Source organism: Trifolium pratense, linkage group LG4, assembly GCF_020283565.1.
Source record: "Trifolium pratense cultivar HEN17-A07 linkage group LG4, ARS_RC_1.1, whole genome shotgun sequence".
Lineage (NCBI taxonomy): Eukaryota > Viridiplantae > Streptophyta > Magnoliopsida > Fabales > Fabaceae > Trifolium > Trifolium pratense.
Genome location: NC_060062.1, coordinates 46,709,229 through 46,761,583, shown reverse-complemented (window position 1 = coordinate 46,761,583; position 52,355 = coordinate 46,709,229). Strand labels below are relative to the sequence as shown.

The following is a 52,355-nucleotide window of genomic DNA, read 5'->3' as shown; positions in this document are numbered from 1 at the left end:
TATCAAACCAAGAGTGTAATTTTAAAAAAAAAAATGTAGTTTATTGTAATTTAGACAAATTCATTTTACTATCAAGCATGCACTAACTTTAACTAGATTTGTGTGAAGGTTTTTGTGTCCAACCAAAAAATTAACAACCCTTGTAAAGGAATGAGCTATGTAGCATCTTTTCTTTTACTAGCCAAAGTTTTCAAGACCAATCTCAATCTAAAGAAAATAAGGAATAAATTGACAACCTGTAGTGTGTGTGATATCAATAAATTTCCAAATTAAGAAAATGAATAGGGGTGTCATAAATAAATACCGATAACACATAAAAGCAAGAAAATCAGAGTTATATAAACTACACAGAAAAATCTAGTCAGAAACAAGAATATCTAGTTATAGATTTCCTCACTTTGTTTGTTTGACTCATCCAAACAAAAGACCAATCAGTTTCCAATTTTGATTCAATTTTTTTTTCTTCCTTTTGCTATCTCTTCTAACACTACATTCAATTTTTAAATATTGCTAAGAAAATTAACAAAATATAGAGAATGAGGAAGATATTAGGGAGGTAGCAAGCTAAGAAGCACCGAAATTAACACGAACACATCGACATAATTGAACATATTCATATATATGTCAGTGTTGTGTTGGATATTGACACACGTGTCAGATACTAGACACGTTCTCGATCAGAAGTGTCGGTGCTACAAAGATATGAAATATTATTTGAATGTAAATTGGCGATATAGAGTGAAGAAACTTAATCAAGAGGGTCTCATGAGAGTGTGGAAGCCATTTTTGTGCAGCCAAGCTTGAGAAGAAGAGGGTCTAATTTGAGGTGGGAATCCTGATGATGCTGCAGCAACAGTTGCTAAATAATGTGGCCCTGATTGCCATTGTTGTTGATTGCTTGTTGATAATGAAAGATCGCTTCCAACTCGGCCTCCATAACTGCTGCTGGGATACTACATTAACCAACAAAAATATCGAAAATGAACTTCAAAGTTCGAATACTAATATGCATAGTTTTAAATTACTTTCTTTAACTATAACTATAATATAAAAGATTTTGAAGTCTCTGCAACTACACTGCAATTGAAATTGCGATCGTAATTGTCTAAAATTTTTAACCACGTTAAGAAGTGTAACGTAATTGCAACTACAATTGCAATTTAAAATCATAAGCTAATATGAAAGAATTGAAAATAATGCAATAGGTCAAATAAATTAAGGGGTACCCACATGAAAATTTGTTGGTGGGTGAGTATGTGGGAAACTATGAAGCATTTGTGAGTGATCTCTAAAAGGACCATATCTAAGCATTTCATTAGAGGATGAAGAATGAAGATGAGTTTGACTTAGCATCCTTAAAGCTTCATTCTCTCCATGCAAATCTCTTCCATATGCTTCCATGTTGTTTGGTCTATTATATGGTTTTGGTAGAATATTCACAAGCTGAATGAAAAATGAAAAATGAAAAATCAACGAGCAATAGGAAAAAAATGTTTAAATATAACATAACTAAAATTCTCATTAAATAAAAAAATACTTTACAATTTTATATATTATTTAAACCTTAGGCTTGTTTATGTTTCCACCATTGTGCCAATTAGATTGATCAGATGCATGATTTGCAACATTTGAAATGTGATTCCCATATGTTTGAGCATTATTCATGGATTTTGAAGTTGAGTTTCCCAAACTTAAATCCAAATTGTGATCACCACCAACGTTAATGGCTGGTTCTGCTGCATATATAATTATACATGTTAATGTGAATAATTTATAAGAAATTTAATGTTTCAAAAGTTAAAATGTACAAATTAATATTAGTTAATGTGAATAACTAATAAAAACCTCTATTAAAATGAGGGTCTTGTTAACATGTGCCCAGATATAACAAAAAAGAAAATCAATATTTAATGATACAAGAAATTTAATGTTTCAAAAATTAAAATATATAAATTAACATTTAATAATTTTTATTTTTGCTTCCTTAACATGTGCCTTTTAACATTCTCCTTAAAATAATTATTATTTTTGAATGACTCTATTAAAACAAATTAATCATATAATATAATATAGTTACATAAATACCAGAATTAAGCTCGCTATCATAGATGCTAGGATCAAAATTTGTGACAGCCTCTTTTCCATTGCATTTAATTGCTGCTTTGTCATAAGCCCTATAGTAAAAAAAACAATATGATAAGTCACATTTGGAAAATGTTGTTTCAACATAAAAATAAAAAATGTGTAAAGTGTAAAACATAAAAAGTAGAAGATAGATAAAGATAAACATATATGGTGTCACACATTAACATAATATTAATAGTATTTTAATATTTAAATAAGACAACTTTTTAAAACCCTAAAATTCGCTATTTGCATTCGGTGCAGTCTGATTGCATGAAGTCAGTGCATCTAGACTGCTCGATCAAGATTAGACGATCCAAATTTTATAGTTGGATTTTAATTGTTTATAAATAAAAAATTCAAGCTTAAATTTTGGCCCATCTAATTTTCATTTGCCGGTCGCTATATGGCCGACTACATTACGATCACCCCAATTCTAAAATTCATCCATGTTATATCAATATTGACAACGTAAGCAGCAAAAGTAGTACCTTGCAGCTTCAACCTCAGTGTCAAACAAACCCAGATAAACATACCTAGTGAATGAATGAATGATATTAATTAAACATATATAGTGAGAAAAATAATTAATAGAATAAATAATAAACTAAAAAATATGACATACTTTTTTCCTAAAAATTGTCCCATTCTAGCTTCCCATCTTCCACATTTATGCAATGTAACACCTCTATATTTAGAGCTTCCTCTTGGAAATCCAGTGCTTTGTCTCCTAAGTACGTGTACAAACTCTTCCTTTGTCAAATTACTCATCTATTAACATGCATTCAAACAAAATTTCAATTCAATTTCAAATCATACAAAAAATTTAAAAAATAAATTATAGTATAAGATCAATATTTCATAATCATAATCATCATTTTCACCTGCTTCAAGTCTTCTTCATAATCTTCTATGTTAAAATTTATGTCAGCATCAACTCCTCTAAACTTAATAGCTGCTCTATCATATGCACTACATAACACATACATATATTTTTTTTATCAAAAAATGAAATTTCATACTATTTAATTTACTTGAAAGTTTTATATATAAAATATATTATTATTTGACTCACCGAGCAGCTGCATGTGCTGTGTCAAATCCACCTATACAAATTTATCCAGACAAAACAATATATTCATTTAGTCACCAAAAAAAATAACTCTTGTCTTGTCTCTACTAAATCATATCATATTTTCAACCACAAAAGAAGCAAAAATGTTTTAACCACTTAAAACATGTAACAAATGAAAAAAAAAAAATAAATAAATAAATAACCGTCACATATAAATGATTATTTTAAATTATCTTTATACTAACCAAGATACACTTGTTTTCCACAATCCCTGCAATTATCAAAAACAGAACAACAACAAAAAATCAAAATTTTTTTAAGGTTTGCATTTTTAAGGAATGAAAAACAAAAAAGTAATTAATTACTAACCATATATGAGATTCCCATCGACCAGTTCTTCTGTAAAAAGTAACACCTCTATATTGAGAACTTCTTGACCTTGGTCCTCTTCTACTTTTCTTCATAGGTTGTGAAGAAGATGAAACTTCTAATGATTTTCCATTTCCAAGTGTTTCTGATTGACAAAATTTCACACCAACCCAATGAGCACGAGGAAAAGTAGCTGAAGAAGAAGATGTTGTTCCATTTTCTATAACCATGATGTTATCAGATTCTTGATCCATAGGAAAGAAATTTCTTGTCACAGGAAAATTTTCACTGTCTAAAGAATCTTCTTCTTCTTCTTCTTCTTGTTCTTCATCTTGAGTAACAGAGAAACCAAATATTTTACTGTTTCTTTTCTTCATCAACATGGTTCTGTTTTTATGTTCTTGTTCTTGTTGATCTTCTTCTGAATCTTCTTCAATTACTATGGCTGAAGAGCTTGAATTTGAAATAGATCCACCAACCCTTTTGCCTTTTTCATCATCTCCTTCTATTGATGTCTTGGAACATCTTTCAGATTCTTCTTCTTTTCTCTTAAACGGTGAACCATTAAGATCCCACATTTTTACAAAACTAGATGATAGTAATAGTAATTTTAACAACCCAGATTTCTGATTTCAACTCTTTCATCAAAAAATTAAAACTTTCTTTGTTTTGTTGTGGTTTTGATGGAAAAAGTAAAAGAATTTTGGATTTTGAAAAAAGAGTAGTAGTTGTGAAGTGAAAGAGGTTGAGTGTGTTGAAGGGAATTGAAAAAATGAAACCTAGGAGTAACGAAGATATAAAAAAGACAGAAAAAAAAAAAGAGGTAGGTGTTGCAAAAATGTAGTAAAAGATGTAATAATAAAGATCTTTGTTTTCTTCAGCTGCCCAATACAGCATAGACGAGGCCAGTTTCAGCAATGTTAGCCGAAAGCATCTCAACTTCACCTTAACACCATTCACTCTCTCTCTCTCTCTCTCTCTCTCTCTCTCTCTCACTCTCTCTCTCCAACCACTTGTTTTATTTCTCTCTTTTCTTTCCAATTTATTTATTTATTAACCATCTGGTTCGCCGAGGAAGTTGCCAAGGGAATAAGTTCCGATAATTCAGAACTCAACAACAAATAAGTAAAGTCCGATAAAGAATTAGTCTATGTTTGATATTACGGTGTGTATATCAGAATTACGATGATCCATCGTGATTTTGTAGAAGTTACACTCAGTAACTTTAGAAAGACACAGTGAATCATCGTGATTCTTACATAGTCACTATGATACTAAACATACACTTAATTGGATAGTTTTCGATTTTTCTAAATAATTTATCTTAGGTCTTAAAGAGAACTTTTGAACCGCTTCAGATCGATTAGATATTTTCAATTTTTTTTGGTCAAGTAGTCTAGTGGCTAGAAAATCCACCTTAAAGGTGAATAAGTGGAGTGTCTGGGTTCGAACCCGGACTCCTGCACATATAATGCGAAGTCTATACCAACTGAGCTATGCTCACGGGACTCATTATAATTTTTATTCCTTTTCTTATCAAATGTCTTTTTTTTAATATTTTAATTCATTTACTCAATTCACTTGTTTGTAAGATAATGAATTCTTATATTGTTTTTATTTCTATTTATTAGAAAGAGGGTCAGAGAGATAAATATATAAGTTAGGAAAATATAAATTTTGGAAACAAAAGAAAGAACCATCTCTTTCTTAGACAACTTTCCCACGTTAACCAAATCGAAAAGCATCTTGCTTATGTGTTTGTGTCTTTTATTTTCTCTCTCTCTAATTATCTAGTAATGGAAATAGACAGTGCAACGAATTCCAAAAGATTAATCACATAAGTAATAAAATTAGCTTTCTTAATTCTAATCGTCAATCATTCTATGATTACTCTCACAAAGTCACTCACGCCTCTAAGCATTTTTATCTTTTTAGGATTGTGACTACGTTTTACCATGTGGAGTGCCTCATGGCATGAGGGTCAGAAAAGGAAAGTAATTATTGGTTGTTGAGGAGGGTATTTTCGTAAATAGAGATAAAGATATTTAATAATTTTTTTTGTTTGATAGTATAAAAAATGGTTGTGCGTCTCCTAAACTTATCTCATTTAACATATGTATTGCATATTACTCCCTCCGTCTCATTTTATAAGAGTTAATTTAACTAAATGATTTACTAATAGAGAATTAAAAATATTAGTGATCAAAATTGTGGGTTGGCATACGTGCATTAGTCAAACTAGCTCAAAATTAAAATATTTTGAATCCATAACTTATTTTTTTACCACTAAGATCAAACCAATAAAATGAATGTTTATTTAGTTATGATTTTGCTTGTGATGCATATGAATTACTTCCTCCGTCCCAAAATATAAGAACTACTTTAACTATTGCACGTATGTCAAGGCACAATTTTGATCGCTAATATCTTCAATTCTCTATTAGTAAAAATTATAAAAACTTGATATTTTGAAAATACTCATCAAAACAAATCAAACAAGATCTTATATGTTAATATTTAAATCTATATACTATTAAAAAATATGATCAAAACAAGATAAGTAAATAATGTCATTTAGTACTCTTATAAGATAGGACGGAGGGAGTATTATTATGAAAAAGATGGTCCATTAGAGTTTTGGGTAATTTAGGGATGAGAAAAGGAAATGAGAATAATGGTAGTAAAAGGAAAAAGTTTCCAAAAAAGTCCAATCCAAGAGTACGGGAAGAGGGCCACCTTTGCCTCTTTGGTTCACCAAGTGACCAATACCATTCCTAAGTTGTACCTCGTATTTATTCATTACCTTTTTTTTACTATCCCACTCTCCTATACTCTGCGTGCTCTTCACGCACTATTCTTTCTTTTTAGTATTACATTCAACACTCACAGAAGAGGAGGTGCAAATAATATATAGGAAATTTACTAATCAAAAGTAATTGGGCTTCTGAAGAGCTAATATGGCCAGACCAAATTTCTTTTCTCACGCAAAAAATTTTGGTAGACGTTTATCGAAATTTTCCGTGATTTTTACGTGAGAAAAGAAACTTGGGGGAAGCGAAGCTTTCTTCACACACTATTCCTACTTTTTTTTGTGGGATTTCTAAGAAACATAAATGTATATAACAGAATCCCTAAGTTAAATGACGATCATTATTAATTTTAAGTTCTTGACATAAGACAATTTTTTTTTTAAACAATTGACAAAAACAATTATTAATTTCAAGTTAAATATTATTTACACCTAAAAATAAATAAAATTTTAATTGAGAACGGCAAACAATCAAATCTAGGTTAACTGAATTTTCCTTAGTCGGATGAAGGTTAGGCGAATGACCAGTATAACTAGTGTTTGCATATAAATATACTTACATTTTCCAAAACACAAACAATCAATCAAATTATTTACACATTTTTATTCTCTTATCTTTCTACAGAGAGGGACCAAATCTAGAGAGGGACCAAATCAAAAAAAAAAAACGAAATTAAACTCAAAAAAATTTTTTTTTCCTCTAAACACAAAAATGGGCTCATATTTCTCTAAACCCAGAAATTTGTGTTGAAGGTACTAAAACGATATTTTCTTCTTTTTTTTTCTTCAATTTTCTCTCTTCTCACCAACTAAAATTCCATAAAACATTTTAACCAACAAAAAATTGAGTTTATTGATACACCATTTATTTGACATGAATTTTTAATCAAACAAATTTTTATATTGCAAAATTTGAGTTCTATTATAAACTCTATTGTACATCTTGAACGTAACCCAAAACATTCATCATCCTCAAATCTCAACCAAAAAATTCACAAACTTTTAAGATAAAATGACTCGTTTTTTTTCCTTTTGAATCTCTCAAATCACATCCACTAAAACATGTTTTGCTGGTGGATGGTGATTTCATCTGATAATTGAAAGAAATTGGATAGTGTTTTTAGGGTTTTTAATTGAGAAAGTCGATGATGATTTCATGTTTGGATTTGAGACTTGCTTTTTATGAAATGCAAATAATAACAACAACAACAACAAAATTATATTTAATTGAATCATGTTAAAAAAAAAATTAAACAATCGCTCAAAATGCATGTAATTTAATTTTTTTTTATCAAATAGTCTAGTGGCTGAAAATTCGACTCTTAAGATGAATAAGTCTGGTACTCGAAGTTCGAACTTCAGTCCCCAAATACAATATAATGTCCATATCAACTAAAAAGCTCAAGGAGACATGTAATTTAGGCCCCGTTTAGATTAGCTTATTTTTGAGCTTATGCAAACAGTTTATGCAATATAAATTAGATTTTATGCTATTTTATAAGTTCACACTAGTGAAAATTGTATTTTTATAAGCTATTTTATCATAAACTACCTTGACAAACTTATAATAATACATAAAAATCGCATAAGTTGTTTGCATAAAGCTCAAAAATAAGCTAATCCAAATAGGACCATTTGCATCCATAAAACCCGCATTTTAAAAGATAATTAGAGTAAAGGCCAATCCTAATTTGTTTTAGGGATAGAGAAACTCTTCTCCCTAGATTTTTCTTTTTCACTCATGAAAAGATAGTGCTTTTAGGTCTTTTTTTTTTGGCCAAAATCACTCATCTGTATATATATTTTTTCTCTTTTAATGTAAAAAAACAGCATGTTATTTTAATTTTAAAATCAAATATAAACCGGACCAAACATAAACTACTCATCAAGTTTTTTGTTTTCTTGGTCGATACTCATCACGTTTTGACTCTCTACCGTGTCTCGTATTGCTCAATTTGTTTTCATTGAATGCAATGATTTTGATACGGGAAAAGAAAAATATGCACTTGGACAGCCATGATTTTGGGTTTGTCCCCTTTAATGTTGATCGTGATCGATTATTTGATTGTTACCATGGTACGGTTAATCACATAAACTAAGAAGATAATAAATTTCACGAAATGTATTTATGAATTCTTTATGTTTCGTGTTTGTAACAATTAGTTTCTTTAAGTTTTTTGATAACTAATAAGTTTTTTAATATTTTAGCTAACAAATCGGTCTTTTAAAATTCTAGTTTGTTACTCCATTACTCTTTTTCCAGTTATTCTCCTTTCCATTTGAGCCTTTCCATTTGAGCCTCAATTGTCTGGATCTCATGGTATACATTAGATTGAGCCTCCAATTCATCACCATTAACATCAAAATTAACGGTCACATCAGTGTTTTTGTAAACATAGAATAATTGATAGGGTAATGTTGCAACAAGTTATAAACTTAAATGACATGTTTGTTACCTGAAAAACTTAAAAGATCCCTGAATCCATTTGGCCTAAATTTCACCTAAGACAAATCGGTTCGGAAGAATCCGAGTTAAAATTTTGATAGAAATAATTTTTAGTCAGACTTTACTTACTTCATGGTCAAACTCTAAATTACTGAGACTAGGGATGTCAACGGGGCAGGGAATGTGCGGGGGAAACTTCCCCGTTCCACCCCGCCCCAAAGTGCATGCGAGAGAGATTTTGCCTTCATCCCCATCTCCATGGGGAAATATTTGTCTCCATCCTCATCCCCACAGATCCCCACGGTTCCCGCAGAGATCCACGGATATCAAATATTAACAAAATTTCTATATTTTTCGGTCAAATTATGACAGTAGTATGACATTATTTTTTCTGTCTTATTTAAAAAAACAAATATTTTACATCTTTCTTTTTAAAAAAATAAAAACAACACATAATGCATTCATAACCAAAAAAACATTGCAAAAACATTTAACTACTAATAATCATACAAAACCTAACAGCCAAAATATTTCATAGCAAAGTATGCATAATCATACAAAAGTTCATAACCAAAATATCTCAAAAATGTTGATAATTGGTAAATATGCAACCAAATTAGATAAATAAAATTACTTCTAGGGTCTAGGAGAAATTAGTCACTTTTCTAGGGTTGGGAGTTGAAACTTGGAAAATGCAAATACGCAATGAACGCTTGAAATTAGCGAACAATCAGTGGAGAAAATAATGGATGACTCCTCAAGTTATTTATTTATTTTTTTATTTTTTTTTTTAAAACAACGTTTAATATATAATAATAATAATAATAATAATAATAATAATAATAATAATATAGTGTATATATGAGCGTATTCGGGGAATCCGCGGGGACGGATGCTTCGTCCCCAATCCCCGCCCCAAAGTGCCTGCGGGAGGATTTTTGCCTCCATCCCCATCCCCATGTGGATAAAATATTTGTTTTTGGAGCTCCGAACGGGGCAATCCCAGCAGGGATCCGCTCCACCGGATGCAAATTGACAACCCTGACTGAGACCTCATTCTTCTGAGACAAGAGGGTTATGCAGGGAATAATTAATCTTCGTCAGAAAATCTGCAAAGCACGCAAGTTGAATTTTTCTTTTTTTATTCACAAGAGGTTTATCAAACCCATAACTACTTACTTAAGAAATCTTAATTCTTTATTATTTAGATCAATTCATTGTTGATAGCGTAATAAATTTGACGTCAAGAATGATATTTTGAGGCAAAAGTATCAAATCAACTTCGAATTAGAGAATTCATTGCATAAGCAAATCTAATCTAATCTAATTATACTAAAAGATATCCTAACATATTTAAAATTAATCATGTGTCCAAAATCACTTTTATCTCTTGCAAATGTAAATCTAAACATACACATAATCTATCATATGATGTGGTAATTGAACTAGCAACTTGCCCAACAAATCCCCCTCGACAAGATAGCATTTGCCATAAAAAAATAAGCAACACTTTGACCTTATGCTAAGAGTGGGGAAATTAATTGAAATACCTAGGCAAAGCTGCATAGGGCAGGGTGCAGGCTTCCAAAACCTGCATGTTGCTTTACTAGGAAAGGACAATGAATTATAGCTAGAGTTGCAATTCACTATTGGAAAGAATTAGGGTGCACGCCGTGATACTATTACCATTTACCAACACTATAATCGATTTTTTTTTGTATCACACTTAATTATAAGTCTACAATGGTTCCTCAAAAACATGCTGGCAAAAGTTCTACTCACTCATGCAATACATCTGAAGAGAGAAAAAAAAAATGTATACCATAACCCACTAGATCAAATCACTCATAACCTTATCCGCTAACCACATTAACAAGAGTGTAATTGGTCTCTACATTTTATTTTCCTTCAAAGTCATTATAAACTCATACACGAGATGAGCCAAAGTTCGAACCTTAATCATGACGTCGCAACTAACAATTTCAGTTTTTCTTTTGTCAGTTGAACCAAGACTTGTAAACCACATTTTTTTTTTACCCACATTCTGGTATGCAGTCTGTCCCATTTGAAACAGCAGTTAATACACAACTGGGCCACATTGATTTGAGCAAGGACTAATGTGTTAGCTAAACAATGTCCGTTATTGGAGTTTTCTTATTTGATTTTTCCAAGGTTGTCAAAACCGGACCGGACCGGCCGGTCGAACCGTGAACCGGACCAAAATCCGGTCCGGTTAATGCTAAAAACCGTTGAGTAGCCGAACCGGATAAAAACCGTTTGAACCGGCGATAAACCAGTCAAACCGGTAAAAACCGGTGACCCGGCTGGTCTGGGCGGTTCAACACTTTTTTTTTTTTTTTTACAATTGTAATTTTTTTTGTTATCTGGTCAAAAACTGTTTTTCAGATTTTTTTTTAATTGAAACAAATAATCAGAAACAACAAACATAATTGATTAATTGGTAAAGGTTTTAATCTCTACAATTAGATGTGATCTTTGCATATTGCTATTTTATTTTTTTCAAGCATGAGTGATTCACCGCCAAAATCACTTTTGTGCTCTTTTGTGCGTTAAAATAACTCAGCAAATAGATCTTCCATGTTAGAAATTGATTCATATATTTTGTTGAACTTAAAAACACAGGTTGTGAATCTTTGTCAAAATAAAAAGTTGTGAATGTTGGTTTGAGTAGAATATTGATGCTAGATGGAAGTTGATAGAATAGCAAGATCTCTTGTTCAAATAAAAAAAATAAGAAATAAAAAGGTGGGAGGAGAAGAGTTGTTGTTGGAGATGATAACTAAAAAAAGAGGCTGCTGTTTTTCTTCATCAAAATTTGAGAGAGATATAAATACTAGAATTTAGGGTTTACTATGGATTGGGCTTATAAAACAAGCCCATAGTGACTTTTTATTTACTCTAGTTCTAGATAAATATTAAAAATACCAAACAACATATTAAAAAGTATAAAATATTTAATAATGTGAAATTAATATTATTTTTTTAGTAAGTATAATGTGAAATTCAAATTAATATGATTTTAATAGTATAAAACTATGAATATTAATGTAATTTTTTATTAAATATTGTTTTATATATTATAAAATATATATATTTAATCAAAAACGGTCCGACCCGATTGAACCCCGGTCCGACCAATTGAACCTTGAACCGGTAAGCTCACCGGTTCGATGACCGGTCCGATTCTGACAACCTTGGATTTTTCCCATTATACCTTGCTTCTATCATTAACAGATCTTTACTCATCACCTCATCTTATGATATGTGATCATTTAGTATCAATCTCTATTAATATATGGTGAAACCTTACGAAGGTTATTGATACTATCGAGAAGCTACGAATTTAAGATTTTAATCAGATCAATTTCTATACCATTTGTTGCAAATTGTTCTTCTCACACTCTTGTTAGAGGATCGTTGGTTTCGGTTTTCTTGGCCACTGGCCCCTAGTTTTCACACAATACAAATTTGGCCAGAAATCAATTAACCGGCGATCATTATTTCAAAAAAATTGTAAATTGATAAATAGATCTAAGCAACCATGGAATGGGTAAAGGAGTTAAGTGAGAAAATAGCTGGCTGGCCAATATGGGGTTTATGTTTGATATCCAAAAAGGAAACAACATATCCAGAAATGAGAAGTTCCTGAGAGATTAGCCATAATTCATTACAGTAATTATCCAATCATTAAGAAATGTAGTAGCAAACATTAGGCACAGCATGAGCCACCAACAAGTATTCATTGGTTGACTTTCACATAGTTTTATATATCAACACTTCATCGAGATCTGAGAGTAAGCATGAATAGTGAAAACATTGGTGTCTGCATGTTATGCAACAAGCCAATGATCACAACAAAACAGTTTTGACAGAAGGAACGAGCAAACATCTACCACACTAACAGTAGTTTCTTAATTAAGCTGATGATAGCACTAGAGAATAGGGGGATACTGCTTTGCCTGTTGCTTGACCCTTCTCTTATACTCAGTTGTATCCTGCAACAAGTATTACACAGTAAAGGAACGGTTTCAGTGGTAAGAAATTTAAATCCCCACTTAATCTACCTAGAAATAGAGATAGCTATAAAACATCATATATCAGATCAGATAACGTTACGTCACAGCACACCTATTATTCATAATGCACCATGTTCAAGCACACTCTATTCAAGGATGTGAGCATCAACAATCCTAATATCAACAATCATGGGATAGAAAAGACTGATATATGACTCGTAAATAGGGGTTTGCAATAAAACAGTAAAATAGAACCGTTTAAAAAAATCCGGTGGACCATTTTATAAAGCTCACTTTGTTTTGGTCCATTTCACAGATAAAAGCAGGCAGCAAAACGGTGCCCACTTTAAGAAACCATTCCCAAACCACATCGCAAACGTACTGGAAGTGGAAGCTGCTGGAAGCGGCTTAAAGAAATAACATAAATGCATTTTAGGGCTCTTTATAGTGAACAGAGATAGAAACACCATAACTACCTTCCATCAACATCTGAAGCAACCTATTTGTAGAGACATAACCAGATATTGAAAGTGAGAGCAAGAAAAAGATAAAGAGACAGGCAGAGAGAGAAACAACGACTGCAACAACATCAAAGAACGCCACAACGGGGAAGACGCAGCGTAGGCAACAGCAAAAACAACAAACCCTCCAGATCTGACTTTTACTTTGTTTGTCTGCCTTTGCCCCGCTTTCTTTTTTCTTTTAAGTACATATTTTTTGCTTTCTTTTTATATAATAAAATAACTTGTACTTTTTTGCTGTTGTTATCTTCACATTTTTTTAATATAAGTCAATTAAATCGAATAAAGAATGCTTATCTTCAATTTTTACGTTTTATTTAAAAAAGTTAATTTAAATTGATCCCAATTTATGAAAATTAGTTACTTAAAACCAAATACTTAGTTTGGCAGATTAAACCACATATATAAACAGGTTTTAAAAACTAATATGCAAGAAAATCGGTTTGTAATAAAAATCAAAATGATTTCTTCACAACGGTAAACTGGTTTTACTTTTATGACAAAATGGTTTAGTTTATAAACCAGAAAAGTGGGTTGGTTCACATGTTTTGGGTAACCATGACAGCCTTACTCATGAAAACTTTGAAAAGTATATTACTGTTATGTCAACCTAATATGCCTTGGATGCCCACAAGAATTAATTATTGAGTACCTGGATGAACAGATGATAGCCTTCTGTCTGGGCAGGATCAGCAGGATTTGGCTGATCAAGCAAATCTTGGATGCCCACAAGAATTTGCTTCACTGTTATGGCTGGTCTCCATCCCTACATGTAAAATCGAACCTATGATCAGTTTTCTTATAACGTGAAATCACACTGCATGAAATTAGTTTTAAGCAGTCTTGCATTTATTAAGAAACGTGACTTACACTGTCTTCATTAAGTATAGACAAGCAAACAGTTCCGGATGGGTAAACATTAGGGTGGAAGAAACCTTGTGGGAATTTACACTTTGGAGGCTTGCTAGGGTAGTCTTCACTAAAGTGTAATGTAAGTGGAAAGAAGCCACCCTCCCAATCAGTCTGCAGCAAGTGACGTAAAATTAATGTGATGTTTGCAAATTCAATCCTAACAATGAAGACACACAGCAAAGTATGATTCTTCAACAAAAATTTCATGCGTAAAATAAACCAAAGATTGGTTTTTAGCACTTCGACATATTTTTTACTTCAAGCCATGTGCCCTGATCTACACATATCTCATTCATACCAGAAACTTCATTTGCAAATATTGTTTTTATTTGGTGAATTGTAGTATTAATAGGCAGTGTCAATACTTAATTTTTCTTTTCTAGTAGAATGCCAAGAAAGAAAGCAAAAAAAGAAACTAAGAGCGCAGAAAACAGACACATGGAATCTGTAATCAAACAGACACATTAAAATCTTCAAAGTGTCATCTTGAGCAGCACCCAAGTTGGCCAAGAAGCCAGCATTTCCCAATGGAAACACACATAGCTAATTGTGAGACAAGGATATTTTGAAATTTAGAGCCAAACAAATACCTAATGCTTTGAAGGATAAAAGCGTAGAGATGATTATGATCAATCATATAAGACAGACAAGCAGTAGCATTCTTTGCATCAGAACAACACATAACAGTTTTTATAAATCCCAAGAAAGAGTCAAGCCATATAGAATAGCCAGAAGTTCCACGTGAAGACTAAAGGAGGAACCAAAGAATACCACAAAGCCACCTATCCAATCACCATGAATATTCCTAAAGAGACCTCAAAAGCCAGACCTGATGGGGCTTCCATCCATGTTTAAAATAATTGAATTAGCATCAAGAGCAAAGCTTGGCCTCCATGGAACCTATCTATGTAACTTAGTATTGCAGTTGGAGACTGGAAACTGGAAACACGCATTAAGAAAGGAAGCAAGGTTGCTAGTAAATGAAAATAATTGGTTGTTGGTCATGTTTTCTTTGGAATTGCATCGGAGGTTTCTAAATCTCAAAACCCACCACAGGCTCATCAAGAACAGGGATTTATGAGGAGCTAATAAGCCTTTTTTTTAACAAGAGCAAAGCTTCTATAAGTTATAACAAAGAAGAAACCAGAAGACATGAAGCCAAGAGCAGTTCTAAGTTCTAACAGATTAGAGGAAGAGCAATTTCAAACACAATGCAGGATAATCTCCTCCCCTTGCATACATCTCTGAGAGATTTTAGAAGTGGCCATTCCACAATGATGCAGCATTTTAAGGGTGAGAAGGAAGGAAAATGAAGAACATCAAAATAAGCAAAACAAATATTGGAAAAATAATCAGAAAGAACATCAAAAACTAACTGGATGACAGTTTCCATGACTCTCCAAAGCAAGCACTCTTCAACATTTACTACATTTAGTTATTTTTTTTTTTTTGACAAAAGGGTACATTTAGTTATTATTATTAAGACTAGTTATTGCAAAATGGTTAAGCTTTTTACTAGGCAGTGACGCACATTTTTTGGCCCTCTATCCTCAAGACAATAAAACACCTAAGAGCCAATTAATTGACCCACTGTCTCTAATCTTATCACCATACTGTCTAATTTTTAAGGAGACATTAACACATAAGACAACATGTATAAGAATGAGCAGACGAAAAACTGCATCTATTACAGTCAGAGTTAATAAGCGTTAAGTTTGACCAAAATATGTCTATTTTCATATTTTATCAATAAATTCATATCTTGCAATTAATATTAACACACGTGAAGAATATGCGATTGCAAGCAAGGCGCAAGTTACAGACCTCTATGGGGATATATACCATAATATAAACTAAGTACTTGTGTAAACATCCATGAAAGGGAAAACGCCAAAGAGGTATCCCCTATGTACACTTCATAATAGATTGAAGTCGCATGTAGTGTTTGACACGTGTCAACCGACACCAGTGCCGACAATGCGACACATGTAGTTACATTCAATCACTTCCTTTTCTCAAACTATTATCGGAGTGTCTACTTGTCAGAGTAGACTTTCTCAAATTATTACCGGTGTCTACATGTGAGTGTTGTCTTTGTTTCCCCCGGACTCCCCGACAATATCCCCCAACACTAACCCACACACAAGTAAGCAAATCTAAACTAATACACAAATTTCACATAACAAAAATCAATTTCACAAACAAAAAATAAAACTAAGGAATTTCATTCATAGTCATCAACATATGAAAAATTAAAGTAGATAACAAACCCCAGCTTTTCCTGGAATAGTACAATGCCAGATCATCAAATTGACAGAACCATCAGGCAGTGTCTCTGGCTTCGCAACAAAACCCTAAATCACACAACCAGAAAAAAAACAAAAACAAAAAAAAAAATGAAACCGATTAAAATCAACAAAATCGATAGAACAATAACCGATTCAAAAAATAGAACCACAAAGAACTAGAAATAGTGATTATACATACATGAGGATGATTCTTCCGCCATGACTTGCGTTCTTCAGTAAGTCGTCCACGAGCAATACCAGACATGGTGTTGTGTTTCTGTTTCTTCGACGAGTCACGCGAACTTCACTCGCTCTATCTCTCTCCGAGTTCGCTCAGTGATTCAGAGAGTTCGAAGAGAACGAAACGCGCTTTCGTTCTTTCTGTGATAAGAAGAAATGAAGGTTACTTCTATTCTAAATGCTGATGCTATAATCGAATGTACGGTTGTGATTCGATCATCGATTGTGACGAGATTGTCGTTTCCGTGTTTTTTAATTTAATTTTTTTGGTTAATTAATTAATTAATGTGGCTGCGTATGCAAAAGTGTAAAGTCAATGTGTATTTATTCTCCTATGTGGTTTTTAATTTTTTAATTTTTTTAAAGTTCGCGTGAGAATCACGCCGTAGTATTATCAGTAATAGGCAGGCCTTCACGTGACCAACTATGTCCCTTTCTTTTTTTCCATAATAAATTGACCAAAACCTAAATTTGGCATCCAATTGTTACCGTCTTAATTATACCACTTGGTTTTTTTTTTTGGTTACAAATTATACCACTTGTTTAAATTCATTCTGATCCAAATAAAAATTGTAAATTAATTAGAAAATATTGAAAATTGAAAAAAACCAAATATCTGTTATTTAACTAGAGAATTATTTAACTATAAAAACCAAATATATATTTTTAAGTTGTAGCATATAATCTAATCTAATCTAATCTAATACATTTTAAAAGTGAGATCATTAATATAAGTTTCATGACACCCCACCCCAGATAAATTCAACACATGAGAGGGTTTTTTTTTTATATACAACATGAGAGTTTTTTTTTCTTTTAATCAACGCAACATGAGAGATCTAAATCCACAAAATATGACCTATTGTTAACAAAAAAAAAATATTATATACATTGTGCATTTTTTTTGGGTAATGAATTTTGTTTATATCTTATTTAAAAAGGAGTAGCTCTGTTGATGTGTGTTGTTTTTTTTATACGCGACAAATTCTAATTATATTTAAAACTTTTCAATGAGTCAAATTCATGTGTCATTTATGCGTCTTCTCCACTTAGTTTAATACTACATATAATTTAGGAGTTTTAGTCGGAGGAACACGATCCAATTCTCATCAAAGCAAAAATAACAATTTTTATGATATTTAATTCTATAGATAAACTAAATACCATTTTTTTATGCATTTTTTAAAATAAAATTATAGTCGCAATTGCTTTATTTTTTATCATCTTCCGTTAGATCATATCTCTTTTAATATTTTAATTGAACTTTTTTCAAAAATAACAAAGATATCAAGTCTAAGATTGTGATCTCAATTGTTTTACTTCTTGCACCGACTTGATTTAATTTTTCACACCGTAAAAGATTATTCTCTTTTGTTAGATCAATTATTTTGATAAATTAACTGAAATTTTTTAAAAAAATATTAAAATGTGAGGGTTAAGGTTATTGTCTCAGTTGCTTTACTTATATAAATGAGTTTGGTTTGATTTTTTACACCGTAAAATATTATCCTCTTTCGTTAGAACATATTCCTCTTGATATTTTAATTGAACTTTTAACGAAAAAAATTGAAAAAATACTTTCATCATATTTTTGCAAAAAAAAAAAAAAAAAAAGATTAGTATAGTAAGGCATAATAACATATACTTGTACATAAAAGTCTAAAATTATTATATTTTGATGTATAATAAAAGCTAACTCGTACATGGCACCGAATCGAATTCTCAATTTTTCACTTATATTCATTAATTTTGATGAGCAATTAAAGGAGTCAATTGTGATTCAAATTGTGTGGTGTGCAAAAGATATACAGAATATAATTAACACTTGTTTCTTGATTGTGCGGATAGTATATCTTGTTGACAAAATGTTAATTTGTGGAATACCTTACAAAATCTTATGACCAATGCATAATTATTATTTTTTATGATTTTCGGCGATTATGGATCCACCTCAACACACAACAATTAGTTACTTTTTCTATGACAGCTTGGAGCCTCTGGAGGAAAAGAAACCAACAACTTTGGGAGGCAAAATATGAAACTGTCGAACAGGTTCTGGGGCGAGCAACTTACACGCTGTATTCCTGGCAGCAGGCGCGCGCTTCGACTGAGACAAAACATCACCAACAACAACATGTTGTTTCAGCTGTTTTGTGGCAACTCCCACCGTCGAATTATGTTAAATATTAATGTAATCTGGATGCATGTCTCTTTGTAACAGAGTAAATGGTGGGTACGGGAGCTTGCCTTCATGATGAGACGAACTATTTTATTTCAGAGATGACAGCAAAAGAAGATTCGTTATGTCAGCGTCATAAGCGGAAGCTTGGAGCTTGCATCAAGGTCTCCAATGGGTTGCTAATATGGGCTACCGAAAGGTAGTCTTTGAGATGAATTGCAAGGTGGTTGTGGATGATGTTAACAAAGGTCAAACAAATCATTCGGAGTATGGTTCAATTATTCAACATTGTAGAACTTTGCTTCGTTATTATAACGACTTTATAGTTGTTTTTGCTAGGCGTCAAGCAAACGGTAGCACTGCTCTTGCACGATCAGCTTTATCTCATGCTTCTCGCAACACTTTGATGTAATTCCTAATTGTATTGTCACTATTATTATGAATGAAATGCCATAAGTTTATTTGTGTAAAAAAAATCATTAATTTTAATAGAAACATTTATTAAATTTTTAATATTCATTAATTTTAATATAAATTAACATTTATTAATTTTGTAAAAAAGTAAAATTCGTAAAAACAATTCTTTAGCACGGGTGTCCATATCAAGTCACTCACGTTCCTAATACGGACTATATGTAGTCCACTTCTTCTCTTGGGCCAACACACCTCCTTTATCTTCTTTTTCTAATCACACCATCCCATAGTCACACTAAAATTAGAAATTCTTCCAACACAAAATAAAAACGTTCCTAATACGGACTATTAGACCATCCACAATGGAGCACTCCAACTTTGAGTACTTAAATGGGTCCCACATTGACACATCACTAATTTATTATTTTTTAATAATAGTACCTAATAGGTACTCAACCCCTCCAATGGAGCACTTCTTAAAAAGTTCTAAAATGGGTCCCATCAATAATTTCACATCATTACAATAACTTATTATTTAATTATATATTTTATAATATAAATTGATTGAATGATAAAATTACAAAATTAGTATGTACTATTTTTTTTATAATTCAAAAAATAATTAAAATTCAAAATTTAATTTAAAATAATATTGTCAAATTTTAAGAATTAGATAATTAAAAAATAATTTAAAATAACATTACATAATTTTAAAAACAATTAATTTTGTTGATCATCATGCCCAAAACGTTGCCAAATATGTTCGACAAGATCATGTTGAAGTTGAAGATGAGTTCGCCTATCTTGAATTTGTGCTCTTGACAAGGGTAGCCCATTATGGATAAATACCATCGGCTAAATAATACCCCATATTATATTAGGTTCTATTTACCGAATATTGCACCAATGTCTATATGGTTGGCATTAAATTTTTTTAGAGGCATGCCAATTCAAAAATTATGTTTTTGTGATGTACAAAAATAAAATTGTGTTTTTGTACCATTAATTCAAATTAAATATAGAAAATAAAGTGGGCTCATGAAAATAATATTTTAATGAAAAATAAGGTGGGTCCAAGAGGAGAGAGAGGGTTCTTATTTTAGAAGTAGTACCTAATAGGTACTCAAATGGGTGGTACTCCAATGGTAGTACCTAATAAGTACCATAAGTACCTAATAGGTACTACACCATTGGAGATGGTCTTAGTATTACGAGGTAATTGATGAATAACTTCACAATTTTTTTTCTTCTAAAAACAACGATATTTATTCATTCAAATTAATAGAATACATCAATCGAAACCATTACATATTCAATTTCGCTAAAACTAAAAAGGATGAATTTACGAACAATCTCACGGCATCCGAGTTAATAACATAAAACGGCTTAATTCTCATCGTTTCAAAAAGAGTTTAATTATTGTGCACTATCGGTGTAAAGATTCTTTACACATACATCCAATGATGCTTTACCACATCATTTAATGAATGTGACACACCATGTATTTTTAAATACCATACATGATATGTTAGTATATTATTGGATGCATGTGTAAAATTACTTTACAGTGACGGCGCATATAAATTAAATTCTTTCAAGATGGTCAACAAAATAAAATTTCATTTTTTCCGAACTTTTATTACTCATAATAGTGAATATTGAATAGTGCTAAAGAACAATAAAATTGTGTTTTTCTTATTAAATAATTTTTTCCCAAAATAAAATAGTCAATAAATAACTTTTTTTATTCATAATTTTTTTAAAAAAAAATTATTGATTTAGAAACAAATTGTACCAAAACAATTTGACAATATATCATAGAATCTATTATTAAATATTTTTTTTTTTACAAAATAACTATTCTGTCTTTTTAGAAAATGTATAAAAGTAAAAAAAAACACGTACGGTGATAAAAAAAAAAAAAAAAAAGAGAGAGAAGGTCACATGTGATGGACAGCGAGAAAAATGGTAAATTCTATGGCATCTTTTTCTATTTTATTGAGTTTTACTTTTCGTACCTCGTCATACATGCGCACCTCATGATATTTCGAATTTACATCTCTCGCTATTTAGAAAGCGAGTGAGTAAATAGAAAAATTTGGGGAAAAAAGAGTTTGCTTTATAGATGACAAACTGCAAACTGAGTTCGCTTTCTAGGATGCGAACCTTATAAAAATCAAATTTTTTTGTCCTCTTCACCCTTCTCTCATCTCTCAAGAAATAACCTTGAATGAAACACAGTTCGCAAGTTAAAGTGTGAACCATTCATTCGTCTAATTTTCTATTTTCTATCAAAATTATCAACTCTTGTAGCCTTGATAGATGCCTGTTGCAACTTGCAAGTATAAATGTAAACTTGGTCATATCAAATAAAGTAACAATTCAGTATATCTATATTTACGGTGTGTTATTGGTCGAAAAAACATATTTGAGTTATGATACTCCACTCACACATAATGTAGATGGTCAAACAGTGGATGATGTTCATACTCCCAAATTTTTGAACACGATTTCTACGTCGGGACTCCCAAATCACAAGTTGAGACTTAAAGTTGGAGTTCCTGTTATGCTATTAAGGAATTTGAATAAAAAATTAGAATTATGCAATAGAACAAGACTTATTATTACAAGATTGAGAAAACGTGCTTTTAAAGGAAAAATTATTTCATGAAGTAATATTGGTGATCAGGTTTTCATAAATAGATTTTCTCTGACACCATCTGGCGTAAGAATTTCTTTTAAATTTCAACGGAGACAATTTCCTTTAATGATTTCTTTTGTGATGACTATTAATAAGAGTCAGGGACAATCTTTAAAGCATGTTGGGATATATCTTCCGTCGCCAGTGTTTTCACATGTCAGCTGTATGTTGCGATTTCAAGAGTTACTTCTAGAGAAGGATTAAAAATATTGATCATCGACGATAACGGCGAAGATACGACTAAAACTTCGAATGTGGTCTTTAAGGAAGTCTTCCGTAATATATCTTCCTTTGTATGAATATTTATCCAAAATTATTGTTGAACTATCGTTTATTATTACTCAAAAAATTTCATATACCTTATATTATGACAGTTATGATATCCTAATTTATTATTACATATCTTACAGCTAATTAGACCCGTGCACCGCACAGTCGATGTTCTAGTTTATGGAAGGATACAACCAGTGGTATGAGGAAATAGGGTTTTTCAACTGATTAACGCCTTTTTTCATTAAATTAGATTGATGCTAGGGATAACCTTTCATTATGCAGGCCACAAAATCCTCCAAAGTTCAGAATTCTTATGGAAGAATATATAAGTCTCTGCAAAGGCATGCTTTCTCCTACCCTATTTATTTTTCTGTCGTGTAAGTTCCTTCGACTAAAGTTGTTTTTCTTATGTTGTTCTTTTAGTTTAAGCAGATCTTTTAAAGAAAATAATGCGCAGAATTGCTTTAGCATTAGGTGGATCACCATATGAGTTTGAAGGTGATAGAGTCGATGATCCATTTTGGTATATGCGTATAATCGGCTACCCTGATTTATCCGGTGAAAATGACATTGGATGGTAATGAAATCAAATCCAGCACTTGAATCTCTCAAATGTTTACATTTTTTTTAAACTATGTTCGTTAGACCTTACATTATTTATAATGTCTTTTTCTTTTTGATCCTTTTCTATTCGATTTCTTTCAATCAAAACAAATCCAGTGAAGCTCACACAGATTATGGTACATACATCTTAACCTTTGCATTATGACAAGTCTAGAATATATTTTTAGTCCTTGTTAATATTTTTTTTTTTGACAAAAACATGTTAATGATCTTAGATGTTGCTTAACAGGTTTATTGACATTGTTGAACCAGGATGATGATATAAATTCCCTTCAAGTTTGCAATATATTGGTCCTTTATGAATTTTTTTTTGGCATTAACCCTTTGGTTCCTAGAGAAAGGGGATCCGGATAATCCAGAGTTTAATGCGGATAAAATAGTTTAATGCGGATAAATTAATTGATAGACATAAAAAATATAAATTTAATTAATATTTAATTTTTTCTGCTAAGATGACAAAGATAAAATTCGGGAAAAAATGATAAGCTCTAAGATAATAAAAATAAGAAATAAGCTCGTGAGAAAAATATGTTATGTGTCTTGTCTTCTTTCATCATATATAGCAGAAAGACCATTTTGTGTTTAAGATTAATTTTGATCCCTGTGGCACCTTGATTGACAGAAAGGCCATGGTATTCCTGATACTCTTCTCAAAGGAGTTAGAGATATAACTCGTAGATTCTTCGAACTTCCATATGAAGAAAAAGCAAAGATCAAAATGACTCTGGCTACTGGCTACATGTTTTCTTGGTTGCATTAGTCCCTGCATCTTAACTTTTGTATATAATCATCACTTGAGTACTCGTTGCATCAGTTTATACTAATACCAGATATGCTAGAAGCTATTGATGTAAGTCTTAATACTATACACGTTGTTCGGATTTTTTTTTCTTTAAGGGATCTATTTAGACATTTTTTTTAAGGGATCAATCTGAAGCCAAAAATATTTAAGGGATCATTTTACTAATTAAGCCTAAATTTTATTTAATTTTTTCATGGAAAGCATATTTTCAAGCATTTAGAAAGCAATATCTCAATCCGTCAGTAGCACACATGTAGATGCTGTCAGGTTCATTCAAATCTGCACATAAAAAATGAATTAAAGGCATAAATAAACTTTATAAAGCTTAGATCCAATGCACTCCCGGTTCCTTACGGTTAAGTTTCAGAAAATTTCGTAAAACGGATTTGTTTCAAATAAAAAGTATATAGAGTATAGACTAATTACGAGTAATTTTAAATTTTGAGTTATTAAATATGTCTTTAAGTAATAAAATTATTTAATATGACTTATTCACTTTTTAATAGATTCACTTTGAAGTTTGCATTTTATATTCTTATTATGGTTTCACCTAAACTAATTGTTTAATATTATGGTTCTTTCAAACTATTTTCACCGACTCTTATTGACCAAGGAAGCTGATTGCTTTGCTTGACTTATATTTTACAAGATTGTGATCCAAGCAACACTTCATGAAAATTGGTAGCAACAATATTTTTTTATTGATTGAAACTCATATCAAATGTGGAATTAATTACATAATTCTTCAAAAAAATAATTAATACATAATTTAGTGACTTACATTTAATTTCAACCAGTAAGAAAAAGTATATTATTTTTTTTTTGGTGAAATATATATTAAAATATTTTATTTAGAGATAGGGTTAGTATTTTATTTATGGGACGTGTTGTTATCAACATTCAGACTATTTTTAATTTCAACCAATTACCAAGAAGGTATTTTTTTTCCTATAATAAATACCAAGAAGTATATTAAAATCTATACTATATATATTTGTCTTGCTCAAAGTAAAAAGTACACTCGACGTTCTCACGTTACTTTTCAATGGAAAATTTATAAGTGCCATTTTATAATCTTATGTGGTGTTTACGTGTCTTCTATTTTTTAATAATTTTTTTTATCTTTTATTGAATCTATGAATATTTTTTTGGTACAATAAATCTATTATAACAAAAAAAAACTATGAATCAATTATATAACAAAAAAAGAAAGATAGTTAGCATAATAAAACAATATAGTTAGTTTGCATAACTTAAAAAAAAAAACTAATTGTTACGAGTAATTTTATCTACAAACGATGGATAACCCTTAAATTTATTTTAACTCAAAAAATTAATAATTAGGATTAACATGACTTATTGATACATATTAGGATTAGGATAACAAAATAAATAATTCAAATTTGTTACATATATATCTTAGATTTCTTAGGTTTTTTTTTTCTCTATATATAGACGTTGAGTTTATATATTTTTATTCGTATTTGATTTGTTCAAGATGTGAACCGCGGCGACACATATCTTTCTCTCTTTTCATGGTACATTTATTTTAAATTTTATGTTTAATTTTTTGTGTAACCATGTATATTTCTTTTTCCTTTAATATTTGTTCCGCTAAGTTAGATGATTTCATGACAATTTAATAATAGTTGTAATATAATCTAACAGAACATAATCTGTTCAAATTTATTTTAGTTAAGGAGAATGATATAATAATCTAAAAAAGCATGATCTGTTCATACATTTTTTTTAGAATCTGCAACGATATAGAATATAATTTATGCGATAAAGTTGCTCTTCGATACTAACTTTGATGCAGCTAATGACCGGAAGAAAGGGAGAATTTTAACCCACTTGGGTTGGTCTGGTTGTATTGGTTTGAGACCTGCGAGTTCCTCTTAGAGGTCTCAAGTTCGATTCTCTCAGATGCCAATCAAGTTCAATTCTCTCTGGTGCCAATTAAGTTTGATTCTTTCTGGTGCCAATTTGGATGGACTAATTTAGCTTCTCAAAAAAAAAAAAAAAGGTGAATTCTCTAAATATTAAATATTTCATTTAATTTCAATTAATAATTAATAATATTATAATTTATATTTTGATATCATTACTTATGAAATAGGACGATTGAAAAGAACCAGACCATCTTCTGGGGTATGTTTCTTAAAGCTTACATCAATTTTTTATTTATTTTTTAATCAATGTGCCTACATTAATTAGTTAAATTATTGAAAACTATCAAGATTGAAAAAGATTAGCATAGTTGGTTGATAATATATGCTTTTGATTTAATTTATTATTTTTTTGTAGGATGCTTTTTGATTTAATTGACCTCACACTTATATTATTTTGGTTTAATTTATTACATACTTATTTGAATTAATTTTGGTTTGGTCGTTTATTGTTTTGGTATCTATTATTATTATTATTATAATTATTATTTTACTTTGAGTATACTAATCTAAGTAACATTTGGATTATATATTACTATCTTTATTATCATACAAGTTGGTTTAATTTATTATTTTAGTGTACTATTATTATCATTGTTTACTTCCTTCTATCTACTTCTCTATTTCTAAATATAATAAAATTATTACTATAAAACTTACTAATTTGTCCTTATCAATTTTAACAATATTCCAAATTTCGTATCGTTAATTGTAATTTTACAAAAAAATTATAGAAAGAATAAGATAAACACAAAAATATATATGAAACTATCCATTAAAATTGGAACAAAACAGAGACAATAAATTGATGAGAACTGCGATCAGGAGGGGGCTGGAACCACTTGATGCCATAACTACCGTTGAACCACGTTAAACTGGTGGTGAAACCAAAAACAAAAAAATTGAAACAATAAAAAGATCGTAGAAAGTTTACTAAAGAAAAATTACATAAAAATATAGAAAGATAAAGATAAATACAACAAAAATAATATATATGAATCAATGCATAAAAATATGAACAAAAAAAAAATATATTATAGAAATTTTAGTCAATAAAAAAATATTATATAAAGAATATAAAAAAAATAAGATGAATGAATATGCATAAAAATAGGGAAAAGAGAAACAAAAACAATATTACTGTCAAATTTACTGCTAACCATTACGTAGATATAATAATATAACAAAGTTAATTACTAATTTTTGATTAAAGATTTACACACAATCAATTGATAAAGATTCATATTCATTCATTCAACTTAAAAATTTTAATTTAAAATTGAAACCAAATATAGTCCCCATATTGTTTAATATTGTGATTGTTTTTCAATTTGTTAACGAGTTTGACAAAAATATGTCGATTTTGCTTTTTTAGTAAAATATTAATTATTTAATTTCAATTTTAAATAAGAATTAACATTTGAATGTTTATGGAGGGACTATATTTGGTTTCAATTTTAAATTAAAAATTTTAAGTTGAATGAATGAATAAGAATCTTTATCAATTGATTGTGTGTGTGTATATTGGTTTTTATATGCATTATCGCCTCTTCTTTCTTTTTTTTCATGAAAGTCTTTTTTTTTTAGAAAATATTTGTTTCTTTTAGTTTACAAATGGATTAATCCAAGAAACAAATTAAATTTCTTAGATGTAATTTAGTGATATATGATCTCCATGTTTAAGAATTAATTTTATGATTTTGACATCCTATACTATGAAAAACTAAGCATTAGTCTGACTATACTAATGTTGTTCAATTTTGTAACAAGTTGTAAATGAATAAGTTATAATAGGGATGAAATGGTCAGGACACGTGATCAACTATCTAGCATGCTTTCAGCTAAGCAGAAGACAATTTACAATCAAATTGTGGACTCTGTTGAATCTGGATCTGAATGTTTTTTCTTTTTATATGGATATGGAGGAACAAGAAAAACATTTATTTGGAGAACATTGTCTTCTAGACTACATGCTAAAGGATACATTGTACTTAATGCAGCTTCTGGTGGCATAGCATCAGTATTACTATAGGTGGTCGTACAACACATTCATTGTTCGAAATTCCACTACAATTTAATGAGACATCAATATGTAATTTTGATAAAAAGAGCGACAAGGCTCATTTGTTCAAAAAAACCAAGTTGATCATTTGGGATGAAGCACCTATGATGCATCACTGATGCTTTGAGGCTTTTGGCAAGTTATTACGTGATATTATGTCTTATAACGGTATGGACAATAGCAATAAACTCTTTAGTGGTATATCAGTTGTTTTGGGGGGTGATTTTAGACAGATTTTACCGGTTACTAGGAAAAGATGTAGACGAGACATAATAGCAGCTGCCATCAATTCGTCCAAGTTGTGGGATCATTGCAAAATTTTGAAGATTACAACAAATATGCGTTTAAGCGCTTCGACTGTTCATGCTAAGCAAATTGAAATAAAAATATTTGCCGAATGGATTCTTTCAATCGGTAATGAAATAGGTCGGCAATGAGGGTGGAAAATTAGTTTGAATATTCTTGCGCTCTTTTATTGATTTTGCATATCTAGATTTTTTTTAAAGTATGAAGAAATCCAATTTTTTTAAAGAGCGTGGTATACTTGTCCCAACTTTGTATGCAGTCGAGCATGTTAATGAGTATCTTTTATTGTTGGTCCCTAGAAGTGAGCAAGAATATATTAGCTATATTTCGGTTTGTAGATCAAATGAATATAACAAGATACAAAAGGAATGGTTCAAACCCGAATTCTTAAATGATATTAAGTGTTTTGACATTCCAAATCACAAATTGATATTTAAAGTTGAATGTCCGGTGATGTTGATGAGAAATATTGACCGGGCTGTAGAGTTGTGCAATGAGACTAGATTAATCATTGATGTTATTGGAAAACATTGTATTGGTGCAATCGTCATTACTGGAAAAATGTGGGTGATAAAATCCTTAATCCAAGCTTAAAATCATATATCTTCCTAAACCAGTATTCACTCATTGATAATTATATGTCGCTTTGTCTAGAGTCACATCAAAGAATGGTCTAAAGATATTGATATTAGATGAAGTAAATCAAGTGTGCAGTGAGACCACTAATGTAGTTTATCATGATGTTTTTAATAATGTATAATAGTGTTTGTTTCTTTATTTTTGGTCTTAATGTTTGTTTCTTTGTAATACAATTTGACGGTCAAATGAGTTATTACATTTCTCCTTTATTTTTTTATCATTTAAATTATTCATCCATCTTTTTCTACAATTTTAGGAAATTCAGATCAATTCTTCTAAATCAAGTAAAATATTATACTGAGTATAAAACCTACAAATGTTGTATGTTTGTCTAAATGTTATTTTTCTATAGTTCAAAAAAGAATGCAGTTCCCAGTCGGTGCATATGGAGAAACATTTGTCGGGAGATGTTAACCCCTTAAATGAATCTCAATTACCTTGAGTGGATTAATCTCTGAAATTACGCGTATATGATGAGTTAAATTAATTTTAAATAGCTAATTTAGACGAAATTCTAGCCCGTGCTTGACACGGGTGTCCAAACTAGTACTATGTATAATTATCATGTTATAAGGGGTTGAAATCTCTTGCTCCTTTCCAGTCCTTAATATAAGAGAAATTTTACTTTTTAGATTCATTGAGAATCTAATGTATCTAGTCCATATTATTGACTAGATACATTAGATTTTCAATGAATCTAAAAAGTAAAATGTCTCTTATATTATTATTAAGGACCGAAGAGACTACTATTTAAACCAATTTCACCTACGGAACGTGAGTTTTTTTTTTTTTTTTACTTCTATTTAAAGGAGAATGTCAACATGTACCCTTATGACACATGTTAAGAAGATAAATATGGAAAACAATTATTGAACTTGTGGTTATTCAATTCTCTAAACATTAAATTACTTTGTATCATTAAATGCTATATTTTTATTTTTAAGTAGCTTAACATGAATCCTTAAGACCAAGGTTGTCAGAACCGGACCGGTCATCGAACCGACGAGCTTACCGGTTCAAGGTTCAATTGGTTGGACTGGGTTTAATCGGGGTCGAACCGTTTTTAATTAAATATATATTTTAATTAATATATAAATAAAAATATATGAATAATTGCTCAATATTTCATAATTTCACACATTAAAAAGATAAAATATCACAAGTCAAAATAAAATAAAATTTATAATTCAAACCAAATGAAAAACAGATGGAAAACAAAAAATTTTCCTATTCCTACGACGTCGTTGTTTTGTTTCAGATTTTTTATTTTTTTTTTTTAAAAAAGTTAAAACGATGTCGTCTAGCCCTGTTTTTTTTTTTTTGTTAAAAAAATTTTTGCAAAAGCGCTTGAACTGCCCCGGCCGGTTCGCCGGTTCGACCCTGGTTCACGCATTTTTTTTCCGGTCGGTTTTCTATCCGTTTTTTGCTCAAAACCGAATCATTTTCATGACCGGTTCACAATCTGACTGGTCCGACCGGCCAGTCCGATTTTGATAACCTTGCTTAAGACACAAGTTAACATGACATTTATTTAAATTTGGATTTTTTTTTTTAATTTGCATAGCTTAGGATCCCTTGGTAAGTTGTAAAAGTTAAAATTTCAAGATTGAACGATTGAAAGGAAAATATAGAAAAACAAAGTGGTACACAATCCAACACTAGGTACATGCCCCCAAAAAATAAAATAAAAGGCTACCGGTAATAATACTTCACCCGATTTTTTATGTGAAAAATTCTAGAGCATCTATAATGGAGCTTCCCAAATTTGAGTACTTAATTGAGTTTATGTGTACACATCACTCATTTATTATTTTTTAATAATAGTACTTAATAAGTACCCAATCCATCCAACTCAGCACCTCTTAAAAAGTTATAAATCGGTCCCATTAATAACTCTATATTTCATCAATAACACTACACCTTTATAAGTAGGTCCCACAAAAATATATTATAATTAGGAGAGAGAGGGTACCTATTTGAGAAACAGTACCTATTAGGTACTCAATGAGTTTTGCTCCAATGGTAGTACCTAATAAGTACCTAATAGGTACTACCATTGGAGATGGTCTTATGTGCTTTAAATCTCTCGTTTATAACGGTCGACTCTTTTAAATTTTTTAAGTAATAAATAAGTCCTTTAAATTTTTAATTTGTTGTAACATTATCTTTTCAGTTCTTTTATGTTTACAAAAATACTTACGTGACAGTTAATTCTTATGTTAACTATATGATTTTGAGGCTCAATCTCATGTAAACCATGAGGTCCAGACAATTGAGGCCAACTGAAAAGAATGATAATTGGAAGAAGGGTAACGATGCAACGACTTAAAAACCTAAATGACCTTTGTTACTTAAAAAACTTAAAAACTTATTTGTTACCTAATAATTTAAATGACTTAATCGTTACAAACGCAAAACTTAAAGAATCTCTAGAAGCATTTGGCCCCTAAAATAGTATAAATTTATTTAAACTAATTTAATTCATGGGTCATACTATTACTTAAGAAAGCAGAATATATAAATTTGCACAACAAAAATAACAATTTTTAACTTTCAAAATATTTAATACACAATTTTTCAAGACAATATCTATATTTATTTCGATAACAAATATTCTAAAAACACTCTTTTATTTTGTTTGACAATATCAAATTTTGAGTTTATGGCTTATAGCTTATAAGTTTATATTGAAATGAGAAGTAAATATAGATATTATAAGATGGATGGTAGTAAATTTCATGTAGAAAGAAAACAATTTATAAAGGTTTAAGGAGTGGAATATCTCATAATAAAATTTTATTTTTGAATTTTTAACAAATATTTTTAGAACACTTGTTAACATTTTTATTTTTTTTATCTAGTAGATTAGTAGATAAACTCAAACACTATAAATTGGAGATATGGAAAATCCGCGATTCGAAGTCTAATCCCATATAAGACATTATTTTTATTTTCTCAATATGTGTAAAATAGACAAATAGAGTACTGAGTGTCATTGAATTAAATTAGATATTTTTAATCAATCTAATTTTTTTTTGACACAACCTAATTTATTTTATTAATCATATGTTTCTATTGTTGGGGAGTCTGAGGGAGCTCGGGAGAACCAATGAGCCAATGCTCCAGGACCACGCAAGAGAGGGAGACGCCACATTCCAACCCAAAACCTTAAGATGTTAGGTTAATGGGTCACCTTTCTTATAAATCCAACATTCTTCCCACACATAGTCGATGTGGGACTTAAATACCCACACTTGAAACCCAACATCTATGTTACTATATACAAGAGGACATTTGTTGTAATTATTTTTATGATGATTATAAAATGAATTAAACAAAGATTATAGGAGTAGTACATCTATAACTATTAACGGTTTCGTTTTTGTCAAGTATTGAAAATAAAAAGGGGACCGCAAATCAGATACTTACAAAACTTTAGTTAACATGTGAGTGAGGGCCCAAAAGCTTGTTCTTGCCTTTATGTTACGTTTCTTTGTGGTGGTGGTGGTGGCTATCTCTTTCAACTTTCAAGCCTTACAACTTTTATGGTCATCTATCTTAATTTCTGAACAAAGCTGCTACCTTGACTCTGTTTCCTTGGACTCACAGCCAGGGCCGGCCCAACATATTATGTGGCCTAAAGCGAATATTAAAATGAGGCCTTTAGTTTTTTTTTTTTTAAATAATAATTTTACAAAGGCACAGATTATCTATAATTATTTAAATAACAATAATAATAATAATATAACTAAATTATGAACTAAAAAAAAAGCCATTGCACTTTATTTTATGTCTATTTTATTGCATAAGTTTAACTCTAATTTAATGTTTGTTTTTTAGTTCAAAATATCTATATTGATTTTTTTAATTTAAGATTCAATATTCATATTGTATAATATTAAATTTAAGTTAAAAAAACAACTTTATTTTTAAGAGCCCGTTTTTTTTTTTTTAAATTACATCAGGCCACAATTAGTTCAAAATTAAACAAACTATACTAATAGAGTATAATAGTAAAGCATTATTTTTCATAATAAAGAAAAGTTATGGGCCTTTTCTGTCAAATAAAAAAGGTGATGGCCTTCCAAAACAGTTAGAAAGGAGAAAATACAAAAAAAATCAACAAAAAATGCTGCTTGCATGATTTGAGCATGAGACCTCCTTTCAAAACTGCAAATGCGCGCCAACCGAGCTACGTTTCTTCTATGATATTTTCGGACATGAGGCCTATATATTAATAAAACAAAAATTATTTGGAGGCCTAATAGACTTTAAAAAATTTAGTTTTTAGTGAGGCCTAAAGCCCTAACTTGGGCTGCTTGTAGCTTGGGCCGGCCCTGCTCACAGCTGGTCCTCCAATCCTTCATAAAACAAAGATACCCATTTTCATTTCATTGGCATCTTTTCTTCCACATATTGCTGCCACTTCAAAATATAAAGGGGCTTATAATTAATTTATAAGATGTATAAGTAAAGATTATTTGTTACCATAACTAAAAGAGAAATAATTAAAATATTTGGAGGGTGATCCCGGATCAAAATAAAACCCTAAGCCTCTCTTATCCGGTAATCAAAAAGAAGGAAAAAAGTTGCGAGGACTAGGTTAAAATAGGAGAACCCCAAGAGAATTAATCTATTTTTATACTCCCTCGTCTTGACTATGTGAATTATTCATATAACTTACATTGATTATAGTTTTTTTCTTTTTTTAATTAATATTAGAGACAAATGTTAGCATGTAAGATGTTGGATTTGTCTCAATAAATGTTGGATTTGCTAAAGAATAAAATACCAAAAATAACAACTCTAGTTGTATCGTGTTTGTTTTTAAAATTGTTCTAGAATATGGACAAATTAGGGGGCACGATACTAAACAAAAACTGGAATTTTTGTCCGTCACTAAATTAGTAAACAACTTTTTATCTCACTTACAATTGTCTAAAATATTACTACCTTAATTATTTTTTATATAAGAGACAATTTTTTTTTTAACAAGCAAAAATGACATATATTATCCAACCAATTAGTCTCCTCAACACAATGTGTGCCAAAAAGACTACAAGAGTTTACAAATCATCAATCAAAGTAGCGACATGAATAATAGAGTTAGACAATGGTCAAACAAGTAAACGAGCTCGACTGTGGTAGTTTGAACTAAATTGATGTTTGTTGTCTTCATTCAACCATCAGTAAGAATAAAGTTTGACCTTGTCCAACAATTGATAATCCAAATAATCTAAATAACCTATGATTTCTCTCGTTCCAAATAATCCAAACACATAAGAGTCAAATAAGTTGCAGAAAGGAGCGTCACCGTTGATGCATGAGTAAACTAAAAAAAATGTTTAATAGATTTTGAGGATCAAAGAGTGTCAAAGATGATGCATGAGATAAATAAATGTTGATCTGATTCCATTGCACCGCAACCGAATACACAAGACCGAGCTTCTGGAGTGATGATGTCTTGGATTGCCAAGTTTACTTTAGTTGGCAACTTGTCACGCAAAAGTCTCCAAGCAAAATAAGACACCTTCAAGGAAATTTGTTTGCGTAAATAAGACATTCAACTATATCCAAATGATCATACTGCTAAGAAGTCAAGAGTTGGCAAGCTCCCCGAACTGAAAAATCTCTAACAGGACTCTTTAGATCATTAAATAATTAATATGTCTATCCAGGTCAATATTTTTCAAATTTAAAAGTTTAATAATGTCTTATAAAAATGACCAAAAATAATAGTAGAATAACATCTTTCCACCATATACCATACAAGATAAAAAAATTGTTCAATAATTGTTCTATATTATTTTATCCAATATTTATGTTTTACAAATCAAATGATTCATCCGTATTAAACAAAGTAACTGAAATCAAACATATGATTCATCCCCCAAATAAAAAATGAGAAGAAGATCTACTGAGATCTTCGTATAAAAATTGGAGCTAAATTAAAGGGAAGAGATGTGAAGGACTGTTCCCCAATAAATAACTGCAGGCAAACAAGATCTATATAGGACCAAGGTCATAGACCGATCAATATGTGACAATACTGTCTATCATAGTTGGCATATTTATTTCGATGATTTTATTTTGAGAGAAAATTTATGTCTATGTGGTTGAACTTGAACAACATATCATACACTATTAGTAAAAGAAAAGCCATATACACTGCTTTGATTAAATTATGTTAGAGTGATGTTAACATGTGCTTTAAAATACATTTTAAAATATTTAAAATTAAAATATAAAAAAATTAATATTTAAAAAGTATATAATGCCCAAGTTCTAAAAAAAATTGCATTTGATTCTTTTGATCATAGTTTAGTAAGAAATTGCTTAAGTGTAAGAAGAAAACTCAACAAATTTAGGCATTTTTGGTCTTGTGACCTACGCTAGGCGCATGCCTGTTGGCTGAAAGACATTTGTGGCACCGTGTTTTGGGCGCAGCTTCTGGGATGCTGGACGAACCTGCTGCGTGAGGCGTAGGAAATCCTGCGTTGGGCGCAACCTGCAGACTCATGGGAGCTGGTTTTTGACCCATTTTATGCACTATTTAAGGAGAGGTGTTGCCTTTGAAGGTGGAAGCTTGGGTTTTAATATACAAAAATCTGAAGCATTTCATTTTAAAAACTTCAAAAAGATTAACTTAAATGAAATATTTCTATTAATAAATATAGTAACAAAGTACTAAATTATCCATTTTATCTTATTAGAAAAATAAATTTGTCCATTTAATAAAAAAAGTATAAATTGTCCAAAGAACAAAACAAAGTATAAATTGTCCCTTTGCATTTTGAGATGGTGTTATTTTATAATCATAAAAAGACAACAAAGAATTAAAATTAATATATATATATATATATATATATATATATATATATATATATATATATATATATATATATATATAAAGAGGATATAAAATTTTTTGGTGTGAACTTTTCATAATACTAACAATACCCCTAACTCTTTTTTAAACAGCAAAAATATTTTATTAACAAAGTTAATATAATATAAGACTTTTTTTCTATGACATAAGTTTGCATAATAGTCACATACTAACGCGAAACGCGTGTGTCTGACCACGTATAAATACAGTAAAAAATAAAAGGATGGAAAAGAGTGGGAAAATGTAATAAGTAATAACTAAACAAGAGTAAAGACAGTTGGACATCGGGACTTGCCTCGCACGAGAGTAGAAGAATTACAGTATCATCCAATAAATAAATAAATGACCCAAAAATAAAATATAAAAAAAGTGTCAGTGAAAAACAAAAAAATACAGAAAAAAAAAATTTCTTAATTTCTTATGGAGCTAGCTATGTATCAAAAATAAAATAAAAAACAGAGCAAATATATACACAGAGAGAGAGAGAGAGAGAGGTGATTTTGCATTCACGTTTCCATAGCCACCACCATATACAAGTAGTGAAGAAGAAGAAAAGTGATTCATACTTTTCATTTTCATAAATAAATAAATAAAAATAAAATAATATTTTAGTTTGTTTGTTGTAATGTTAGTTATTATCTTTGATCTTGTTGCTTAGTGTTTTCTCTTCAATCAATCAAAACCACACTCTCTCTTTTCTTGTTTCTTTCTTCTTCATTTTCCTCCAACAACCACCACTCTCTCTCTTGCTGTTAAATTCACCTTCTCTCTCTCTCTCTCTCTCTCTCTGATACTGTTTGCTGCTGCATCGTTTTCTACTATCACACAAACAGACATTCTAATTCTGTTTCTGTTTCTGTTTCTTAACCACTTTTTTTCTTCCTTCTTCTTCAATCCATTCATTTACCACTTTTCTTTCCTTTTCCGATGGAAACATCATCGGAGAATTGCTCCGTTAAAGTTGCTTTACACATTCGTCCACTCATCTCCGATGAAAAACAACAAGGTTGCACTCAATGTGTTTCTGTTTACCCTGGAAAACCTCAGGTAATTTAATTCACACTTCTTTTTTCTTCATCTTCATGTTCTTCATTTTTTGTTTTTATTTTCTATTAATTTATTACCAACTAAATTTATTAGTAATAAATTGTTGTTGTTATTGTGTTTGTCGTTTAGCTATGACTTCATTAATTAATTGAGTGTTCAGTGTGAGTTTAGGGTTGGAGGTTGGTTAATTATCATTAATTAATTGTCGTTTAGCAAAAAGTTTATAGTACTATTTCTAGATGATTCCTTGCTTGTTTACTTACAATGCAAATTTATTTAAATTTCACTGTATTAGTCAAAAAAACATAATTTAATTGCACTTTTGAACAAAAGTAGTATAATAAAGTTCATGCATTGCATTTCTGTCGATATTGTTAGGCTGAACATATTCATCTGATCGAATCCTTGACCACTTAGTGTTCGTGAGTTTCAATGGAATTTATCGCTAAAAAAGTAAAAAAAAATTAATAATCAGAAATTCAATTTCATAAATTGTGCTATTAATTAAACTTCCATGTTTTGAAATTTTCTTGTTCAACAGTCTTACAAATTTGGGTTTATTTTATTTCATAGTACAATTGTTGTTGAAAAGTATCATATCACTGAGTTTATTAATTATTATTTTTCAATGTTTCTTTGTCATGAGTCATGACTCGTCTCGTGTCAGTGTGTCATAGTTGGTGTCTTGGTGACACATTTTTCCCTTTCACGCTAAATAAACGTTCTTTTCATAGACCCTCATCCTGTTTTCTTTTGTTTTGGTTTGATTTCTTGTTTTTGAATTTTTTTTTTTTTCTTTCATTTACTCACTTTTAAAAATTGATCCCTAATTAAAACTTTGCAATTGCATAAAAATTCAGTTCTAGGATTTTATACTTATCCCATGGTTTTGGAAATTTGAGACAAGAGTAATCCTGCCACCTTAATTACATTTTTGACATTATTACATGCATTCTATGGTAAAAGGCCATATAGAAATTCATTTATTAGTTTATTATATATGCAGGGGTTCGAACTTTAAACACTCTATTTATTTTAATGGTGGAATTATAGTCACTAAGCTACTTGACAAAAAAAATAAAAAAATTCATTTATTTATCCGTGATTGGCAAATACCGAAATTGTTAGGTAAAACGTAAAAGTGACCATGATATTTCTGAGAATTTGATTACAGTATTTCGTTGATCAGGTTCATATCGGGTCTCATTCCTTTACATTTGATCATGTTTATGGAAATGGAGGATCTCCTTCATCTAAAATGTTTGAGGAATGTGTTGCTCCATTGGTTGATGGGTTATTCCAAGGGTACAATGCTACTGTACTTGCTTATGGACAGGTTAGGTCTATATTGCATATCAACTCAAAGTTGGAAAAGATAATTCAAATCATAATTTTCATTTGAAGTTCATAATTTGTTGCAGACAGGATCCGGGAAAACGTATACCATGGGAACTGCATACAATGACCATAGTGGAATTGGGTTAATTCCTCAGGTTATGAATGCCTTGTTCAACAAGATTGAAACTCTAAAGCATCAAACAGAATTTCAGTTGCATGTTTCCTTCATTGAGGTATATTCGTTATGCACAATACTGTCAAATATTTAAAGATGCTGCAATTTTTCTAAATAATTTTGAGCCCCTTAATGTTAAAAAGTAAATTTGTCGTGAATTATTATTGTTTGCAAGGACTTAATTGTGTATTTGCTTTTGAAGATTTTGAAAGAAGAGGTAAGGGACTTGCTGGATATGGTATCTATGGGAAAATCAGATAACTCTAGCTCTAATGGCCATTCTGGAAAAGTAACTATTCCTGGGAAACCACCGATACAAATTCGTGAATCATCAAGTGGAGTAATAACACTGGCAGGGTCAACTGAAGTTTCTGTAAGTACATTACAGGAGATGGCTGCTTACTTGGAGCAGGGTTCTTTAAATAGGGCAACCGGAAGTACAAATATGAACAACCAATCCAGGTAAATAATGAAAAATATATAAACACCGAATGAAAAATTATCTGTCATATTGGAAAGTTAGTTGATGTTTTTTAATGGAAGTACTTCAATTGGAGGGAAAAATAACTTAGGCCAACTTCACTGAAGAGTATAGCATTTTCTTTCCATATTTTGTCTTTGTTGATGATCAATAATTTGGTTGGAGTTCTTTCTATGTATTAATTTTTCTTTAAAATGCTTTTTCAACTGTTTGTTCATCTTTCCCTGATAGGGGCAATATTAGCTTTTTATTTTAATTTCCACCGGATTCTAAACTCACCACAAATTTGAGTGATGGAGAAGTGTTATTTGTATTTGTATGGTTTCTGCTAGATTTGTTATTTTATAATCCAATAACTTGTGGTTCCACTTTTGCTTGTATTAGTCGGTCACATGCCATCTTCACAATTACATTAGAACAGATGCGCAAACTCCATTCATTCTCTCCCAGCAATGATACTTCAGATGAGGATATGGGTGAGGAGTACCTTTCAGCAAAGCTCCATTTGGTAGATCTAGCTGGATCTGAGCGAGCTAAAAGAACTGGTTCTGATGGTCTTCGTTTAAAAGAAGGTTGCCAATACTGATTAACCCGAATATTTAGTATACATTTGTTTCAAAATATTTTTCAGACTCAGTTCTTCAATTGATAATGACGATGACGAGGATTTTAGTGACATTGTATATTTTTTTTCTTGTCAAAAGGTATACACATCAATAGAGGTCTGCTTGCACTTGGTAATGTCATAAGTGCACTGGGGGATGAGAAAAAGCGAAAGGAGGGTGTACATGTCCCTTACCGGGATAGCAAACTCACTCGACTATTACAGGTTAGATTAACATTTTGTAGTTTGACATACCAGTGTATTGTGAGGCAGTGTATATCAAATGGAGTGGTCTATTCTGAGTCAGAAGAGAAATCAATACTCTAATTTCTAAAATTAGTATTGGCAATCAATACTAATATTAGTATCTATCTTCTATATGGGAGTTTGCTAGTTTAGCATGACTTGTGATTTTAGATTATACCTGCAGACCAGGAAATAAGTATTTCTATCTTAGTTTCTTTATATCAGTCTCTAAGAATCTTTTGATGTTACTCGTCCTTGTTGCAGGATTCACTTGGTGGAAACAGCAGAACTGTCATGATAGGTAACTACTGCTACTGAAAGTTGATTCGTAGGCACAAATGTTTAAGCGTTTTCATGTTTCCCCTTGAGTTCATTCAACTGAAGATATGAAGTGTTCATGTTCTTCAGTTCATTTTCTTTCAATTGAAGCCAGCCTATTGGATGGAAATGTGATTTTCTATATTAATGCGTGGGCCAATTGTTAACTAATTTATAGGGTTTCTTCCTAATGTATTCCAAAAGTTAAATCAGTTATAGATACATTTACAATATTGTTTTGTTAATCAATACTAAAATTCCTACATGCTTTTCAATCACATGCTGGTTCATATTTCTCAGCTTGCATTAGCCCTGCTGACATCAATGCTGAGGAAACTCTTAATACCCTTAAGTATGCAAATCGTGCACGCAACATTCAAAATAAGCCTGTTGTAAGTTTCCACAATCCTCAGTAACTTCTATTTCTTTCCCGTTCATAGCTTCGGAAGATTAGGAAATTCATCTTGGTCAAATTCCAGATGTTACAATCTTAATTGTTAATTTTACAGGCTAATCGAGATTTGATATCCAATGAGATGCAGCAAATGCGCCAGCAGTTAAAGTACTTGCAGGCTGAACTCTGTTCTCGAGGAGGAGGTTCGGTTGATGAAATGCGGGTATGCATTGTGTTCCTAACTGAAATTTGCATTTTGGATTATCAGGAGATGAAATGAGTTTAATCTATAGCATGTTGCTCTTCCTGTATAGGTTCTTAAGGAAAGGATTACTTGGCTTGAGGAAACTAACGAGGAACTCTGTCGAGAACTTCATAAATACCGCAGTAGATGTTCTTTTGTAGAAAGATGTGATATTGACGAAACAGTATGTGAATAGGAAATTCTTCAAATGCTTGTCTGTTACTCCCTCCGGTCACTATTATAAACGCAAAAAACAATTTTTTAGATTTATCGGAAAACTGATGTATTTGGTCATTATTTTTTTGCTTATAATAGTGACCGGAGGGAGTATTTTTTTCTTCTGTTGTTTAAGTAAAAGTCACTAACATAATTGGTGAATTTAATGCACATATTTATTGGTTATATATGGTTGTGAGTATGTTACTACTGCTTCCTCAAAAACCTTAATGTCATTTTTTCTTTTCCTAGGATGGACATATTTATCTAATGAAAAATGATGGGTTCGAGAGGTGCTTTCAGAGCTCAGATTTATCTGACCATCTAGTGGCTGGAAGTTTGTCAGGTAGACAGTTAATGGCTGTGTTTTCTAGAACTGTTAATTCCTTGTCAACTTTGTTATTTAAGTATTTTGATATAATGGAAGGAAAGTGGAACCTTGGGATTTTATAATTACATTTACAGAAGGCGTGCATTCATCTTACTCGGGCACTATAGTCTAAAGGTTCATTGTATGAGATTAAGCAGTGGTTTGAATTTTGGTTGTTATATTATGTGAAGGTCAGGATTCAAGGGAAGCTGATGAAGTAGAGAAAGAGTTGGAGCATACACTACTGCTAAATACCATGGATAAAGAGATGCACGAGTTAAATAAGCGATTGGAGCAGAAAGAGGTTTCTTTTTCATGATTTCTTTTAAAATCATATATATTAGTGATCAAAATGTCTTCCAAAACTTTGAAACTAATTAATATGTACATCTGAGAACTCATTTATGCGTCGGGCTTGAAATTTGATGGTAGAGATGTGTACTTGTGAAGCAACCTTAATGGCTTCTTTTTATCTGATGAAAACAATCGAGAAAGGTTAAATGAAAAAGGAGTCATATTGGAAATGTCCTAGTTGTTTATTTGATTGATCTATATGTTAAGATCACAGGGTCTCCAAGACAATATATATGTAAATGCAGTGCTGACTTTAAGGTGTTTCTTTATATTCGTAAACATAAGTCTATTTCCTGTTATTATTAAAGCAGAGAGATGAAACTTTTAACTTTATCAGTGTATATGAATTTATCCTCATTGTTCCTTGCAGACTGAGATGAAGCTCGTGGGAGGTGATACTGAAGCACTCAGGCAACACTTTGGAAAGAAAATTATGGAACTCGAGGACGAGAAAAGAAAAGTGCAGGTAAAACTGGACATATTTAAATTTTAAATAGCTACCAAGTGATGATGATAAAAAAAATAGCCACCAAGTTTCACACAAAAGGTCTCTAGTTCTACCCTATTGACGAATTTTGGATTGATAATGGCAGCAAGAAAGGGACCGATTGTTACACGAAGTAGAGAATCTTGCAGTTAATTCAAATGGACTGGCACATAAAACACAAGATGTTCGTGGCCAAAAATTGAAAGCATTGGAAGCACAGGTAAATTTGACTTACATTGACGTCATTCTATCAAATCCTAAGGTTATCATTTTTGACCAATATTTTTTCCTTCACCATTTATACATTTGTTTTGTTAAATATTGAAACTCAGATTTTAGACCTCAAGAAGAAACAAGAAAACCAGGTTCAGCTACTAAAGCAAAAGGAGAAAAGTGAAGAAGCTGCCAAAAGACTGCAAGCTGAGATACAGTATATCAAGGCTCAAAAGGTGCGCTAATTATTAATATTACTTATGATTCTTATTATTTTTATTTTCGTATCTGATATTTGTGCTTATATACATTACAGGTTCAGTTGCAGCATAAAATAAAGCAAGAGGCAGAACAATTTCGACAATGGAAAGCTTCCCGTGAAAAGGAGTTACTCCAGGTGGTTTGCTTGTTTTTATCATAATAGTTGTATTTTCTAGTTTCGAAAAGGCTGAGGAATTGTAATTTTCCCAACTGTGATCAGTATTGAACGAATGATTCTGCCTCAACTTGTTATTGGAACCTCTATGACCATATGGTCAAGAATTTGATTTTCACAAGTCCCATGATTTATAACAAAAGTTGAATATAGGCGCAAAGTAAGGTGAGTCTGTTCAATGTTTTTGCTTCAAGCCCAAAGGGCTATTGTGTGAGCGGTCGTTTTGAATGAAAAACTTATGAGCCTTCATATGGGTTTAAGCGTTTGGTGAGTTGGTCCTTTCCAACTTCATTTTATTTGAAATGAAGTAGACAAAAATAATTATACAATATGTAAATAAAATACTGTTTCTCTAGCTTTCTGTTTCTAATTTTGTAACTTGACTAATGTGTCAACTATTGAAATACTTTATCAATGAAACTCTTTTCTTTAAGTTTTGTGATTCCTACTTGGTCAACACTGTTATTTTATTTTGAACTTTTTTTGGTGAGGCGATTGATTTAGTTTTGTGATTCCTACTTGGTCAACACTGTTGCATTGCATCAACTTATTTTGAACTTTTTTTTGTGTGGTTCTCCTTTCTATTAATTATGCTATGGTTGTGCCTGAACATAGGTTCATTTGTGTGCTTTTATCATACAGCTGTTATTTAATCTTGGTTATAATTTTAAACAGTTGAAAAAGGAGGGAAGAAGGAATGAGTATGAAAGACATAAACTTGAGGCTCTAAACCAGCGCCAGAAAATGGTAAGTTAAAGCTTTAAGTTTGTTGTTTAGGAGCTCATTTTTTTGTTAAGATATTTCTACCTTTATCATTCTCTTTTACCTGGCATTTTCAAATTAACTGGAATCTACCCTTATGATTGTTATATTAGCATGTAGATAGATAGTTGAAACCATACAGGTAGAATAAGGCTTCTCAAATTTTGTTGGCAGGTTCTTCATAGAAAGACAGAGGAAGCAACAATGGCTACCAAAAGGCTAAAAGAACTGTTGGAAGCTCGCAAATCTTCTCCGCGTGACCACTCTGGTAGAACTTGAATTAGTAATATTTTATTTTTATTACATACTTTAGTTTATTAACTATTGTCTGTCCCTTTCAGGTTATTCAAATGGACATCTACAGCCTGGACAGGTAATGACCTATACTTAGCTTGTACATTATGCAATTTGACAACTTTAAGTTGCAACCAAAAATGATCTAATAAAACAGCTTAGCTTGGTATGCTTGCATTTGCTACCTTTAAACCAACCACAATTGAGACTGTCGTCCTTCTGAATCAATTGGGAATTTGATAATATTTCAGTGTAATATTAAATTGGGCTGGCGAATTTATTTGCACTAGAAAACTCCTGCTGAATTTCTTTTCTTACTCACTAAAACTTGGATGTTTTAGACCTCCATATCACACTCTCCAAACTGAGTTTTCTCATATTTATTATTTCAAATACATCTAAAACAATTTTAACATAACTTGTTTGTCCAGATCAATGAAAAATCCCTCCAGAGGTGGCTTGACCAGGAGCTGGAGGTAATGGTACATGTGCATGAAGTTCGTGCCGAATTTGACAAACAAAACCAAGTGTATGTAATCATAATTTTATCCTGGAGTATCACATTCCAAAATATATTTTCTTTTTACTATTTATGATTTGAATATTTTATTTAGTCACACTGCACTAGAAGAAGAATTGGCTTTCCTGAAACAAGTGGACCAGTTTTCAGATAGACAGAGTATCTCCACAGGAAATAGCCGATATTCAAGGTATAATTTTTTTTTCATGAACCTGTTGATGCAGGATGTCTTTCTTTTTCTATTTTGGTGTAAATTATTATTTCTTTTAACTTAATTTTTATCTTGTTTCCCATTTGTTAGACTGTTATCCATGTCGCCAGATGCAAAAGTTACGAGAATAGCTTCTCTTGAGAACATGCTGGGCATGTCTTCAGCTGCTTTGAAAGCCATGACTTCACAACTTACTGAGGCAGAAGAAAGGGAACGTGCATTAAATAACCGCGGACGTTGGAATCAATTACGCTCAATGGGAGAGGCGAAGAATGTGCTTCAGTATTTGTTCAATGCTACCGCAGAAGCAAGGTGCTCCCTGTCTTCCAAGAATCTGATAAGCTTTTCTAGTTTTTATTTATACAATTAAGTATAGAGTAGATAGAGTTGTCAATTTGGAGGCTTTTTGTTTCCTATTCTAAGTAATAGTAGTCTGCATCATCTTCAACAGATGCCAATTGTGGGAAAAGAATATGGAACTGAAGGACTTAAAAGAGCAACTTAATGAGCTTGTAACACTACTAAAACAAAGTGAAACACAGAGAAAGGAGCTTGTAAAAGAGATAGCGATTGGTGAACAAGCAGTTTCCATCACATTGAACACACCAGCATCGGTGAGATTTTACTCATTTTATTGAAATTACAATAAGCTTGTGTAGTAAAATGTTTCAGTTCCTACATCACACAGCTAGTCAGCTGAAAATTATCATTAACTAGCATTTCAAGTAGTTTACAACCACCACGACCAAAGTATTTTCCCTGTATGGAGAGGAAGAAACTGTCTATAACTTCTCAGCCTTTATTTCATCACTGAACCCAAATCATGTATATCAATTACTTTGACTCTTAACTAGGATTAATTATAGTGTTTTGACAACATAAGTTTACAAAACTTAATCTTTCATTCATTTATATAATATCTTGTTTCTGATTGAAATTTACAGGAAAGTTCGCGGTCCTTGAAACACCTTGCGGATGAAATGAGTGGTCCATTGTCCCCAATGTCGCTTCCTGCACCAAAGCAACTCAAATTCACCCCTGGTGTTGTTAATGGGTCGGTCAGGGAGTCAGCTACATTTCTAGATGACGCACGAAAGGTATATTCCTGCTTCATTATATTTCTCTGATGATGTTCATTTTGTTTTTCAATTTAGTAATGGTTTTATTTTCAGATGATACCCATTGGCGAGTTGTCAATGAAGAGACTAGCATCTATAGGACAAGCCGGAAAACTTTGGAGGTGGAAGAGAAGTCATCATCAATGGTTGCTACAGTTTAAATGGAAGTGGCAGAAGCCCTGGAAACTCTCAGAATTGATCAAACACAGTGATGAAACAATCATGAGGTCAAGGCCTCGAGCACAAGCTTTGATTAATGTGGCGTGATGTTGAGCTCACAGCCTCACATGGAGAGAATTATTATCTCTGAATGCTGACCAATGTTTTTCAACATGGCTTGACTAGAGTACGGATAATTGTAGGTAATCTCTACCTTGTTGTTTCTCATACCTATTATTATAATTGTTTTGTATCTTTCATATGAGAAACTTAAGAACATTTAGGTTCATGGCAATTGTGCACGTCACATTTTACAAATCAGTCGGTTCATTCACATATATTCATGCAGTTCTTTCTTTTAGGGCACCAAAATAATTACAAAACACATTTTGTAGAGCTGGGATGTATTGGATGTCAAAAACTTTTAGACATCGTAAACTCTCATATGAAAGATACAAATGTTCTTAAGTTGCTCATAAAATGGTCATTATCGCCACTTTAATTAATAAAAATTTCCCCCTTCAAGAGTAACTTACAAAATTCTGAAGCATTCAGTTCATTACTATCTACATTTAATCAAAACTCTAGCTGTACGTTTTTAGTGAAACTATTCTTACAATTTGTAATATCCATGTAGGCACGATGTAAATTGCATGAGATTCCTGTTATTTGTAGAGGGATATTTTGCTGAGATACATTTTGGCTGTTGGAGAAAGTTGTCATGGTTCTCTGTAGGTTGTACACACAATAGGCGTATGCTGACATTGACAATATCAGAGGAATGAATTGGTTTTAGAAGGTTGAAAGGGAAAATGTTGCACTCCTGCATATATTAGAATACATAGATGTGATAAAGCTGTTTAATGTTAGTTCTGTAGTTTTTCTTTTAAATAAATTTTGTAAAATGTGATCCGCATAGCGTGATAGTTTGTTATTGTACAGATGAAGTATTTCCCAAAATAATTTGTGTATTATGATATTAGCTGATTGTCTTCATAACCAATGTTTCATAAATACATTGAGATAGATCCCCAACTGTAACTCTGGAAACGACCGAGTGGTTGAACTAAAATCTGAAGGCAGTAATAAAAATACTATACTGCTAGTTTCAAAAGATGAACACTACAAATCTCACCCAGGCAAGACGTCTAGATTTGTAAATTTTTGTGTTAAATTTGTTCAGCTTTACAAACTAAGCTTGAGGACATTGTTTCAAATCAAATAATAACTTTCTAACCTACAAACAAAACATAACCCTTGAGGAAAAAATCCAGGTGATGGCTCCATATATGGTTCTTGATGAACAATTAAAGTGTGCAAATTAGAGGGATTTTGATGTTGGATGCTTTTTGATAATTTTTGTGTGAAGATGTCATCATTTCTGTTGCTTTAGTATTTTAACCATAACATGAATTAGAAATGTTTGATTGGTGCATTCTTTATGATGTTTGGAAACTCTAAAAAAATCTGCAAGGCTACATAAACTTTCAAGATAAACAATCGTGCTTACTAGATTTGCACGACTGTGCATTCAATCAGGGGAAAAAAACACCTTACTTTTTAAGTGTTGCGACTTGCATGGTCGTGCACAGTGCTAGGCACAACCATGCATAGTATTTTGTGGTATAGACTCCAAACTATAAAAAGCATGCTAAAGGAAGAAGCCAAAGAAGTTTGTGGCTTGGATACTCTTTAGCCCTATTTTGAGTGCAAGAGATTGAAGGAAGAGATCATTGTTGTGAAAGGTGTTCTTTTCTCCTAATGTTTATGTATATTTTACTGATTTTAGTTTTCACTGATATTATGAACATGTTTTCAACATTGTTGATAAATTTTTGAAGGTTCTCTATTTCAGATTTTGTTATTCCATCGTGGTTCTTACCTGTAAGAAAATTTAGCTGTGTAAAGTTTGTTTGAATGTCAGTTTCATGAATTACTACAACTGATATGATCATGCTCTTGTACACACATTAATGTTCTTTACCATCAGTCATCACACTTTAACACAAACATTTGTTGCTTGTCAGATTTAAACTGAGGAAAATTTGAATTAAGCTGAATACATTGATATAGATTTCATTTTCTCAGGTTATAGAACTAGTATAACATCCCACTAATCGCTTTTGTTGTTGAGACTTAGCCCCCTTTTCTTATAAGAAAAAACCACCAAAAAGGCACAGCAGACATTAAAACGATAAATGATTCCTCGTGTTTTACTGCATAACTTGTGAGGATCCCTCAAAAAATGATGTTTAATCTTAAACTTGCCATGCAAGGTCACTCCCCCAAGACCAATTTTCTTTAATCTTCAATAAGAGGAGTTGCCAGTACTTGCTGTGATTGATTGATTTCACTGCATACAAACTATGAAAGTCCAGTGGGTGCAATGTCCTCCATTGAAACACTATCTTTTATTCCTTGTATCATCTTAAGAACTTGCCACATAGCTGGCCTCTGCTCGGGGGAAGTTGCACTGCAAATACTGGCAACCTCGGTGAGCATTTCTAGCCGGTTATCTTCGCTAAAATCATCGTCCCTCATTGCTTTAACCCAATCTTGCAAATCCGTTGGCGCAAGGAAAGGGTGTTTGGAAGGATGTTTACCTGTCAAAAGCTCCAACAGCAACACACCAAAAGCATACACATCAGACTTTGAAGTCGCCCTACGGTTAGATTTTCGAACCTCTGGTGCTTTATAGGCTACAACATCAGGATCTTCTGTAAATGAAGAATCTGTAAGGACGGCCAAACAGTAGTCGGTTACACAAGCTTCAAAGTCACCTCCAAGAAGGACATTAGAGGATTTTAGGTTGCCATGAATCAAAGACGAAACTTGATGTATATAAGCAAGTCCATGAGCTACATCTTCTGCTATTTTTAAGCATGATGTCCAATGCAGTGGCTTCGCTCTCGCCGATCTTGAACCTGCACATGCACCAGCTACATTAGTTTATAGAAATAATCATCAAAGCATATCCAAATTGATCTGTATGCCAGTTTGAAAGAATTAAAGTTGATTTTCCTAAAATAAAATGAAAATTTGAATCAACATAGTAGTCAACTTAACATGCCAAAAAATTCAAATTCAATAAGACATTTAGCCTAAATAATCAAACACAGTACCAAAACAACCCCACCCGGTGATTGTAGCCTAAATTCAATTATATCCTGTCACACATCTTGACTATAGCTTACATTTTAAAGCCAATATGATAAAATTCTAATAATACAAACCCTCCAATCTTTCATTTATCAACAAAATTCCTTGACTATGATTATCCTAAAAAAATGAACCTGGGTCCCAAAACAAGATAAATAATAGAGGCAAATGATAAAAGAAACAATCAAGAAATAGCTAACAACACACACATCAAATTGGCCAATCCAAACACATGACATCACATATCAAGAACAACCAATAGTAAGACAGCACATGATCCGTAAAACCAAACTTTAATTCCAACACCAGGCCCCACAACTTTTTCTTGCCCATTCCATAGTTCCATTTGTTGCTTACTTCATCACAATCCAAACAAAACAAACCCAACTCCCGTTTTCACCGCTGCATCGTCTCAATTACCCATTTTGACAGTACAAAATCGAATATCATAAATGCTATGACTCAGTAAAAATAGAAAGCAATAATGACCATGCTTGTATGTATATAGAAACAGTTTAATTTGCAGCTTATAGTATAAGCACTTATCATTATAAGTGCTCATGTATAAGCTATTTTCATTAGTTATTTTGGAGAGCTTACGGAAATAAAACGAAAACAACTCTCTTCATAATTTCGCTCAAACAAGGAATTCGAAGTGCAATCGGGCCGAATGCAGTCAACACCTTAGAACCGTCCTATCAAAGATCGGATGATTCAGATTTCAAGACAATTTTTATTTTAGTGGTTGAAATCTAGACAGTTTGCACCATTTTTTCACTACACCAAAACTCAATCCCATAAATAGGGCCTGTTTGGACTGGCTTATTTGAGCTCATTTATTGGCATAAATTTTGTGAGACTGTTTGGCGGAACTCGTAAAAACAGCTTATGACATTTTTCATAAGCTTTTTTCAGCTTATTTTTATAAGTTCTCCAAAATAGCTTATGAAAACAGCTTATAGCATATACAAAAACAATTTAATCTAATTCTATCCGATGCTATAAAAACAGCTTATGTAAGCTTCAACATAAGCACTTATAATAATAAGTGTTTGTGCTATAAGCTGCAAATAAGTTGTTTATCCAAACAGGGCCATAGTCTTAGAAGTGCTTATGCGAATAGATAAGCTCAAATAAGTCTATCTAAACCAACCCAATATCACATGCACATTACACATGTCATCATCATCATCATCATAAGCTAAATGCAGCAAAACACAAATGCTTGATAATCAATCAATTAATTAATTAATCCATACCATGAATCAGATTGAAGAGACTTCCATTAGGTTGATAATCATAGATAACAAGCCTCTCTCCTTTAGCTTGAAAAAAAGCCTTCAAAGTAACCAAATTAGGATGACGAAGTCTACCAACAATCTCCATATGCTTCTGAAAAACCTCCCCACTCGTCACACCGGTTTTTCCGGCGTCCAATCTCTTCACAGTCAATATCAACTGCGAATCCATCACCGCCTTATAAGTGGTCCCCACACTCCCTCTTCCCAAAAGCTCCGCCGAAGCTCTCATCAGCTGCTCCAGCGTATAATCCTGCACCTCCCCACAGCAGAACACTAACTTCCCACTCCGGTGAGCTTCCTCCATCTTCTTCACCTTCGTATCCGTTTCAACTACAGTTCTCACTTCCATTACCGCCGCCGGTGGAGTTTCCGTTTCCGTTTCCGGCGACTTGGATTTTCCTCCGGTGTTCTGCTTTTTGATCAATGCAATTACAATAACTGAAAAAACAGCGATAATCGCAACAGTGACGGTGAAACCGAGAATCAAACCGGTTTTCTTATGATTCTTCTTGTTCTTTGAAGTAGATGGAACCACCACGATTCCTTGTGATTCCTCGCTTTGACTCAACGGTGCAGTGGCGTTTGAAGAACCGAAGAATCTAGAACGATGAGCACATTGTTTGTGAATAATCTCACCGCAGAGACCCGGGTTTGCTGAAAACAAAGCCGGTTTAAACCGGGAAAGAGTTTCTGTTACAGGAACTGGACCGGTGAAATTATTGGCAGAGATGTTAAATATTTTTAAATCGGTTTGGTTGAGAGGTGGAAGAGAACCGGTGAATGAGTTTGAGTCAAGCCGAAGTATAATGAGACGGTCAAGGAGAGTTAATTGAACCGGAAGTAAACCGGTGAAGTTATTATGAGAGAGTGAAAGAGTAGTAAGCCTGTGAAGGAAAACAATAGAAGGAGGAAATGAAGCGGAGAAATTATTATGGTCGAGAAAAAGTGATTTGAGGTTAATGAGTGGTGATAGATCCGGAATGGGTCCGAATAATGAATTATTACGAAGACTCATGACTCGGAGTTGGTCGAGTTGGGTTAGAGTATTTGGAGAGAAAAAACCGTGAAGGTTTAAGCCTTGAACAACATAGCGCACTACTCTGCCTTGTGCGCATTTAACTCCTTGCCATTCACAGTAGTCATAAGGTTCGTTTAATGTGTAGAGGAGTTTGTTGTTTTGGTCTGCGTTTTGTTTGAAGGATAGTAGGGATACTGCGTCTTGATGGAGGGTGGAGTTTGTAGAGGAAGAAAATGTGAAGTAAAAGAAGAGATAGAAGAGTGTTATTAAACTATTCATTTTTAGTGTTTGTGTGTGTTTGTTACTACTACTACTATTGTGTGTGATTGAAGGTGTGTTTGTTTTTGAGGTTTTGGAGGTGGGTGTGAAAAGAGAAACATGGTTTGATTTGAAGCAGTAGTAGAAAAAGAGTGACCTATGTATGAATGAAGAGTGTAAAGAAGAGTAAGGTTAAAGAGTGGTGGTGGTGGTGGTAGTGTGCTAAATGCTAATGGATGGCTAGTGCCTAGTGGTAGTGCGGAGCAGCTGGCTTGTAGCACTCACGTGAAAGTGGGGAACGGTGGAAATTTTCTTGGGTTTTTACTTTGCTTCTCTGTATCTTTGTTTGTATATATGTGAATGTGAAAGATGTGACCAAAATTTGTGCATGGATGCACAACTTTATAAGTTGATTTTTGATCATTAGATCTAATAAGGAACACAGTTTTAAAGTAGTCTATTAACACTAGATTCTTTCTCACACCCAAATATCAAATCTAACCCGTCAACGTTGTTGCTGCGTTTCTTTTCAAAACTGCAATTTATGTTTCTAATTTTGCAAAAAAAAAAAAAAATCCAACTTAATTGCAACTTTGATTTTGTGTTTATAGTTCTGTTCTTGGTCAGTATTTCATTGAAGATTATTGCTAATATAAGATATGGGAAATAAAAAAAATCCAGATCCAAAAAAATTAGGAAAAAATAACATATTCAAAATAGTGAATTTGAGAGAAAAAAGAAGATCAAGACTGATGTATAGTCGAAATCTAAATAAGAACGATTTGAGAGTTATTAGCTTTATTATACTGATTAGTTTTACCTAGATTAGTTAACTTGGTAAATATTAGTTTAGTAAATATTAGTTTGGTAAATAGTAAATTACCCTTTGTAGAGAAATATATATAAGGCAGAAGCCTCACTGCTATGTAACAGATAACTTTCATTTTTTCCCAATTCAATGAGAATGAGTTTT

General features: G+C 31.7%; 4 protein-coding genes and 1 long non-coding RNA gene across 7 annotated transcripts; 1 reads left to right on the top strand and 4 right to left on the bottom strand.

Annotated features, from left to right (window-relative positions):
• Window positions 1–364: 364 nt before the first annotated feature.
• LOC123923528 (floral homeotic protein APETALA 2) lies at window positions 365–4,579 on the bottom strand. 2 transcript variants are annotated; one of them, XM_045976216.1, is made up of 10 exons: window positions 3,569–4,579; window positions 3,445–3,470; window positions 3,200–3,230; window positions 3,009–3,096; window positions 2,750–2,895; window positions 2,616–2,660; window positions 2,086–2,174; window positions 1,564–1,733; window positions 1,231–1,443; window positions 365–953 (listed from the first exon to the last, which is right to left on the bottom strand). In XM_045976216.1, the coding sequence occupies exons 1-10, from the start codon at window positions 4,144–4,146 to the stop codon at window positions 753–755; spliced, it is 1,587 nt and encodes a 528-aa protein (XP_045832172.1). In that variant the 5' UTR covers window positions 4,147–4,579; the 3' UTR covers window positions 365–752. The 2 variants fall into 2 exon arrangements, with proteins under 2 accessions (XP_045832172.1, XP_045832171.1); XM_045976215.1 differs by having other exon boundaries at window positions 1,564–1,736; window positions 3,569–4,578.
• Window positions 4,580–12,420: 7,841 nt separating this feature from the next.
• On the bottom strand, window positions 12,421–17,118 carry LOC123924783 (SUMO-conjugating enzyme SCE1). Its single transcript, XM_045977753.1, has 5 exons — window positions 16,781–17,118; window positions 16,564–16,647; window positions 14,252–14,404; window positions 14,034–14,147; window positions 12,421–12,839 (listed from the first exon to the last, which is right to left on the bottom strand). The coding sequence occupies exons 1-5, from the start codon at window positions 16,844–16,846 to the stop codon at window positions 12,777–12,779; spliced, it is 480 nt and encodes a 159-aa protein (XP_045833709.1). The 5' UTR covers window positions 16,847–17,118; the 3' UTR covers window positions 12,421–12,776.
• A 17,038-nt stretch (window positions 17,119–34,156) lies between these two features.
• Window positions 34,157–35,549, bottom strand: LOC123924782. The gene is made up of 2 exons (XR_006814841.1): window positions 35,131–35,549; window positions 34,157–34,391 (listed from the first exon to the last, which is right to left on the bottom strand). It is a non-coding gene; the product is annotated as an uncharacterized LOC123924782 (long non-coding RNA).
• Window positions 35,550–36,106: 557 nt separating this feature from the next.
• LOC123924776 (kinesin-like protein KIN-4A) lies at window positions 36,107–46,674 on the top strand. 2 transcript variants are annotated; one of them, XM_045977748.1, is made up of 26 exons: window positions 36,107–36,706; window positions 37,896–38,042; window positions 38,128–38,277; window positions 38,422–38,681; window positions 39,085–39,272; window positions 39,405–39,529; window positions 39,815–39,851; window positions 40,169–40,260; window positions 40,378–40,485; window positions 40,577–40,690; window positions 40,975–41,068; window positions 41,284–41,396; window positions 41,817–41,912; window positions 42,040–42,153; window positions 42,266–42,382; window positions 42,463–42,543; window positions 43,258–43,329; window positions 43,519–43,612; window positions 43,686–43,717; window positions 44,070–44,167; window positions 44,253–44,348; window positions 44,460–44,681; window positions 44,821–44,983; window positions 45,314–45,466; window positions 45,542–45,845; window positions 46,284–46,674. In XM_045977748.1, exons 1-25 carry the CDS (start codon window positions 36,587–36,589, stop codon window positions 45,752–45,754), a joined length of 3,099 nt encoding a protein of 1,032 aa, XP_045833704.1. In that variant the 5' UTR covers window positions 36,107–36,586; the 3' UTR covers window positions 45,755–45,845; window positions 46,284–46,674. The 2 variants fall into 2 exon arrangements, with proteins under 2 accessions (XP_045833704.1, XP_045833705.1); XM_045977749.1 differs by having other exon boundaries at window positions 36,129–36,706; window positions 45,542–45,849.
• Window positions 46,675–47,666: 992 nt separating this feature from the next.
• Window positions 47,667–51,719, bottom strand: LOC123924777 (probable inactive receptor kinase At5g67200). The gene is made up of 2 exons (XM_045977750.1): window positions 50,065–51,719; window positions 47,667–48,570 (listed from the first exon to the last, which is right to left on the bottom strand). Exons 1-2 carry the CDS (start codon window positions 51,401–51,403, stop codon window positions 48,011–48,013), a joined length of 1,899 nt encoding a protein of 632 aa, XP_045833706.1. The 5' UTR covers window positions 51,404–51,719; the 3' UTR covers window positions 47,667–48,010.
• Window positions 51,720–52,355: the final 636 nt, after the last annotated feature.

Bases quoted from the DNA above. Each gene is read 5' to 3' on its own strand.
- LOC123924776 (XM_045977748.1), top strand. From the start codon at position 36,587: ATGGAAACATCATCGGAGAATTGCTCCGTTAAAGTTGCTTTACACATT. The intron at 38,278-38,421 runs GTATATTCGTTA...TTGCTTTTGAAG, and splicing joins TGCATGTTTCCTTCATTGAG to ATTTTGAAAGAAGAGGTAAG. The intron at 45,467-45,541 runs GTATATTCCTGC...TTTTATTTTCAG, and splicing joins TTCTAGATGACGCACGAAAG to ATGATACCCATTGGCGAGTT.
- LOC123923528 (XM_045976215.1), bottom strand. From the start codon at position 4,146: ATGTGGGATCTTAATGGTTCACCGTTTAAGAGAAAAGAAGAAGAATCT. The intron at 2,896-3,008 runs GTGAAAATGATG...GCATGTTAATAG, and splicing joins ATGAAGAAGACTTGAAGCAG to ATGAGTAATTTGACAAAGGA. The intron at 2,175-2,615 runs GTACTACTTTTG...TTTTTACTATAG, and splicing joins ACTGAGGTTGAAGCTGCAAG to GGCTTATGACAAAGCAGCAA.
- LOC123924783 (XM_045977753.1), bottom strand. From the start codon at position 16,846: ATGTCTGGTATTGCTCGTGGACGACTTACTGAAGAACGCAAGTCATGG. The intron at 14,405-16,563 runs GTTTGTTATCTA...CACTTGCTGCAG, and splicing joins CTATTCCAGGAAAAGCTGGG to ACTGATTGGGAGGGTGGCTT. The intron at 14,148-14,251 runs GTAAGTCACGTT...TTTTACATGTAG, and splicing joins CTATACTTAATGAAGACAGT to GGATGGAGACCAGCCATAAC.
- LOC123924777 (XM_045977750.1), bottom strand. From the start codon at position 51,403: ATGAATAGTTTAATAACACTCTTCTATCTCTTCTTTTACTTCACATTT. The intron at 48,571-50,064 runs GTATGGATTAAT...GTGCATGTGCAG, and splicing joins TCTCTTCAATCTGATTCATG to GTTCAAGATCGGCGAGAGCG.